The sequence below is a fragment of the Geotrypetes seraphini genome, chromosome 1 (assembly GCF_902459505.1).
Source record: "Geotrypetes seraphini chromosome 1, aGeoSer1.1, whole genome shotgun sequence".
NCBI lineage: Eukaryota > Metazoa > Chordata > Amphibia > Gymnophiona > Dermophiidae > Geotrypetes > Geotrypetes seraphini.
The window spans coordinates 112,153,940-112,226,028 of record NC_047084.1 but is presented as its reverse complement, the minus strand read 5'-3'; the positions used below and the strand labels follow the sequence as shown (position 1 = coordinate 112,226,028).

At 44.6% G+C, this 72,089-nt stretch overlaps 1 protein-coding gene across 2 annotated transcripts; it reads left to right on the top strand.

Annotated features, from left to right (window-relative positions):
• Positions 1–16,176: 16,176 nt before the first annotated feature.
• LOC117356516 (myb-like protein Q) lies at positions 16,177–66,560 on the top strand. Of its 2 annotated transcripts, none has more exons than XM_033935804.1 (9): positions 16,177–16,698; positions 30,731–30,883; positions 34,309–34,359; positions 37,513–37,563; positions 42,517–42,594; positions 52,319–52,423; positions 54,511–54,555; positions 59,803–59,865; positions 65,286–66,560. In XM_033935804.1, exons 1-9 carry the CDS (start codon positions 16,377–16,379, stop codon positions 65,819–65,821), a joined length of 1,404 nt encoding a protein of 467 aa, XP_033791695.1. In that variant the 5' UTR covers positions 16,177–16,376; the 3' UTR covers positions 65,822–66,560. The 2 variants fall into 2 exon arrangements, with proteins under 2 accessions (XP_033791695.1, XP_033791703.1); XM_033935812.1 differs by having other exon boundaries at positions 16,179–16,698; positions 52,334–52,423; positions 65,286–66,559.
• Positions 66,561–72,089: the final 5,529 nt, after the last annotated feature.

The window sequence follows — 72,089 nt, the reverse complement described above, 5'->3', positions numbered from 1 at the left end:
GAGAGAGAAGTAGCGACTACTTTGGTAACGAAAGACCAAGACAAGGATTTGCAGACCCTAAGTGGCCAAGCTGTGCCAGGAAGTTGCAGCTCTGAAAATGCCAAGTACAAGGAGACTCAAACATCTCTCAATACACACTATCTCAACCGTAAGGAAAGGTTTAGGCCTACTTTTCATTACAGGTATACAGAAGGAAGCCACTGGCTGGAGAGTGTGATATGGAGTCCTACATGGGATAAAGTCAACCAAGCCGCAGGGACACTAGAGGGATCTGCAAGATAAACAGCTCCAGTACCAAACCAGTGGGTGAAGCAGTTACCTCACTGGGAGTGTCTGCCACTGTCCTACCTGTCAAGATACACGTATTAATCAGGGATAGCAATACTTATGTAAGACATGTGAAGTCCAAAGGGAGCATTATTAGATCTGTGTACTAAAAAGTTCCTCAGAATACTAATGCAAACAATGATTCAAAAGTATCCTTTTCCACATACCCCCAGGGTGTTAGCCCTATAGGTGAACCAACAGCCTGGATGCACTGGGAAGGGACCTAAGGCTCTGATTGGGCCAAGTTGTATAAGGCCCCTCCTATGGGGCATCCAGGCCAATCAGAGCCATAGGCCCCTTCCCCGTGCCTCCCAGGATGCACTGGGGAGGGGAAGGCCCATTTTGGAAGAGACTGGCCAGAGGGAATACAGCAAACAATAGAAAAATCACTCCTGTACTGATTTCAACATCAATAATTTCAATATTACATACAAATATTGGTAGCTTTTGTGCTTAGAATCATAGAGACGATAACAGGGAAGCAATGCCCTGGCGTTACCGTCTCACCACTCAATCATCACTACTCTGTCCTAGAAGCCCCCATATTGCCCCGGGGAGGCAATTTGAAAGCCAAACTTTATGCTAAAGAACAAAGTTGGGCACTTTACATCCTAATACCTCAGACTCTCGACTCCTCCAATCTTGTCAGCCACCAAATGGTTAAACAAAATGGATCACCCTATCCAACTAATCACCCCTTCTTCGCTACCTCCCATACTAAATGCCTCTGGGATTGGGGGCGGGACTGACAATTAATAGATGTCCCCTTTTGATGAAAAAAATAAATGGTCACGTTAGTCTTTCCTCATAGGAGAGGAGTTCCATCCCCTTTACCATCTTGGTCGCTCTTCTTTGAACCTTTTCTAGCGCCGTTATATCTTTCTTGAGATAAGGAGACCAGAATTGAACGCAATACTCCAGGTGAGGTCGCACCATGGAGCGATACAGAGGCAATAGAACATAGTCCGCCCAGTACTGTCTTTAGGTTCCCACTGCTGGATTTGCCATTGAAGCCCACTCCAGGCTATCCTAACCATTCTGTCACTGGAGCTTCCATCAAAGCCCTCCCCAGTTCACCTTAAACCAAATCACCATATATGGGAAACAGACCGTGCAGGATTGTCCAGTACTGATCTTTGTTTTATACCATTAATTTTCTAATTATAGATCCTCTGTGTTCATCCCATGCTTTTTTGAATTCCATCACTGTTTTCTTCACCACCACCTCTCTCGAGGAGGGGAGAGGGTATTCCAGGTATTCACCCCCCTCACCGTGATAAAGAATTTTGTAATATTACTCCTAAATCTGCCACCCGCAACCTTAGTTCATGCCCTCTAGTTGTACCATATTTCTTTCTCTGGAATAGATTTGTTTCTAGATTTATACCTTTCAAGTATTTAAACGTCTGTATCATATCTCCCTTGTCGCTCCTCTGCTCAGGTATACATATTCAGGTCTTCCAATCTCTTCTTGTACGTCTTTTGGCGCAAGTCCCATACCATTTTCGTTGCTTTTCTATGGACCTCTTCAAGTCTTCTTACATTTTTAGCTAGATATGGCCTCCAATGACCTGTACTTGGGCATCATCAACACCTCCTTTCTTCTGCTGGTTACATCTTTCTGAAGGATCCCTAGCTAGCTGACATAGCTGGGTCACGGTGTAGATGAAGAAACTCCATTTTAGATCAGTGGGTCATAATTAGTACAAAGAACAACCTGTGACTCCATTTTATTGCTCTGAGAAATCACGTATGCATGCAGGCCTGTTCTATGTATCTGTCTTGTACCAGGCACGGCTAGGAGGCAACAGGATGTTGATGTTAGCTAGCCTTGATGTATAGATTATAGGATGGATTTATGGTTTTGTTTTTCTCTCTGCTCTTACCTTTTGGTCAGAGCTGGTTAGAACTGGTTTGGACTGGTTAGGACCCTATATAACCATTGTGTCCGAAATCCTCGGGGTCTTCTGTTTATGCAGCCAGTTCTGCCCAGAAGTCCAGCATATATGCTTGTTTAATAAAAGCCTTTTTAAATCTCTTCAGTCTCTGGCTCAAGTCTCTGCACTACTAACGGAGGGCCTTATCCTAAAAGGTACCTTCAATTTCTATACGGCCTAGCATCCTTCTGGCTACAGCCACAGCCTTATCATATCGTTTCATCACCTTCAGACCCTCAGAGACTATCACCCCAAGGTCTCTCTCCTTGTCTGTGCATGTCTGCCTCTCTCAGATTTCTACTTCCCAAGCTCATCGAGTTATTTCTATGACTTCAGCACTAATCCCCAGCGGTTGGAACAGAGTTAGTGTCTTATCTGCAGGGATTAAAACTGGTGACAGAGACATTCCAAGCAGTGAAATTGGAGCATTTCCGTGTAGTTACTGATACTGTCCTCTGTTTCTGCTAAACCCTAGTAGCATTGTCTGAGTTTCCTGGAAATGCACCACCCAAGGTTGCATTTCATGTGCCTGCATGCATACTCCACTGCTCTTTCACTTTCCATTCTGCGAGGCTATTACCCTATTACTGCAAACCACAACAAGTATCAGGAAACAGGTGGAGAATAATTGTCAAAAGTTGGGTGTGTCACTGCCTGGGTTTGAAAATAACCTCAGGCACACTGGAGGAGTATAGAAGACATGCCTAGAATTGATCTTTCAGTTAGTAATGAGTTTTACTCCCTGTTGTGCAGTTGGCAGGGAAAGTTTCTCTGTGAAAACTGCTTAAATGTACACAGGAGAGGAATTCTATGGCTATGACGTGTCCCCCCTCAGTTGCTTTCCTTGTTCTTCATCTGGTCATCGTCATCGTCTTTCATTAAATTCAGATTATCTACCCCCTATCTTTAGATTTTCCTGTTCTTTAATTCTTTTCCTCACACCATCCTTATGTTCTAACCTAATCTGGTTAACACATTTTTATTTTTTTTTTTATTGTATTTTTTCTTTTTCCCTCCTTTCCTACTGTTTCATGTGTTTGTTACCCCAGTTCGTTTTTTTTTTTTTTTTATTTTAAAGTAACTATTTTATTTACAATGTATTTGTGATTTAAGAAATCCAATTTTATTTCTTTGTAAAACGCTTTGTATCCTGAAAAGCGTTTAATAAAATAATATAATAAACTTGAAACTTGAAACTTGGTTTTCATGTTTCTAATCACGAATTTGGTCTTGGAGGATGAGATGTACAGTGTCGGCATCCATGAGACAAACTTGTTTTTTTCTGTTACATAGAGCATTATGGACCCCTGTTCGGTTACAAAAATTGGATAGCTCTAAGTCTAATGAATGTTGGCTCTGTCATCTCGAAACAGGGACTTTAGATCATTTATTATTCTATTGTCCATTTATTATGAATTTTTGGAAATCAATTTGGGACCAAATTAATAGTTTATTGGACAACCCAGTGGCGTTCTCATATGATACTATGCTATTTGGTATGGCAATGAGAGCAAAAAGCCAGATTTTTACAAATAGTAACAAATTATTATTCATAATGACTGGTGTTGCCATTCAACAGATAACATATAATTGGAAAAATTGGAGTAGATTAAATTATAATTTCTGGTGGAATTCCTTATGTCATGTTTATAAAATGGAGAGAGTTATTGCAAAACAGCGGGGATTTCAGGATGTGTGGGAGCCATTAACAAAGTATTGTACTGAATAGATGACATTGTTTCCCTTAAATTTACGAGTTCAATGGTAAGGGGGGGAGGGGGTAGTTTTATAATCACATATTGTATATGTTTGATTATAGATTAGGAATGGGTGGGAAGGGTTGGAGGGATGGGATGGGTGATAAGGATATATTATTTGAATCATTGATGTTTATTAAGTGATATATTTATTGTTAATGTGTTTGGACATATTCTCACACTTATTGTAATTCTGCAAATGAATAAAGAATATTAAAAAAAAAAAAATGTTTCTAATCTTAACACAGTACAGGGGGGATAGATCAGTTCTGCTGAGTGTTATTACTGCCAGTCAATTCCCTTTCCATGGTTTTTCATTTCTAAGAGTGTTCATATGTGCTAGTAGTGGATATCTGAAGTGTGAGATTTTGCTATTTTTAAAATCTAAAGCAAGAAGGAACTGTTGAGCTCTATAGACCCCTGACGCAGGCTTATTGCTGAAACACAGGCCATGTCGGCTCATTGCGAAGAAAATATTCTTTAGGTCGTTTGTATAATTGCATAGATAACAGCATATGGTCCATATTAAATTAGTTCTTAATTCATTAACAATATACACACAAAACATCCTTTACATGCATTGGGACTACTTAAAAACCTGGTACAGGAATCTAATTCTCAGCTCTAATGCATTCAGAGCTCCTGAGATAACTTTTGTGAATGGGATCTCCCTCTCTTCCCCCCCCCCCCCTCACCAGTGTTCAGATTCTGCTTCTGCCACTAATCCTCTATTTGCCTCAGATTACATTATTATTCTACCTTGCTGCACTGTATGCCTGGAATAGATTTCTCGGGTCAGTACATCAAGCTCCGTCTGGCCATATTAAAATCTAGGCTAAAAGTCCACTCGTTGGTCTAGGGGTATGATTCTCACTTTGGATGCAAGAAGTCCTGGGTTCAATTCTCAGACAAGCCCCTCACTTTCTCCTGGGATACACACGAGGGATCTCGGAGAGAGGAAGAGATAATGGTTACTGTGGATGGGCAGACTGGATGGGCCATTTGGCCTTTATCTGCCATCATGTTTCTATGTTTCTATAAGCATAAAACTCTATGACCTCACAATGCAGGTGTAAAGAGCCTTAGCCTATAGGAAGAGGAGATGCAAATGTTAAGAGCCTTAGCCAATAGGGAGAGGAGGAGATAGTGGATGCTGCGGATGGGCCATTTGGCCTTTATCTGCCATAATGTTTCTATAACCATAAAGCTCTATGACCTCACAATGCAGGTGTAAAGAGCCTTAGCCTATAGGAAGAGGAGATGCAAATGTTAAGAGCCTTAGCCAATAGGGAGAGGAGGAGATAATGGATGCTCTGGATGGGCCATTTGCCCTTTATCTGCCATCATGTTTCTATGTTTTTTGAGGCTGCTTGCAATTCCTAACTCCTCCGAGATCAGGAGGAGGGATGCCTACTCCTTCCTGCCTGACACACCCCAATACCCCCATCCCTCCTGCCTGATACCCCCAACAACCTCCATCTGAAATCAGCAAGAGATATGCCCATTCCCTCCTGCCACCAGGCTCGCTTGAACCCCAGAAACTCTCCGAACCCCCAACATCCCTCCCCTCCAAGATTGACAGGAGGGATGCCCACTCCTTCCTGCCTGACACACCCCAACAACCCCCATCTGAAATCAGCAGGAGGGATGCCCACTCCCTCCTTCCACCAGGGTCCCTTGAACCCCAGACACTCCCTGAACCCCCAACACCCAACCCTGATACCCCCTGAACTCCGAACAGCCCACCCTGACAAACTCCCATACCTGTAGAAGAAGAGTGGCAAGAGGGATGTCAACTCCCTTCTGCCAGCAGGCCCACTTCTCCAAAATGGTGAGCCTTCCCCTTCCTGATGCATCCTGGATAGGTGTATTTAGATTTTAGCAAAGCTTTTGACAGTGTTCCACACAGATGTCTAATAAATAAACAAATGCAGGAGCCTTAGAAATAAGATGGGTGAATTCGAAGCCATGGCACAAAAAGATAATGTTGACATCATAGGCAACACGGAAACATGGTGGACTGAGGAAAATGTCTGGGACACTGTGCTACCGAGATACAAATTATACCGCAGAGACAAGAGTGGCTCAAAAAGGTGGAGGCGTTGCCATATACGTCAAAGAGGAAATTGAATCTACTGGAGAGAACAAGCCAGTTAGAGTCTCTATGGGTCAAAATTCCAGGAACAAATGGCCTGGAAATGAAGATCGGCATCTACTATCGATCCCCAGGGCTGTCCGAAGAAATTGACGGAGAAATGATAGATGAGATTAAATGCAACTGCAAGGGAGAAAACACAGTTATCATGAGTGACTTCAACTATCCGGGAATAGACTGGAACCCCAGCTGCATTAAAGAGACCAAGTTCTTGGATGCTGTAGGCAATTACTTCCTGGAACAACTTGTCAAGGAAAATACTAGAGGAAATGCAATTCTGGACTTAATTCTAAACGGCCTGCGAGGACCGGCACAAGATGTAGAAGTAGAAGGGACACTGGGAAGCAGCAATCACAATATGATCCGCTTTGATCTGGATGCAAGGGAGAAACATCGGTCCAAAACGACAGCCACGGTACTGAACTTCCGAAAATGGAATTATGAAGGGATGAGACTCATGGTAGGGAAGAAGATTAAGAAGAGGATAAGCACTGTAAAAACACTAGAGCAAGCTTAGTCCCTTTTTAAGGACACAGTCACCGAGGAGCAAAATCTATATATACTGCGTATCAACAAGGGATCCAAGAGGAAAAAGAACAAAGAACCGGCATGGCTCACTGTAGAGGTGAAGGAAGTGATCAGAGACAAGAAAACTTCATTTAAGGAATGGAAAAGATCAAAAACGGATGAAAACTGGAACAAGCACAAATAACATCAACGCAGGTGCCATAAGGCGGTAAAAGGGGTCAAAAGAGACTACGAGGAAAAAATAGCTAAGGAAGTGAAGAACTTCAAGCCGTTCTTTCGATATATTAAGGGGAAATGACCTGCGAAGGAAGCAGTGGGATCGTTTGATGACCATGGAATAAAGGGAGCGCTAAAAGAGGACAAAGCAATTGCCGACAAACTGAACACATTTTTTATGTTCAAATCTGTTTTATTAAGCAATATCAACAGGAAGTACAACAGCAGTAGAAAACATGGTATACAATGTCACCCAACAACAACCGCGGAGGACTGGACTCTGATGTCCCCCATGATCGAACACCTCCCCCACCCCACAGAGAGAACCCCCACCCCACCCCCCAATGAACATACAACTCTCAAGCAGGGAACATCAATGGTAAGGAGAGGCAAGGACTCACAAGTGGAGTCTGTTCAATATTCGGCTACGACCTTCAGGAGTCAAAATGTTCAAATACGGAGTCCAAGTGTAAACAAAGTCTCTGCTCCGGCGACGAGAAGAACAAGCTAAACGGGCCTCCCAGCCCATAAGTTCGTGAAGTCGATTCCTCCAATGCCAAAAGGAGGGGGGCTCAGGAGAAAGCCAGCAACATAAAATACATTTCTTCCCCAATATAAAACATTTACTTAGAAATAATTTTTCAGAAGAAGTATACATGGACAGGAAAGAGAATTGGGCAAACAACATAGAAAACACTGAGACTGGCACAGGTGTCTGCAACAAGCCCTGTAAAAAGGAGGCCAGCGCCTTCCAAAAGGCCTGAATCCCCTTGCAGCTCCAAATACCGTGAAAGTAAGAATTAACCTCCTCCGAACAGCGGATGCATAACTGAGTACCAATACAACCCATATGGTAAGCCTGGCTTTGGGAAGCATAGGCCCGCAGGACAGTGCAAAAGTGACATTCACGTAATTCAGCACTGTGTACCAAACCCGCAGTACGCTTCAGAATTTTTAACAAGAAATTGTCCCCCAAGTCCCTGCCCAAGTCCCGCTGCCAAGCCTCCAAAATACCAGGAAAAACCCTAGGTGGGCGAAGAGCCATAATCTGGCAATGAAAAAAAGAAATAGAGACCCTAGTATCAGGATCAGCTGTCAAAAAAGTACAAAGCCGGGTCCCAAAATCCCCTTGCAAGGAACTCCCCGGGAGGGAAGCCACATAATGGCTAAGTTGACAATAGGCAAAAGGAAGGCCAATCTCAGGAACCCCCCTCCCCGCTAACTCAGCACAAGAAAGGAGAGACCCATCATCCTGCAGAACATGCCTCAACTGCTCCACCCCCCGAGCCCTCCAGCGACCAAAAACGGAAGGGCCAACCCCCGGAGGGAAAGCTAAGTTCCCCACCAATGGCAAAAGGGCACTATTATGGGAGTCCTGATTCCACAACCGAAGGGTCTGATGCCATACTGTCCACAAAGACCGAAACAGAAGGCTACGCTTACAGGGTCTCGGCAATTGAGATAATGGGGCATGAAGGAGATACAGAAGATGAAGAGGATAGAAATGATCCCACTCTATAGAAAGATCCATATAGAAAGAGGTGCCCAACACCCAATCACTAACATGACGCAGCAAGCAAGCCTGGTTATAAACCCTGATGTCGGGCACCCCCAAACTTCCCCCGGAGGCAGGCCCCACCAACAAAGACCATTTCAGTTTAGGTCTCCGCCCTCCCCAACAGAACCGGGACAACATGGAGGTGAGAGATCGAATATCCCTCTGCAACAAAGAAAGGGGAAGAGTCTGGAGAAAGTAAAGCCACCTCGGGAACACGACCATACGGAATAAATGAATTCTCCCCAACAGAGACAGCGGCAGCGCCTGCCATTTGGCCAGTAACAGTTTAGTGTTGGCAAGAAGTTTATCGATGTTAAGGCGATACAGTTTGGCTACATCCATAGTCAGCCGGATCCCCAAGTATCGAAAAGAGGAATTAGCCCAGCGCAACGGAAAACTATCCCCCCAAAACTGCCGAAGGTGAGCCGAGGAAGCCAAAGCCTCAGATTTCGCGAAGTTCAAGGCAAAGCCGGAGAAATCCCCATATTCCCGAAGGCTCTCCAGCAACACGGACAAAGAACGCTGCGGGTCCGTTAGAAAGACCAAGAGATCATCCGCAAACGCCGCAAGTTTAAAATGTGAATCTCCCAATGCCAATCCCCGAATATCCGCATTAGCCTGAAGCTCACGAAGTAGAGTATCTAAAGAAAGCACGAACAAAAGTGGCGACAGGGGGCAGCCCTGGCGAGTCCCTCGGTGAATATTTTAAAAACCCGAGAAAGTCCCATTAACCAGAATCCGCGCAGCGGGATCACTATACAACGCCTGGATTGCACCAAAAAAGAAAGGGACCAAACCGTACGTCCTAAGCACCGCAAAGAGGTAACCCCACCTCACTTTATCAAAAGCCTTCTCGGCGTCAAAACTAATAAGCATGGAGGGGCTACCTTCCTGTCCCACCCGTTCCAGAGCCAACAAGATACGCCGGATATTCTTAGCTACAGGGCGATCCCGCACAAACCCCGCCTGAGAGTCCGAGATCACCGAGGGCAAGACGCGCGCCAGGCGGGTAGCCAGAATTTTTGCCAAAAGCTTCGCCTCGTAATTCAACAATGAAATAGGACGGTACGATTCAGGTAAAAGAGGGTCCTTACCGGGCTTCGGGAGAACTATAATAGACGCCAAATTCACGTAACGAGGAAGAAAGCCCTTAGCAACACTCAGATTATAAACTTCAGCCAGCACCGGCGCTATCTCCGTCGCCAACAATTTATAGAACTCACTCCGATACCCATCCGGGCCCGGCGCCTTTCCTAACGGACTAACCCCTATCGCCCACTCTACCTCCTCTGCGGTAAAGGGAAGATCCAAAGTGGCAGCATCCCGTTGAGAGAAACAGGGCAAATCGAGGCTGTCAAGATAGAGTTGCCCATCCAAAATCTCAGAACCGGAATCTGTATACACCTCAGCAAAAAACGCCCGCAACAGCTCACAGATCTCCTCCGGCCGATGATGCAGCACCCCAGAAGAGTCCCGAAGAGCGGAGACGCTCTCAGGTCCGCCCCATGGATGCGCCATGCGGGCCAACAACCTGCTGCTCTTATTTGCAAACTGAAATAAATGAAACTTAAAGTACGCCCGCGACCGCATAGCCCGGCGATGCAATAATTCATTCAGTTCATGCTGGACCTCCAAAAGCTGTGTGCGAAGCAGGAAGGAGGGTGCCCTGCTATATTGCCATCACAACACAGTCGCCCTCCGCTCCAAAGCCAGAACCGTCCTATACTTAAGCTTCGACTCCCGGGCCACAAAAGCAATGACATCCCCCCGCAAAACAGCCTTAGCCGTCTCCCAATAGAGAATGGGATCATCGCGATGCTGCTGATTATTGTGTTGAAAATCATGCCAGCGCTGTACCAAAAACTCTTGAAAACGGGCATCCCTATACAGATAACACGGAAACCGCCAGGGCCCTCTAGGGTGCGGAGAATCGCCCCAGGTCCACCGAAATCCCACCCAAGCGTGGTCAGATATTTCAATGGGGCCCATATCAACCCCCAATACCCGGGGAAGCAGTTCGCGGGAAATGAGAATAAAGTCAATTCGAGAAAGCGTCCCGTGCGCCCTGGATAAGTGGGAGTAATCCCTCTCCAAAGGGTGTAGCACCCGCCACACATCAAGCAACCCCAGGGTAGATTCCAGGAGCTGGGCACCCGTATAAAGTTTGGAGGTCTCTCTGCCCGAAGAAGCAGAGCGATCTAACTTAGGATCCGGTACCTCATTGAAGTCCCCGCCCACCAGCATCGGAACGTCACCAAACTGCAAGAGTTGATTGCGAAGCCCCCGAAAAAACCTGGCCGAAGGATTGTTAGGAGCATAGACATTACAGAGCAAAAGGGGCCGATTATCAAGCAACACTAAGGCAACGATGTAGCGCCCACTAGGGTCGTGGAGCACTCTCTGGGTTTGAAGACGAAGACCCTTACGGATCAAAATAATAACGCCTCCCTTTCCCCCAACTGCAGGCGCCTCCAAATGGGAACCCACCCACCAGGTACAGAGCTTAGCATGCTCCGCTGAGGATAAACGGGTCTCCTGTAAAAAGGCAATGGAGGTTTTAGAACGATTCAAACGCTGCAAAATTTTTGATCGCTTAATAGGGGAGTGGATCCCCCCAACATTCCAAGAAGTTAAAGTGTATTCCAGAGTAGCCCATGTAGTAGAAAAATAGAACAAAGAGAAGAAACCAGTAAAGTACTAGAGAAGCGTCCCAGCCACCACTTCTCCAGTATCAAGTATCCACCTGCCCCAAGAAGCGAGTCATACCCCTGCCACCTATCCAAACCCAGACCACACAACCCCCCCCACCCCACCCCCACAAGATTCCACAAGGAACCCAACCGCAGAATCCCTGAGACCTTGCTCGACCTCCCCCTCCCCCCAACCACTCCCCTCCCCTCTATCCCCCCTCCACAACCTACCCTCACCCAACCCACACCCAAGACACCCCAAAAAGGGCATCACTTCCAGGAAACCATGAACACCCTCCCACGGGATCACTAACCAATAACCCCTGGGCCTCAGTCCCCAAACGCAGAAAGTACCAAAGAACAAACCCAGCATCCAAAGCCCCCCAGAGCACTCAAACCACCCATCCCCTCCCCGATCCCCACAGCCACATCACCTACATTCAGCCACACGCACCCAACTAAGTCCCCAAGGGATACCGAACAGGATTGGCCAGGAACAGGCCAAACACCACAGGGAAGACCCCATGGAAAAGAGAAAGCAGGAACCAAGAAAAACACTAACCAAGAGACCCCTTTGCCTTTCACCTGCAGGACAAGCATGCCAATCCCCACTCCAGCCACACACACACCAGCCTTGCCCACTCTTAGGGGGACCCAGAGTCCCTAATCAGATTGAGTGGAAAAAAATACCACCAGTCCATAAACGAACTACAGTTCAGTCCTCAGAAATTAGGTTGCCTCAGTCCCCAACAGCTCCCTGCACCGGATCTTCAGGCAGCATCTCCGTCACGAACCGCTGCGCTGCCTCCAAGGTGTCAAAGTGATGAGCTCTTCCCAGGTGGGTCAACCGCAAGCGAGCCGGATACTGCAAAGAAAAGGCAATGTGGCGCTGGATGAGACGGGTGCACAAAGGTGAAAACCGGTGCCGTGCCTGAGAGACCTCCGCAGAATAGTCCTGAAAGCAAAGAATGGGCCGGTTGTCATACAAGAGCTTCTTGCCTTGCCACAACGCACGCAGGACCTCCAGCTTATGGTGATAGTTCAAAATACGGCATATGACCACTCTGGGCCGGTCAGCATTCTCTCTCCGTTGCCCCAATCGATGCGCCCGCTCCACCCGCAAGGGGCCCGAGGAGGAAGATAAGGATAAGGACTCAGGCAGCCAGCGTTCCAACAGCGCCCCCAGCTCCACATCCCGCAACGACTCTGGCAGACCCACAAAACGGAAATTATTACGGCGGGACCGGTTCTCCAGGTCATCCACTTTTGCTTGCAATTCGGCCATAGCGGTAGCATGGGCGGATGCTACTGGGTAAGCCTCTGGACGGTGTCCTCAGTAGCACTCACTCTCTGCTGTGTCTCCTTAACCTCCGATGTAAGGGAGGCAAAACGCTGGTCCAAGGTGTCCAATTTGTCCAGGATGCGCTGCAATTTGTCCCCAAGGGAACTTTCAAGTGCTGCCTGGACCTCCTCTGTCACTGCCGACACCCAGGAGGAGTGAGGAGCCTCCGGCGACGGGGGAGCCATGTGGTCCGCCATCTTAGGCTCTGGCAGCTTGCTCTTCTCCCGCTCCTTCCGGACCATCTTCGTGGCCATCGCGACGCGCTTCACACTGCGAAAAGCCCACACACCTCCAGGAAACACTCCGCAGCCGTGGGGGGACCTAACCCGGGGTATAAAATGTGGCGAAAATGCCGAGCCGCAATCGGGCGTTACAGAGCTGTAGCAGCAAGCTGTCTACAGCGCCATGTTTCCGCCGGAAGTCTCACTGAACACATTTTTTGCGTCTGTATTTACCGAAGAAGATGTACACAGCATACCGGAACCCATTAGGTTATATGCTGGAAAAGAAGACGGAAAGCTGACAGGATTGACGGTCAGTCTAGAGGAGGTGTGTAGTCAGATTGATAGCCTTAAGAGCGATAAATCCCCAGGACCGGATGGCATCCATCCGAGGGTCATCAAGGAACTGAAAGGGACCATAGCTGAACTGCTTCAACTAATAGCCAATCTGTCGATCAAATTGGGAAAGATTCCGGAAGACTGGAAGGTGGTGAATGTTACGCTGATCTTCAAGAAAGGTTCGAGGGGGAGATCCGAGAAACTACAGACCTGTGAGTCTGACTTCAGTACCGGGAAAGATGGTAGAGTCACTAATAAAAGATAGCATCATTGATCACCTTGATGGACACGGGCTGATGAAGACCAGTCAGCACGGTTTTAGCAAAGGCAGATCTTGTTTGACAAACTTGTTGCACTTCTTTGAGGGAGTAAACAGTCAGACCAGGGCGATCCGGTCGACATTGTATATCTGGATTTTCAAAAGGCGTTCCGCATGAACGACTACTTCGGAAAATTGCAAGCCATGGAATAGAGGGTGAAATACTCACATGGATTAAAAACTGGCTGGAGCATAGGAAACAGAAAGTGGGGGTAAATAGACAATACTCGGACTGGAAGAGCGTCACCAGTGGGATGCCGCAGGGCTCGGTGCTTGGACCCGTGCTCTTTAACATCTTTATAAATGATCTGGACATAGGTACAACGAGCAAGATGATTAAATTTGCGGATGATACGAAGTTATTCAGAGTAGTGAAGATGCAGGGGGATTGCGAAGATCTGCAACGTGACATAATCAAGCTCAAGGAATGGGCATCAACATGGCAGATGAGGTTCAACGTGGATAAGTGTAAAGTGATGCATGTCGGTAACAAAAATCTCATGCACGAATACAGGATGTCTGGGGTGGTACTTGGAGAGACCTCCCAGGAAAGGGACTTGGGAGTTCTGATCGACAAGTCGATGAAGCTGTCCACGCAATGTGCGGCGGCTGCAAAAAGGGCAAACAGAATGCTAGGAATGATAAAGAAGGGGATCACGAACAGATCAGAGAAGGTTATCATGTCGCTGTACCGGCCATGGTGCACCCTCACCTGGAGTACTGCGTTCAGCACTGATTGCCGTACATGAAGAAGGACACGGTACTATTCGAAAGGGTCCAGAGAAGAGCGACTAAGATGGTTAAGGGGTTGGAGGAACTACCGTACAGCGACAGATTAGAGAAACTGGGCCTCTTCTCCCTTGAACAGAGGAGAATGAGAGGGCACTCTTTAAAGTTGAAAGGGGATAGATTCCATACAAACGTAAGGAAATTCTTCTTCACCCAGAGAGTGGTAGAAAACTGGAACGCTCTTCTGGAATCTGTCATAGGGGAAAACACCCTCCAGGGATTCAAGACAAAATTAGACAAGTTCCTGCTGAACAAGAACGTGCACTGTTAGGGCTAGTCTTGGTTAGGGTGCTGGTCTTTGATCTGAGGGCCGCCACATGAGCGGACTGCTGGGCATGATGGACTACTGGTCTGACCCAGCAGCGGCAATTCTTATGTTCTTATGAGTGCCCTTGGGATGGATCCCTAAGTGACGGGCTGGTTCAAGAACTGGTTGAGTGGAAGGCGACAGAGGGTAGTGATCAATGGAGATCGCTCTGAGGAAAGGGAGGTTACCAGTGGTGTGCCTCAAGGTTCTGTTCTTTTTAACATGTTTATAAACAATATAGCTGAAGGGCTGTTGGGTAAGATTTTCCTCTTTGCGGATGATACCAAAATCTGCAATAGAGTAGACCTCCCGGATGGGGTGAATAACGTTGGAAGATCGCTCCTGCCTTGCTTCACCGCTACACCACTAGGGCTTCAAAGGTAAGTTGTGGAAGTGGGAGGGAGGCTGCTTGTTTGGAGACTTGAGAATAAGCGAATTCACAAATCCCAAAACTGCGAATATGGAGGGAGACCTGTCTTCTCATTTCTAGGTGCCTTAAAACGTAGGCAGTTCATGCAATGCATAACCTTAAACCAAACCAAACCTTAGTTTGCATACCGTCCTCTCCACAATCGTAGAGCTTGGCACGGTTTACAGGAGTTGGGAGAGAAAGGAACTCCAATGAAGGTCCAAGGATAAAGTATGAAGAATATTTGGAGGGCTTGGTATGCCAGAGATGGAGGAAGTATTACATTTTTTGAGAAAAGCCAGGTTTTCAGATGTTTGCGGAAAAGTTGGAGAGAGCTCAGGTTCCGAAGAGGGGAGGAAAGGTTGTTCCAGAGCTCGGTGATTCTGAACCTTAACCAACAGCACATGGGTTACTGGTTTTTCAGTGAGAGCGGTTGAGATGGTATAATCTTATGATTTTTAAGATGTTTAAATCCTGAAATGTGCAGGTGATACTGCCTTGGATAGAGGCCGATTAAAAATGTCTTAAATAAACTGAGCAAAGCCTATCAGATGTCTTCACCTGCTGGAGTTTGGAACATAGTCATTCTAAAACCGCTTTCAAGACTATCAGTCCTTCCTACACAGGTTTGTGATGCAGATGGTGAACAGGAAATCTCTAGTGCAAGAGGAAACCATGTGTCAGACCCGACTTCTCTCATGCCCCAATTCTGCGGCTGCTTGAGCCCCCACCCCCCACTGTGCCCATTTCAATTGCAAAGTTGGCTCCTGTTTTCCGACAAGACTAACTAATCGGGAGATGATTAAGAAAAGAGGCCGGGGGAGGCATGAGTCACCCCTAGTGCTACGCTTGCGAAGGAGGGGCGGGCGGGGGTGACAGGAGGCTGAGCCCAGAGGCTCGGAGCTTCTTGCCGGCACCTAGGGCTGGGGGCTGGAGTCTGTTGATTCGCTCGGGGGGGGGGGAGTCCCTCCCTCCCTCCCTCCCACCCACCTAGTGCTGCAGGGCTCAGAGCTTCTTGCCGGCACCTAGTGCTGGGGGCTGGAGCCTGTTGATTCGCTCGGGGGGGGGGAGTCCCTCCCTCCCTCCCACCCACCTAGTGCTGCAGGGCTCAGAGCTTCTTGCCGGCACCTAGTGCTGGGGGCTGGAGCCTGTTGATTCGCTCGGGGGGGGGGGGAGTCCCTCCCTCCCTCCCTCCCACCCACCTAGTGCTGCAGGGCTCAGAGCTTCTTGCCGGCACCTAGTGCTGGGGGCTGGAGCCTGTTGATTCGCTCGGGGGGGGGGAGTCCCTCCCTCCCTCCCACCCACCTAGTGCTGCAGGGCTCAGAGCTTCTTGCCGGCACCTAGTGCTGGGGGCTGGAGCCTGTTGATTGAGTCCCTCCCACCTAGTGCTGCTTGAGCCAAGGTGCGGACGGAGGAACTGCCATCCCGCACTCGTTACAGGCGGGGAGAAGGAGTCGCCCGCCTAGTGCTACACGTCGGGCCATGATGTCCGGCTTGAACCGCTGGCTGCCGAAGGAGGTCCGGATCCTGCTGGGGACCGTCCGCCGCTCCCCCAGCGTCATCCAGCTGATGTCTTCCAGCAACCAGCCCAACGAGGACCTGTGGCGGGACATCAGCAACCAGCTGGCCGAGCTGGGCTACCAGCGAAGCCCGGACCAGTGCCGGGGCAAGTGGAAGGTGCTGAAGAAGCAGCTCTTCAGGGCGATGGAGGACCAGAACCCCGTCTCCTTTCCCTACTACAACAAGATGGAGGGCATCTGGGTCAAGGCAGGGAAACCCCTGTTCCGGGAGCGACGGATCTCAGGTAGGGGGAGGGGCCGATTGCCTCTGGATTTGGGCTCCATCTGATGGAAGATCCATTGAGCCCAGGGCAGCGAGGGGTTGTGGGTTCAAACCCCCACACTGCTCCTTGTCATGCTGAGCAACTCACTTAATCCCCATTGTGACCCAGGACAGATAGGGAAAATACTTGGAAGTACTTTTAGTGTGGTTTTCCCACCCCCCTTTCCACAAAATTATTTTCCTCAAGCCACTTCATTTGGCTCTCTACCATTTCCATATACACTTCATTTCTTTTGTAGTTTCTTAGAATCTCTCTTCCCCGCCTGGAAGCTCTGTTCTTTGGCTAAGTCACTCCTATCTGTACCCTTCTCCTACACTACCAGCTCCAGATTCACTTCCTGCTCTCTTGCTCCACCATAAGCCTGGAATCGACTACTCTGACTCCCACCCTATTCGGATCCAAGCTAAAAGCCCAAATTCTTATTCACCTGCTCTGTCATTTTATTCACTCCCATAATAAATCAAACTCCCTAATGCCTTATTTGTCCTCTGACTTTACTTCAGCACTGTGCATTAATCCATGCAAGAGGAAGTCCCTGATCAGTAGAGCTTACAATCGAATCAACAGACAAACACGACAAGTAGGGGTTGGGGAGTTTCTCAGTTACTTCAATACTTCCTATACCATCCATCAACTATAATATCAGAGTAGCAATTCTATATAGGGGCACTCAGATGTATGCACCCCCAATGCAGTGCCTCTTATGCCAGGTGTAAATGGGCACACCGAAGGGCAGAAAGCAACAAACACAACTTACAGTACTCTATAATTTGTGTGTATTTTCAACACACTCACCCATGTTCTGTCTACGTGTATACACCCCTTGCAATCCTTATAATATGGTGCTTAGGTTAATTGCGTAAGTAGTGAGTAAAATAATGGAAATGCTTCTTAAGCTGAGGACAGGGCCCAAGGTAGGTCTTGATTTCTTTGACTGGGAGTCCAGTTGGATATGGGAGGGGTGCTAGATATGGTGTACATGGATTTTAGCAAAGCCGTTGATACGGTGCCGCATAGGTGGCTAATAAATGGAGTGCCCTTTGTATGGGACCTAAAGTGAAGGACTAGATATAGTGCCAGCACATACAGCTGGTGTATAGTAACATAGTAACATAGTAGATGACGGCAGATAAAGACCCGAATGGTCCATCCAGTCTGCCCAACCTGATTCAATTTAAATTTATTTTATTTTATTTTTTTTTATTTTATTTTATTTTATTTTTTTCTTCTTAGCTATTTCTGGGCGAGAATCCAAAGCTTTACCCGGTACTGTGCTTGGGTTCCAACTGCCGAAATCTCTGTTAAGACTTACTCCAGCCCATCTACACCCTCCCGGCCATTGAAGCCCTCCCCTGCCCATCCTCCGCCAAACGGCCATACACAGACATGGGGACACATAGGGACAAGAGACTGAGGGCTTCCCGTTTACACTTAATAATTCGTGGTAGGTTGTTTTGGTTCGGCTGCCTCTGTTTTCGGGTCAGGGGAGACTTGTTGTTTTTGCTTTTTGGGTTTTTGTATTGTCCATTGTAGATGTAAACATCCTGTGTATATACATTGTGGCAGGGACTCCCAGCTGACGCCTTTTGGGCCCACAGCGTCCCCACCTGACCAAGCGATTCAATGTGTGACTTTGCTGTCTGTCCCTTCCAGCAACAAAAGAAAACATCATTATTTTGAATGAAAACTCTGGCTTTATTTTTCTGGGTTTCATTCACCCACAAAAGAATCAGGTTTGTCAGGATTTACAGCTTTCAGGATAATGTCCAAACACAAAAGGAAAAAAACCCCACCTTTTTATAATCCACAAGAACTGGACTGGCACAGTATTATCCCTCCTCCTAGGGATCAGGATTCTGGAAGGTTTCTTATCACTTGTAAGCACTAAAAAACAAACAAACAAACAAAAAACCAACCAATTTTCAGAGAGGAAGAACAAGTTGTCCCAATACCAAAATCTCAACATAAACTTCTGCAACTGACCTCTCTCTCTCTGTTAAACAGCCCCTCCCAACGAGCAAAACATTTAGCCCTGGGCTCACACTGCTCTAGGGGACAAAACTCGGCAAGACAAAACCTTCAGAGAAAAAAAACTTCTGACCTGTTCCAGGCTGTCCACTAAAGCTCCACGGACTCAGCCTAGAACATCTCAGCTCTCGAGTTCTACCCCAGCTCCTCCTCCTCTGCTCCTGGAAAAGGGCTCACTCCATCTATGCCCCTCCCCCTTGATTAACTCAGGTGCAGGTTTGCTAAGCTGGATGCTTCCTGGCCAGAGCACATTCTTGCCTTTTCTTAAAGGGCCAGATTTAAAAGGAGCAGCACAGAAAAATATATTTTCTTTTTGGGCTGGGCTGTCCTGGCTCTGATTCTGGGCACAGGGGTAGGACTAACATAGGCTGGATCTTGATCAAGGTCCATTATCTCAGGGTCTGGGAAGCGCAGCACAGAGTCCCTGCCACAATATATATTTATTTATCTATAATAATAAAACGCTAAGCGCGCATGCGCACTCTCGCCGCATGTTCCCTGAGATCTCTGTCGGGCTGTGGCGGTAGGCGTGCGCATGTGCGCCAGACAAGCACTGCTCTCCACCTTGCGGCTGCAGAAACAGCTCCACACTCGTGGCTCGCCTTCGTTCGGGAGCCGGCAAAGAAGAGCTCTCCCCAATCGGAAAAGGTACAGCACAGATCGGGAGGGAGGCTGCGGTGGCCTTCCTATTTCAGTGGCCGCATGTGGCGTATGCCATTACCCGGCCACCCTGGATCGCCATCTCGGCGGCGGCGGCAGCACAGATGGAGGAGCGAGCGAGGCTGGGGAGGGAGGGGGAGCGGCGAACGGAAGATTCAAATCCGCCCATTCGCCTCTGAAGTTGATTTACAGCTGGGGAGGTGGAGGAGAAGCGAGCTGGTCCCAAAGAAATCGCCGTCATACGAGCATCGTCTTTGGGACAGGGAAACACAGCAGAAGTGACTTGATTAATTTCAAGGTAATGTAGGCGAAACACCACGACGTGCAATCTCTCACCAAGCAGTCCTATGGGGGCAAAGACCTAGACCAACTGCTTTCGCCCACTACATACGAGGAATTCAGGAAACGCCTAAAAACATACCTGTTCCAGAAATACCTAAACAATTGACCCGCTCTCCCTCTCCCTCCCCCTCCCTATTCCACCTGAACTTACAGCACTGTTATAAATATAATCTATCTTCATCTTATCGTAACTTTACGTTGCTATTTATCCCCAACAGGTCCTGTCGGACATTACCTATTAAAATGTACATATTACATTTTCGCTCAGCAAATTGTATTTCTATACTATTGCCTCCTGAGGTCTCTGATCTCTGTATTTCCTCTGAATATCTACTTATTGTATTTCGCTGAATGTCCAGCACTCTTGATTGTAAACCGCCTAGAAGTCGCAAGATTGTGGCGGTATAGAAGAATAAAGTTATTATTATTATTATTAATAATAATTTATTTCCTTCAGCATGATCCTTTATATTATTTGCAATTTAATTAGAAGCCATTCATCTGTTTATAAATGAAATGGATAGCATCAAACATTTCCACAGTTTGACGAAGGTATTTAAAAAAAAAAAAATCAATTTGCAGCACTTTGTAAACAGAGAAGCTCAATTGGCTTTTGTGTGTCGAGCATCCCCCATGAACCCAACAAACCAAGCGCCGGAGCCCTCAAAATCCATACAGCTAAGTCGCTTCTTTTTGCAATACCTGGGCTCCTTCAGCTGTTGCACAAGCCGACCTTAGCAGATGGCGTTTCTGCTTTGTAGATGCTGTGGAGGGCGACCCATTGTTATTAGGGCAGGGGTGTCCAATGTCGGTCCTCGAGGGCCGCAGTCCAGTCGGGTTTTCAGGATTTCCCCAATGAATATGCATGAGATCTATTTGCATGCACTGCTTTCAATGCATATTCATTGGGGAAATCCTGAAAACCCGACTGGATTGCGGCCCTCGAGGACCGACATTGGACACCCCTGTATTAGGGGATCTTTAACCCACCTGTTCAGACATGCAGCCCCCCCTCTCATCCCCTTTTTCATGAATTGCACAAAAATGTCCAAAAATCAAATTTAATTATTGAACGCCTCAGTCCAGGGTCGGCTCGAGTGTCTCAAAAGATCAGCGGGGGACTTAAGAGCAAAATAAATATTCCCACTCCAGAGTTTGGTCGGGACCCGTGCTGATCGATCCGTGCGGCCGCCCGGGCATTTCTCTCAGTCAGCTAGAGAAATTTAAGTATACCACACAGAAGAACAAATCCTGTGGTCTTGATGTTATGGAAATTGGGACTCTGATTGATGTTTTAGGATAGGTTTTGTGAAAAGCGTATTGCCTCTTTTAGATATAAATCCTTGTGAGAGGCACAGGAATTTTTTAAAAATGTAATTCATAAAGGCAGAGAAAATCTGACTAGCATGTTTCCTGTTCTTTGCTTTTGTGGTTTAGCAGTGAAAGCAGAGGGGTAGGGTAAGAACATAAGAATATAAGAACTGCCATCTCTGGATCAGACCTTCAGTCCATCAAGTAAGAACATAAGAAGTTGCCTCCGCTGAGGCAGACCAGAGGTCCATCTCGCCCAGCGGTCCGCTCCCGCGGCGGCCCATCAGGCCTATTGCCTGAGCAGTGGTCCCTGACTATTTCTATAACCTACCTGTACTCCTATCCCTATAACCTACCTCTACTCCTATCTGTACCCCTCAATCCCTTTGTCCTCTAGGAACCTATCCAAACCTTCTTTGAAGTCCGGCAATCCGCACACGCAGAGGCCCAGCCAGGTGTACACCTGGCATAATTTTAGTCACCCATATCCCTCTATGCCTCTCGTAAGCAGATGTGCATCTAGAATGGTGGATTCCGCAATGACCTTCTCTGGGAGAGCATTCCAGGTGTCCACCACTCGTTGAAAGAAAGGGGAAGTAGATAAATTAATTATGGATGCACAAGAGCAGAAAATATAAAAAGGAAATAGAGAGGTTGATTTTTATAAGTAAGCTTAAAGAAAGATTTGAACAGCTTTAATACTAAAGAAGAGATCGTACAGAAGGTGTGTGTTTGAAACAGTGATTGCATAATGAATGAATATACCCTTCCCCATCCTTATTCGCGGGGGTAAGAGATGCCATGGGCCTGTCCTATACTTTCCTTGCTTCCACCAGCTCTAAGGGCAGACTATTCCATGCATCTACCACCCTTTCTGTAAAAAAGTATTTCCTCAGATTACTCCGTAGCCCATCACCTCTTAATTTCATCCTGTGCCCTCTTATTCCAGAGCTTCCTTTCAAATGAAAGCAACTCGACTCATGCACATTTATATTGTGTAGGTATTTAAACGACTATCATATCTCCCCTCTCCCACCTTTCCTTCAAAGTATTCAGATTGAGATCTTTAAGTCTGTCCCCAAACACCTTATCACGAAGACCACACACCATTTTAGTAGCCTTCCTCTGGACCGACTCCATCCTTTTTATATCTTTTTGAAGATACAGCCTCCAGAATTGTACACAATATTCTAAATGAGGTCTCACCAGAGTCTTATACAGAGGCATCAATACCTCCTTTTTCCTACTGGCCAAACCTCTCCCTTTGCAACCTAGCATCCTTCTAGCTTTCGCCATCACCTTCTCAGCCTGTTTGGCCACCTTAAGATCATCACATACAATCACTCCCAAGTCCCGCTCTTCTGTCATGCACATAAGTTCTTCACCCCCTAAACTGTACCGTTCTCTCAGGTTTTTGCAGGCCAAATGCATGACCTTGCATTTCTTAGCATTAAATTTTAACTGCCAAATTTCAGACCATTCTTCAAGCTTCACCAGGTCTTTCTTCATGTTATTCACACCATCCGGCATGTCTACTCTATTAACTAAACTAAACTAAACTAAGCCTTAGGTTTATATTCCGCATCTTCTCCACTGAAGTGGAGCTCGACACGGTTTACAGAGTTTAAAAAATATGGGAAGAGAGAAGAGAAAGAGTTTACAAAGCATAAAAAGAGGGGATGTAATCAGGAGAAGAGATTATTACATGCTAGAGAAAAGCCAGGTTTTCAGTTGTTTTCGGAATAGTTGGAGGGAGTCCAGGTTCCGCAGCGGGACAGTGAGGTCGTTCCAGAGGCCGGTGATTTTGGAGAGGAGGGATCTACCCAGTTTACCTGCGTGGAGGATGCCGTGTAGAGAGGGGAAGGATAGTTTATGTCTGTGGGCAGATCTGGTGGTAGTTGGTGTCGGGGCGAGGAAGGATAGAGGGATTAGGGGCAGAAGGATGCCGTGAATGATCTTGAAAGCCAGGCAGGAGCATTTGAAATGAATTCTGGAAAGTACTGGGAGCCGGATGTTATGTTAACTATCTTGTAATTTCTCTGGATATGCCCAGACCAATTCTTTTGTGATCTGCCTTGAACCAAAAGTTAGTGGCGGAATAGAAGATACTAATGTAATGTAATTTTGCCTGACACTGACATCAGCCTTATCGTTCTGTAGTAGGGCTAGTTCATAGAGTTATGGCACCCTGAGCCAACTTCGATGATGGTGCTCCGACCCCTAAACTTAAGCTTTCTCTCGTTCTCTTTCAAGACCCTAGTCCAGCGTTGCGTCCTCTTTTCTAGAGCTGCCTCCCTCCTTCCTCTGCGACCCTCTAAACCACATATGTCAAACCCAAGGCCTGTGGGCTGAATTCGGCCCGCCAGGTCTTTTTATATGGCCCGTGGCAATGCTCCCAAACTTCCCCTTTTCACAGGCCAGTGTGTCCTCCCTCCCGCGCCTGTCCGACGTTGCCGTCACGCCAGAAAGTCTGTTGGCTTCAGCAGCAATCCGGCAATGTTGTCCGTGGCTCCCCTCCTGCCTTTCGTCCACTGCGGTCCACCCAGGCGGAAACAGGAAGTTGCGCATCATTGGAGACAGACCGCAGCTGGCGAAAAGCAGGAGGGGAGCCACAGACAACACTGCTTAATCACTGAGGCCAGCAGACTCCTTAGCTTGGCGGCGACATCAGACCGGCGCTGGAGGGAAAGACACGCCGGGCTGTGAGGAGAGAGGAATCGACACTGGAGGAAAAGGCAAGCTGGGCTGTGAGGAGAGCGAGATGAAAGGAGAGAGGTTGGACCTGGGGTATTGTGGAGGAAGAGGGAAAAAGATACTTGAAGGGAGAACTGTTGGGAAGAGAAAAGAAGAAATGGTGGACCTTGGGGGAAGGAGGGAGGTAGGCAGACAGGGGGAGAGATGGGATGGTGGGCAGTTAGGAAGAGAGAGAAGTTGGATCTGGATGTGGATCTGGAAGGGAGGGAGAAATGTTAGGCCTGGGGCTGGAAGGTGGAGAGAGATGCAGCATCTCTCTTTTTTTTTTTTTTCCCTTCCATCTCATTGTTCAGCATCAAGGGGGGAGGGAAGAAGAACAACAGAAAAGAAAGGGAGCAAAATGTTGGATCAAGAGGAGAGAGAAGGAGAGATAGAAGGAAATAGGAGGCTGGGAAAGGAGTGAGATGGGAAATAGGAGGGCTACAGAATAAGAGAAGATGGAAAATTGATAGGTAGCTGAAAATTTAAGAAGGAGAAGGATGAGAAAGGGCAAGATGTGAGTGGACAGAGGCTGAAAAGAAAAAAAGGAGAAAAGTTGAAAGGGAAAAAGCAATATGTTGGAGACAGGGACCGGAGCAAGAAAGAAGAGGAGAAAAAAAAATGGACAGCAGACACTGGAAAGAGAATTAGAAGATAGACAAAATCAGAAAGAGAAACTGGGACCAAAAGCAAAACAACCAGACAACAAAAGGTAGAAAAAAATTTACTTTCTATTTTGTGATTACAATATGTCAGATTTGAAATATGTATCCTGCCAGAGCTGGTGTTAGACAGCAAGCGTGAACTAGGACCTAAAAGAGAGGAAAAGTCTTTTTTATTTATTTTGTAGCTGGCGTGGGGTTGAAGAGGTTGCATCCCTATACTTTTACTAAGACTAACCCCCTCCTTTGCTGGCGCGCAGCGTGGGCAAGTTGCAGCTCTACTCTCTAGAGGAGCGCAGGGAGAGGGGTGACATGATTGAGACATTTAAGTACGTCACAGGTCGCGTCGAGGTGGAAAACGACATATTCTTTCCTAAGGGACCTTCAGTCACAAGGGGGCACCCGCTCAAGCTCAGAGGAAGGAGATTTGGTGGTGACACCAGGAAGTATTTCTTTACAGAAAGGGTGGTGGATCACTGGAACAAACTACCGGTGCCACTAGCGTGCTCGACTTTAAGAATAAATGGGACATCCACGTGGGATCTCTACTTGGGTCGAGCAGCACTCTGACTTAATGGGGTGGGACAGTAGAGTGGGCAGACTTGGTGGGCTGTAGCCCTTTTCTGCCGTCATCTTTCTATGTTTCTATGGGTTTTTGCGCCAGCGGTGGTGATTGATCTGACGCTCACAGAAGTCCTGTGAGCGTCCCACGCTATGCGTCAGCAAAGGAGGAGGTAAGTATCTTAATAAAAAATCCGGCCCACAACCTAGCCTGTGTTTTAGGTTTCAGCCCCTTATGTGATTTGAGTTTGACACCCCTGGTCTAAACATTACCTTCTTGCCAGTAGCAATATCATGTACAGCAAGCTGCTTCAACCAGCCCTGGGTCTTCTCTCTATGCTGTGTCCAACTTTATTGCATTAAGTTGTTATACAATCAATAAAAATAGTCCAAAAGTTAGCATGTTATGTTGGCCTTTTATATGTTTAAGCCCGTTACATTAACGGGTGCTAGAATAGATGTGTTTGCCTGCCTTTCTTTCTTTTTTGCTCTCTCTCTCCTTGGTCGCTTTCTGTCTGTCTTTCTTTCTGTCTCTCTCTTTCCTCGGTTGTCCACCATCACCCCTTGCCTGCTCCCCCTGTCCAGCAGTAGCCCTTCTCCCTTCCTTTTACCTTCCCCATGTCCAGCAGCAGCCCTTCTCGCTTCATTTTACCTCCCCCCTATCCAGCAGCACATATTCCCTGCTCCCCCTGTTCAGCAGTAGGCCTTCTCCCTTCCTTTTACCTCCCCCTGTCCAGCAGCTGCCCTTCTCCCTTCCTTTTACCTCCCCCCTGTCCAGCAGCACCCCTTACCTGATCCCCCTGTCCAGTAGTACCCCTACTCCTTTCCCTGCTCCCCCTGTCTAGCATCCCTAGCCCAGGCATCCTCGGGGCTTTTGCTAGGCCGGCCCATCTCAGTTGGGTTGGCTCAGTTGACCCGTTTAGTAACTTTGAGTTTACGCCCAGCAGTGTCTACGGTGAGCTGTCAAAGCTCAAGGTTAACAAAGCAATGGGGCCGGACAACCTGCACCCCAGGGTGCTTAGGGAGCTGAGTGATGTCTTGGCGGAGCCACTGTCCGCGCTCTTCAACCTCTCCCTTAGTACAGGCAGCGTCCTGTTGGACTGGAGGACGGCTAACGTCATTCCACTCCACAAGAAAGGCTCAAAGATGGAGACAGCAAACTACAGACCAGTGAGTCTAACATCGATAGTGAGCAAACTAATGGAAACTCTAATCAAACACCAATTAGATAAGATCCTGGATGAGGAGAATCTACGGGATTCCCGACAACATGGATTTACTAAGGGGAGATCCTGCCAATCCAACCTGATCAGCTTCTTTGACTGGGTAACGGGGAAGCTGGATATTGGGGAGTCCCTGGACATCGTGTACCTGGACTTTAGCAAAGCATTCGATAGCGTACCACACCGCAGGTTACTGAGCAAGATGAGTTCTATAGGATTAGGTAACACATTGACGAAATGGGTTGGGAGCTGGCTTGGAGGTAGGCTCCAAAGGGTGGTGGTGAATGGCACCCCCTCCGAAATGACGGAGGTGATTAGTGGAGTACCACAGGGCTCAGTCTTGGGCTCAATCCTATTCAACATCTTTATAAGAGACTTGGCAGAAGGGCTTCGAGGTAAAATAACATTATTCGCCGATGACGCCAAACTGAGTAATGTAGTGGGCAAATGCACAACAGACGAAGATTCAGTGCCCGACAACATGATGCACGACCTACTCCTACTGGAGCGATGGTCTAGGACATGGCAACTCAACTTCAATGCCAAAAAATGCAAAGTTATGCACCTGGGCAGCCAGAATCCATGCAAGTCTTATACCCTTAATGGCGAGATCCTAGCAAAAACGGTAGCAGAACGAGACTTGGGGGTAATCGTCAGTGAGGACATGAAGTCTGCCAATCAAGTGGAGCATGCTTCGTCCAAGGCAAGACAAATCATGGGCTGCATACGAAGGGGTTTCGTCAGTCGTAAGGCGGAAGTCATTATGCCATTGTATAGATCCATGGTGAGGCCCCACCTAGAATACTGTGTGCAATTCTGGAGGCCGCATTATCGCAAGGATGTGCTGAGACTGGAGTCGGTGCAAAGAATGGCCACCCGGATGGTCTCGGGACTCAAGGATCTACCATACGAAAAACGGCTTTACAAATTACAGCTATACTCGCTCGAGGAGCGCAGAGAGAGGGGGGACATGATCGAGACGTTCAAGTATCTTACGGGCCGCATCGAGGTGGAAGAAGATATCTTCTTTTTCAAGGGTCCCACGACAACAAGAGGGCATCTGTTGAAAATCAGGGGCGGGAAACTACGAGGTGACACCAGGAAATTCTTTTTCACTGAAAGAGTGGTTGATCGCTGGAATAGTCTTCCACTACAGGTGATTGAGGCCAGCAGCGTGCCTGATTTTAAGGCCAAATGGGATCGGCACATGGGATCTCTTCACAGGGCAAAGGTAGGGGAGGGACATTAAGGTGGGCAGACTAGATGGGCTGTGGGCCCTTATCTGCCGTCTATTTCTATGTTTCTATGTTTCTATCTCGCATTATTGAAGTGGGCTGGCCTAGCAAATGCCCCACGGCTGCTGCTTTTGCTGGTCTGGTGGTGAGAAGAGGCGTCCCGGCAGCGGCAGCGCAGGAGTCAAACCGCCACCACCGTTGAAATCGTTGCACGCACCGTAAGCCTTTGCAAGCCATCACACACGCCTCAAGCTGCTGCACGCACCACAAATAGAATACAGCCACGGAAGCACACAGCACGGTGGTAGGGATTACGGCATGGTATGTGCGCATGCGCGCTTAAGGTTTTATTATAGAGGATTTGATAGTGGGACAGTTCTTTCTTGTTCCACTTTCTGTTCTCATTCGCACGCTTTATATTATATAAGCATTGCTTTTGATGACCCTCAGAAACACCACCTGAGACTCATATCATTCATTGTCTTAGGCTTTAAGTGCTGTCTCCTCATTGGGGCATATTATATAAGCACTACTCTCTCAATCTATATTTTAATAAATCAATCAATAGTTCAGCTCTGAATTATATTAACATGACAAATGACTTATCTTATATGTGGTCGTCGTTTCAGGGATAGCTTGGCCGACATGTTTCACCAAACGGCTTTTTCAAGGCTGTACATCCCTTAACAAGGCTCCATGCTACTCTGTTCAACCACGGTTTATGATAACAGAAAGTGGAAGAAGAAAAAATTGTCCCACTATCAAATTAATATATTGAATGCTCTCATTACTAAAAGAGGCTGATATTAGTAGATTGCCTTTTATGCGTGGCATACCCCTCCCCCAGATTTAATGGTACTGAGCACTCTCCTTTCAGAAATTATATAAAGCTTGACTCTTTATTATAAGCTGCCTTCTAGCTTAAAGAAATAGCAGTTATTCTATAAACTTGGCTGGCTGGAGTCTCCCATGGATTCCTTAGTTCCTTCCAAAATAATCCCATTATTCTGTTTTTCCTATTATAGTGGTCTCTGTTTTATAATCTCTCCCCAGCCATCACAATGGCCACATGCTATTGCTTTCTCTTGAATCCAGCTGACATGAATCCTAAGTCTGGCCACTTGGTGGTGCTGTTGAGCATTGGCCAAGAGACTCTCCTACCCCAGCAGAGGCTGCACCTTAGCGTGGCAGGACAGAGCCCTAACCTCTGAGCCACTGGACCATCCCTTACACATTGGTGCTGATATTGGCTTGAATCTGCTGACAACCAACAAGCTCTGTCAATCTACCAATTGGGATTCAGGAAATCCCATAGTACCAAAACAGTCGCATTAGACATTATTGATGATTGTTGGAAATTCCTCGATCAGGGAGAAGATGCTCTGCTTGTTCTCCTTGATCTCAGCGCCACCTTCGGTACCATAGACCACACTCTCCTCCTCTCCAGACTGACCGACATTGGTATCGGAGGCACAACATTATGCTGGTTCTTCTCATTCCTAAAGAACAGAGTGTACTACTAGAAGCAGATCTGTCATGTCCCAAACCACTCAAACATGACATACCTCGAAGCGCCCTACTGTCGCCACTGCTCTTCAACTTATATATCAAACCAGTGCTTGACATTGCATCAAACGGCATCATGATCCACTCATTCGCAGATGATATTCAACTCTACTTCCCACTAGGTAAGTATCAGGACACCCAAATAAAAAAAACTACAATGCTTCCTTTCCAAAATCAAACACTGGATGACAACAAACAAACTTCAATTAAATGCATCCAAAACCAAACTACTCTGGATTCGCAATAAAAGCTGCACCCACCCTCGCTCACTCATCTGGGATAATTCGACCCTCAACGCTAAGGATCAAGTATGCAGCCTTGGAATCACTCTAGATGCAGACCTATTGCTAATGAGTCATGTCTCACAGTAGTATCAACCTCCTTCTACTACCTGTGCCATCTACAGAAAATTTGTCCTTACTTCTCTGGAGAGTTCACCCAACTGCTCTACGCCTATGTCTTATGCATTGACTATTGCAAAGCGCTACTAGTTGGTCTAACTGCAACTAACCTACGAAGATTGCAACGTGTGCAAAATGCATTATGAGTTGGATAACCTGGACAAACCTGGACATACTGAACTACCTGGTGGAGAAATACCTTGTGTATGTTGGACACTACAGCCATTTTAACACATATTTTCTCACAGTCTAAAGCAGCCTTTCTTTACAAGCTAACCAGATGGAACAGCATGTACTTCGCTAGTCTATGAAAATGATACTCTTGCTGGCCTAGTTCTTGTCTTCCTAAGGAGGATACTTCACCTACTGAACAACCTAACCATTTGTGACCCCGTCGCTCCAGTTCTGTCTGTTGTACACCGGCTATTCATCCGGAAATGTTGCACCTTTAAAGCTCTTACACTAGCTTTCAAATTCTTTGACAGAATGATTGCATCCTACATGGCATAACAACTAGCAATCTATATCCCCCAACTGACCCCTGAGATCACAAACCGAAAGAAAATTGTAAACCCCACCAGAATGCTCCCTCCTTCTGAGAAACGCCTGCAAACACTCCTACTCACACTTCCTACCCAAATTATGGAACACAATCCCGCCAACCATCAGATCACAGACAAATCTACTACACTACAGGAAGGCGGTAAAGACCCACCGTTTTACCTGACTCTCTTAAAGACACCCTAACCTCTACTTCTACCCCAGCAAAGTTATACTATCTCACTGTATGTGCCTTCTACTTTTCTTATAGCTGTAACTAAATCTCTATGCACGCACCCGATTCCAAACTTTGCAAGATCTTGTCTCCCACCACATGTACCTACACCAAGAATGCCTCAAATGCATTGGTCCTATGCAACAAATCTATTGCATTTCTAGCTGCTATACATACATTGCCTTACTGTTTGCCTTGCTACTGTACTCAACCCCCCTAAACATTTATTCAGTCCTACACGCAATACATAGAAATTGTGTCACTGTTGCCGTTCCTCCTTTCAATCTGTTGTTCTGTATATCTGCTATATGTGAATTTGTAACTTGTTGCTAACCTTCCACTGTGTTTGTAAAATTATAACCCGTTCTGGGCTCTTCTGGGAGGATGGGCTAGAAATCCGACTAAATTAAATTTAAAAAAAAATGCTCTCTCTAAGTGCTTTTCATTGAAACCTACAGATTTAAGAGGCTCTTAATGATTTATCATTGCTCTACAGTTCTGCTTCTAAATAACAAGAACCAAGTGGTCAACACAGAGCCACAAGAAACCAGTTCCAATAAGAGGTCAGACACAATTTCGATTCCAAAAAGGACAGACAGTGAGAGATCGTGGTCCGATGAGGAGCAGCCTTCTACTAGTAATGAGCAAGGTGAGCAGATGTAGCTAGAAAGGGAGCACAGGTAGTGAACTGAGTGTAAGAATAGCCTTCCTGGGTCAGACCAATGGTCCATCAAGCCCAGTAGCCCATTCTCACGGTGGCCAATCCAGGTCCCTAATACTGGCCAAAACCCAAGGAGTACCAACATTCCATGCTACTGATCCAGGGCAAGCAAAGGCTTCCCCCATGTCTTTTTCAATAACAGACTATGGACTTTTCCTCCAGGAACTTGTCCAAACCTATAAGAACATAAGAATAGGATCATGCATATGGTAAGTGGTGCACATCTACTGGGTAAGAATAGTCATGCATAGTCAGCTTTACAATTAACAGAAAGAGAAACCAGCGGATGAGAAAAGAGCCCCTTCCACCCTTTGGTGGGAGATGAATAATTCACACTCCCCGTCTTTCTTTGCCAAAACCTGGAATTGTCCTCTAAGGGAGAGGAGAAGATAGTGGTTGGCATGGTTTGGCAGACTAGATAGGCCATACGGTCTTAAACTGCCTTCATTTTTCTGTGCCTTTGTTTCTATTAGACTCTTTCATGGAGCCTCTAGAGAAAATAAACAGAGAAAAATGAAGGCAGATAAAGACCATATGGCCTACCTAATCATGAGTATTACATTAGCGATTTCTATTCCGCCGTTACCTTGCATTTCAAGGCGGATTACAGAAGAATTGTCATGATGCTACGAAATACATTTGGTGGATTACAAGAGAATTGTCAAGATACTAGTAAATGCCTAATGAGTGGTTTGAATATTTTTTTATTTGCTATGTAGATAGTGTTGTGGGTAAAGCTTGGGGCGGGTCTGGTTCTGTTATAAAGGTTTATGTTTAAATGTGTTTATTCATTTTAACGTGCAAAAAACGACAACCAGAATAAACAATACAGAATACAGACATATTTGCACAAAATCAGAATCATCCCTCCCAACCCCCCAACCCCCAACATAACCCCAAACATAAAATCCCTGGAGAAAAAAAAAAATTAGGAGTTCAATAGTCCTGTTATAAAGGTTTCATGTATTTTTTGAAGAGTAGGGTTTTTGCTTCTTTTTTGAAGGTTTTGTAGTCTGTGGTATCGCAAACTGTGTGCCGCAGCACACCAGTATGCCTCCTGAGATTTCTGGTACGCCGCGACACACTGGCAAGGAGGAGAGTCGTCCATGCCAGCTGCCTGTCTAAAGGACGTGCATCTCATGGCGAGAGACATGTCCTGCCAGCGCAGCTGACTCTCCTCCTGGCCGGCGTCTCTCCTCTTCTCCCCACACCTGCAATGGCGGGGTTGTGGCCAGACGGGCCTCCACGCATGCGTGACATCATCGCATTGACTTCTGGTGCCTTCCGGCCAGGGCACTGGTTTTAGTGTGCCGCCGGCCGGAAAAGTTTGCGAGACACTGGTGTAGTGGTTACAGCTTCAGCACCCTGAGGTTGTAAGTTCAAACTCTACGCTGCTCCCTGTGACCCTGAGCAAGTCACTTAATCCTTCACTGCCTCAGGTACATTTAGATAGATTTTGAGCCCACCGGGACAGACAGGGAAAATGCTTGAAGTACCTGTATGTGAATTGCTTTGAGTGTGGTTTTAAAATTACAAAAAGGCGGTATACAAGTTAATTTCCCTTTCTTCTCCCTTAGAGATTCAGAATGACACGGTGGCGGTTACCCGCGGCTAGCCGCGTTTAGCTGCGGGTAAGCCGCCAAAACGGTGACCAAAAAAAATGGTCACCGCAAGTTCGGGGACAAGGCCATTCACCGCCCCGTGGAGCGACGAATGGTAGCACGGGGCGGTGAACAATCTTAAACGCGCGGTAACCGAGCGTTCGAACCGGCAGCCCACTCTCTCCCGCCGGCCATCCATGTATCTCCCTCCCTCCTTTTCCTTTACCTTTTCTTCTTAAAATGGCGTATTTCTATAAGGCTACGAGCTGTATTACAGCCGGAGCCTTGAAGTCGCGTTGCCTTGCCTGCTGGTAAACGTCTCCTCTGACGCAACTTCCTGTTTCCGGTTGCATCGGAGGAGACTTCTAGCAGGCAACCCGACGCGACTTCAAGGCTCCGGCTGTAATACAGCTCGTAGCCTTATAGAAATCGCCATTTTAAGAAGAAAAGGTAAGGGAAAAGGAGGGAAATGCACGGCTGGCCGGCGGGAGGGAGCTGCTGGACCGCGTGAAGGGTGCTGGGGGTGGGGGGATGGAGAGGAGAAGCGCTGAAGATGGGAACGGGGCCGGGGCGGTGAAAGAGGCAGCGGGGCGGTGAAGGGGACGGCAGAGACGGGGACGGGGCGGTGACGGGAACAGAATTTTTCCCCGTGTCATTCTCTAATTCAATCTGCTATCTTCGACCACAGACTACAAAACCTTCAAGAAAGAAACTAAAACCCTACTCTTCAAAAAAAAACAAAACATAAAACCTATATAACAAGACCAGTTCCTTCCCAAACTCCACCCCTCACTCTCTAACCCCTTTCCAATCTAAAAAGTTTTTAACTACCCAAAACGTATCACCTCAAGTTCCCGACAATTTCTCAGGTAATTCATATGTAATCCCTATGACAATTCTCATGTAAAGCTACAATTCTTGTAACCTCCTGGTAAATCTTATGTAATCCGCCTTGAACTGCAAGGTAATGGCGGAATAGAAATCACTAATGTAATGTAATGTTCCCAGCTTTCAATTCAGGTACACTTGTCATCTCTACCACCTCCATCCAAGCATTTACCATCCTTTCTGTAAAAAAGTATTTTCTGAGGTTATTCCTGAGTCTGTCCCCTTTCGCCTTCATCCTGGGCCTCCTCAGTCCAGAGTTTCCTTTCAAGTGAAAGAGACTCACCTCATGTGAGCTGATAATTCGGAGGGAACCAGACATTAAGGATTAGAGAAAAATTGGCTCCAAGTTACACGCTGCATATGGTATAGTACTTAGAGCCCCTTCCAAGCATCTCTGGATTGCGCATGCTCCGTCCCCAGCACGCCCCCCAAATAGTTGGTTTTAAATTTGGCGCTAATTGGTTATTTTCAGTGGCATTAAACAGTTAAGTGCAGCTGAAAATGACAAATTAGCCCAGAACAGGCGATTTAACCATCCAGGAGCCAGTTAAATCGTGCTGAATATCTATCCTATGGTGCAATATGTCCTCTGCACCTGTGAGCTTACAATGTAAGGGCTTTGTAAAAGGGGCCCTAAGTAAGTACCTGATACAATGGGAGATAAAATAATTTCCCCAATGTTTGTGGTGGAAATGGGATCCGATTCCTAGTTTCACACGTTCTCAGCCCAGATCACCAGAATTGTAGATTTTGCTTTGTTGTACCACATCTCGTGTGATCTGATAAAGTGTGCAGTCAAGTTGAAAATAAATAAAGACATTGTCCTGTGTGAATTTAAATCTTGCTTTTCTGCTTTCCTTCCAGGGCAAAGAGCTAATAACCTCCTGGACTGGCCGAAGTCACCCACCCCTCCATGTGAGATCTCTTTTCTTCCCCTCCCCAATGTCGCCTTTTTACAAATACTCAGAGTTATCTTTTTACAACTGATTCTCAAATACATCTCTGCCACTCTCACTTTCATTTTGAAATACGCTCTTTATTTCATTTTGAGTTCCATGTGTAGGGATTTCCCCGGACATGTTCTGCTTTTGAGGACATATCCGGGGGTCCGGACGGCTTTGCAAACCTTGGCACTTTAGGTCTTGAAAAGCTTCCAACAAATCACCGTCAGGCAGGAAGGCATCCTCGCATGTGCGGCGTGGATGCCACACGATGACATCATGCACTTGTGACATCATCGTGTCGCATCTGCACATGCCGTCCTGCCCAACGAGAACAGGCAGTGTAGGGGGGGCAGGGAAGGGACTAGGGCATAACAGGGCAAAGATGGGTGGAACTGGGTGGGCCTGGGGGTCCGGATTTTCTGTTTGGAAAACCTGACTTGGCTAAGTGTCCAGAAACTAGGCCCCATTTCTGGCCCTTAATGTGCAGCAGTTTTTCTGTCTCGAGACCAGCTCTTGTAATGTAATGTAGTCTTTAGATTCCACTAAGTCTCAAAAAAGGTTTATAGCAGATCTCAGGTCACCAGGAAAGTAAGATTTGTCACAAATTGACTTGCAGACTTTGCTTACATTTTATCCAAATTTGCCGTACCTGATAAAGTGTGCAATCAAGTTGAAAATAAATAAAGACATCGGGGTCCTTTTATCAAGGCGCGGTAGGGGTTTAATGCATGGAATATCGCGCATTAAACCGCCTGCTGCCCTAGTCGCTAACACTTCCATTGACCAGGCCTTAGTTTTTTTGCTTGCCGCGGGGGTTAGCGCATGATGAAATGTCTGACACGCTAACCCCCGCTAGAGCGGCTTGATAAAAGGACCCCATTGCAATGTGTGAATTAAAATCATGCTTTTCAACACTCTTTTCACGGAAAAGAACGAATGGTCCCCTTCCGGGTGAGATCTCTTCTCTCGCCTTCTTGCAAATATTAGTCATCATCTTATAAGAACATAAAAATATAAGAAGTTGCCTCCACTGGGTCAGACCAGAGGTCCATCGCGCCCAGCAGTCCACACCTGCTGCGGCCCATCAGGCCCATGACCTGTAATGTGATCCTTCTCTAAGCCCTTTGATCCTTCTATCTATACTCTATGTATAACCTATCTCTACCTCTATCTGTATCCCTCAATCCCCCTGTCGTTCAGGAATTTATCCAATCCTTCTTTGAACCCCCATAGTGTTCTCTGTCCTATCACAACCTCCGGAAGCGCATTCCAGGTGTCCACCACCCTCTGTGTAAAAAAGAACTTCCTAGCATTGGTTCTAAAATTGTCCCCTTTCAGTTTCTCCGAGTGCCCCCTTGTGCTTGTGGTTCCCAATAATCTGAAGAATCTGTTCCTTTCTACCTTCTCTAAGCCTTTCAGGATCTTGAAAGTCTCTATCATGTCTCCTCTTTTCAAGGGAGAAGAGCCCCAGCCTTCCCAGCCTGTCTGCGTATGAAAGGTTTTCCATACCTTTTATCATTTTCGTCGCTCTTCTCTGGACCCTTTCAAGTATCGCCATGTCCTTCTTGAGGTACGGTCACCAATACTGGACACAGTACTCCAGATGGGGGGTGCACCATCGCACAATACAGCGTCATGATTCTCATCTCTGTCACTCTTACTGTCATTTTAATCTCTCTGTGCCCTATTTGTAGATAGTAAATGATGATGTTTACTCTGAAATTTCCTGTCAAATGTTGTGTCTCAGAGGGGAAAATTTTTCTTTTTTACCAAACAACTGTGGCTAAAGAGAGGGGGTTCAACAGTGGTACCTGCAGTTTAAGGAACCGGCTCCTGAGGGTTGTTTTTCTTCCGTCCTAATGATATATCTATAATTTTTCTTCTTTCTGATCTTGGATCATATACATATAATTGGTAGACTAATATTCATTTCCTAGTATGATTGGCCGTGCGTAGACCCACCAATCTTTTTCTCTGTGTATTATTTTATTACATTTCTAATCTGTATTCAAGAAGATTTACTTGTTTATATTTTGAAAATTTTAATAATAAAATTAGAAAAAAGATAGTAAGTGATGGCAGATGAAGACCTCTATGGTCCATCCATATGTGAATGGCATTGTAATGTAATGTAATGTAATTTATTTCTTATATACCGCTAAACTCCGTTAGGATTCTAAGCGGTTTACAGAAAAAATCAGACAATAGGGTGCATTAAAATTATAAGTAAAATAGGTACTTAGATATTCCCTTACTGTCCCGAAGGCTCACAATCTAACTAAAGTACCTAGAAAAATGACAATTAGTAGAGAAATAGAGATAGAGGAGAAAAGTAAGAAAATAAAGATACTAATAAGACTACAATGATCTAAAGGACTTTGAAAGGTTGAAAAAAGAGGGGAGATAGGAAATAGAAGTAGGAGGGAGAACCGTTGAAACTATAGAATTCTGGGGAAATTTAAATGAAATTTAAATAATAAAGTAGGAAACAAAAACCAAGTGGCAAAACAATGAATGAGATTTAAAAATAAAATATCATAAACTAAAAAAGAAAGTGAAAAAAACCAAACAAACAGTCAAGACTGAAGTCCAGCTTGAAATGACTTCACTGCTTTGGCTGCAAAACTTCTCCAGATGTCATCCGATCCTTGTCAGCAAACCGGAAGCCCCAAATCCAGTGTCTCCGGTCATCAACTCGTCTAAGATGTTCACTCTCTCCTCCTGCATGTCAAATTCGGACATTGCTTAATAATCCGTTACATAAAGTCAACATAAAAAAGAAGGAAGCCAGATACCAAACAATTATTTTTATCTTTGCATGTACTATGTCTAATTTCAGGGTGACCTAGTTGCAATACCCGAAAGCTGTTAATTTTTGGATTCTTCTCCAGAATGAAGTTATAAATGTGTGTGGACCATAAAAGTCTCTGCACAATGCCATCTTTTTGCTTAACTGAGACTGCAAGCACTCGTCCCATAACTGAACAACTTATCCAAGTCTTCAGTTTTCCTATGTTACTATTGCTATTGTACCACATTTTGCCAGACTTTTGTCATCAAGTTGAAATAAATGAATATTTTGTCATGTGTGAATTGAAATTTTTCTTCTCAAATCTCTCTCCAGGGCAAAGGAGTGAAGACCACCTGGATTGGCAGAGATCACCCACCCTTCCAGGTAAGACCTCTATGAAATTCTATTAGTGCCACTGCTGGCCACTTCCTATCTTCGTGGCAGTAGCCATCGTCAGTTGCGTTCTTCTTTCTGGCCAGTGTCAGCTTCCTTTCTTTCTGTGGCTGGAAGGATGAGCCCTGCATGCCACCTCATCTCTGCACCCTCCAACTCTGCAAGCATTTTAAAACCTCTCTCTGGTACATCCCTGCTGCCGATCTCACTACGTACGAGAGCAGTGATGACCCAGGAGTTTAGAAAATTTCCATGTGCCTTAAAATTTGCCAGCGTGACCCAACAGAATATCATCACAGGTCCATATTCAGAGAACTTTATTGGCATGATGGTTTTATATCTGTAGCCCTGGTCCCTTCACACGGCCACCCCGCAGGCTCACAGAAAGATGAATTTCACAGGTCACAACTGCATAGTCTCTCTCGAGCTTGGGCGTAGGCCGGGACCGGATAACAGCGCTAGGCTGGAGGACTTGTAATCCCGTGTCTCAATCTCCACCCATTCAGATCAGGCATAGTGTCCTAACTAAAAGAAATGTATTTGATATACTGCTTAAACATAGGTGTTAAACGGTTTACAATACTAAATATAAGCATTGAGCTACTCTCTCTGTCCCGAATGGACTCACAATCTAAGAAGACATCACTAACATTACGGAGATATATAATAAGAGGGAGGAAAAGAAAGTACCCCTTGGAAAGTAAAGAACATTTAAAGGCAAAGAAAAAAAAAAAACCCTTAAGATCCAAGAAAATGAGATTTATAGTTACATTATAAGAAAAAAAATAGAATAGTTAAGCTAACAATCTAAATTTTATAAATATCAATAGCAGGAAAACAAGAAGATTAAAAATTAAACTAAAGTAAATTCTAGACATTTTATAGTTCTGAGTTTCATTCCGGCTCAACAGACAGAACAAATGCCTCAGTTTATCATCCAAGAAAGGCTGGTGCCAGATACAATATATAGCTAGACGTTCATTAATGAACTTTGGATGGATTTAAGGGTAAACTAGATGCCCATCTCCCTTGAGAAGCATACAGTGATATGGGGACTAAAACTATGCCAGGGTACACCGGACCTGATGGACCCAGGGTCTGATCCGGAGATGGTAATTCTTATGTTCTTATGTTCTAATAGGTTTCAGTAGTTTCCGGAAGGAGGAGTAAGTTATTCCCTCGAAGAAGTCGTGAAGGCTCTTTTGATTTCAAATTGGTCATGGAATGATGGTCTTAGAGTTCTACTGGGTTGATATTTGATTAGTTTATTTTGTAGATAATCGGGAAGTAAAAGATGCCAGGCTTTGAAAACTATTGATAACAAGAAAAATTGGAAGGGACGATGATACTTATTTAAGGAGCTGTTTTGCACATAATATTACTTATATTTAGGAAGTTTTTGTAGGCATTTGTACACTTTAGATGTATACGGTTTAGTTGATTTAATACATACATACTTACATTTTTTAGTTAATTAATTGAAGGTTTTTCACATGCACCTTATGCACTTTAAAAAAAGTTTTTTCAAGCTATAAATTCATTGAATTTCCAAAAGAACTCTTTAAATTTATATGAATATATCACATTAACATGAATTAATATTTTAAACCTCTTATCTATTTGTCCTATTTCATTCATCATATAAAATAATACATATTATAATAATATCAAAATTAGTTATCAAAAATAATACATATTTTAATAAGATTAAAATCAGTTATAATAAATTCAGTGATAATAATTTTATTAGGGAATAAAGTGTTAATAAATTTATCAGGGAATAAAATTTAAAATTAAGTAGTTGAATAATAAAAAATTGTTCGGTAGGGGGTGGTGGACATAGGTGATTATAACAATATACAAGACAGGAACCTGTAATGGTATACATCATAAGAGCTTCCAAAGACTGGTCTGTATAATTTATGATATGTCCACCATTTTTGCTTTAAATATTTAATAGGAATTGTGATTCAGTATTAATACTTTTTACACATATAGTCTTTGGAAACTATCGATCTAAAAACTTTATTTATTAGATGCTATGATGGCTTCGATACAGTTATGAGCATAGTCAGAATTGATTTGTGTAACAAGTATCATCTTCCCTTCCAATTTTTCTTGTTATCAATTATTTGATGATAACAGGGATGATATATATTTAAGGCCTTATTACACATAGGCTTTGAAAACTAGGCAAAGTAGCTTGAATTCAATCCACGTAATCATAGGCAGAATCGGAGTAATATGGTCGCAGATGTGATCCCCTGTTAAGAGTCTAGTTGCAGTATTTTGAATTAGCTGTAGGCGTGATAGACCCTAGAAATAACGTGTTACAGTAATCTAAGCGTCTAGTAATGAAAGCAAGAGTTAGTTTTGTTAGATTGTTTACTGAGAGCGTGGGTTTTAGTTGCCGCAATAGTCTTAGATGGTAGAAACATTATTTGCGGAGTGAAGCTTAATTCAGAGCTACAACGCATTCCTAGAGATGCAACTGAACAAAACAGGAACCTTTGATTTAACTCAACTATGTACACTTCCTTCAATGTTGGCAGTCATCAGGTTCAGACAAACATTTCAGTTGTCCATGCTAGTTAATTCTCTGTCCATCCTTCCCCTGTGAACCACAATGGGTTCCTTTTCCCTATATGCATGACCTTACATTTTTCTATGTTAAAGCACATTTGCCATTTGTTTGCCCACTCTTCCAGTTTGCTTAGGTCCCTTTGCAGGTCTTCGCACTCCTTTGTGTTCCTAACTCTGCTGTAGAGTTTGGTGTCATCAGCAAATTTTATAACTTCACACCTCGTCCCCATTTCCAAGTCGTTGATAAATATATTGAACAGCAGTGGATCTATGGATGGTTGGGGCCCTGAATGATATGTGCCATGAATGATGTGTGAGAGAATGGTTTGTATTTAATTTCAAATGTTTTTTATATATATATATATATAAGATTCAAGACACTTTAAGGAGAAATCCTGAGAGGCAACATCTGGAAATAATTAGAGCCAGAGACACTGTACCAGTCTTTGAGAGGTCCAGAGCAGGAAAGGTCAGCTAGTTTCACCTCCAGCATAGGAAGAAGGGGGAGTAGGTTTTCCTGCTTCACTTTTAATACAGGGACACAAACTTATCAGCAGATGCTGAAAACAGAAATGCAGGCTGGCTTTAACAGACAAGCTGTTTTGGATTCAAAGTTTTCTTTGGGTATATTATAATGTTTTATGCATATTTAGAAATTAATGTAAACAAAAATATGATTTGTGAAACTTTTTTCTATGTCAAAAGGAATTTTCTTTGTTCAAACCTAAGGACAGCCTCTGTCGGCTGATTGGTTGACAAGGAATGATGTCATACTGGTCACAGAAGGTATATATTGGTGAACAACGAAGTATAGAGTGGGATTCTTTGCTAGAAATGCCAGATTTTGGCTTCTGTAAAGACCCCCATGACGCAAAAATAACCTTTTGATAATTGTTATGGAAATTAATAAACTCAATAATTGTTTTTGGAAACATTTGCCATCATTTCTGTACACTTTACACACTTAAGAGCAAGACTAGCTGCTCAAGTGGCACCCCAGATGGGACTGTCGCTTTAGAGCGCGCTTGAGTATTGAGATTACCCTGCTTAGGATGGGCTGGGGAGCGCTTCGATAGTTAAGATGGGCTGGAGTGAGCTTTGACTGAGACTCCAGTAGATCTAAGCACACTACTGGGCAGGGCTCTCGGTTTCTGTCCTAAAATATCTAAGAAAAAGGACCATTTCAATTAAATTATTAATTTATAGAGTATGTATGGTTGGGCAGACTGAATGGACCATTCGGGTCTTTATCTTCCATTATTTACTATGTTACTATTTCCCCTCCTTCCATTCTTGTAACCCAGCATCTCCTGTCCTTCTCCCCTTCATGCCTAATGTCTCCCTGTCCTTTATTCCTCCACTATCCTCTTAACCTTATCCCATCTCTCTTCACTCCACAGTCCATCATCTCACCTTCTCCACCTCATGGTCCAACACCACTCCGGCTCTCTTTCCTCCTCTCACCCCATGATCCAGCATCTGTCCTGCCCACTCATTCGCTTCCAAAATTTCTTCTTGTCTCCCTCCTTCTCATCCAACATATTTCTTGTTCTTCCTGACTGCCCTTCCATCTTCCCTTCCCCTGAGTCCAACATCTCTGCCCTTCTCTTACCCCCATTCTTGGCTCAGGCTCCCCCAGCAGCGGTGCATATACTGTTCAGGATTCCCCCCAACCACACAACCTATGGGAGACTCTAGAAAGGGCAGTTTCTGTAGGATGAAGAGGGTGAAATCCGGACTGAAGTGGGTTGAGGATAGGTCAAGATGAAAGAAAATAAAGACAGTGGCGGTGAACAGCATGTTCAAGTATCTTGGATAAGAAGGGGAGGATGGAGACCAGGTGATAATTGGAGGGGCAAGTAGGGTCCAGCGAAAGTTTTTTGAGGAGCAGTGTAACTACACCATGTTTGGAGGTGTCAGGTACAGTCAAAGTGGAGAGGGAAAGATTGAGTTTATGGCAGATAGCAGGAGTAATAGTAAGGGAGATAGTAATCAGAATATGAGAAGAGATGGGATCGAAGGAACAGGTGGTGAGTTTGGAGGAAGAAAGAAAGTGTGCAGTTTCCTCCTTCCAGTTGCATATTGTATTCTAACAGCTTTTTGGAGATATGTTATTAAAGTAAAATGTTCATTATCTTGAGGTGGAAACATTGCTAACAAATAGAATTTAAAAAAATTAAATTTTCCTGTAAGGATCTCTCTGCAGCACGAAAGAATAATGTCTCTCCTGGTAGACAGTTTCCTCATTCAGCTAGGTGAGACTTACGTTGTTTCCTGTCATGTTTTCTTCATATTATATAATCCTGAAGTTTCTTGGACAATTTCCCAAGGGAAATGCAAATCCCTTTTTTTCATTTTCAGAGCACCCTGTCAGTCGAGAAACAGTAGACTCTCCTACTTCGCCAACACATACGCAAGTGAAGAATGAATCTCAGCCTCGTAAGTAACACTAGCTAAGAACCAGATGTATCTTTGGATTTCTCACTTTTTGGTCCCATAAAAAATCAGCACCAACTAGTGTGGTGCCATGTGCGATTCTACAAAAGTGAGGCGTCCATTGTAGAATTGTGCGTAGGTGGTGCTAAGCATTCCAACGTTTAGCTGCATCTTATTTATGTCAGGGTTTTCTTGGCCTAAACGCCTACACCTAAGTTAGGCACCCAATGGCCCAGCCCTTAACTCAGAAACATGCCCACCCCTAACCATGCCCACTTTTAACTATGGGGCTCATTTAAAAAAACAAAAAAAAGACATCCAAACGACGGCATAGACTGGCACTTAGGCCCTGATTCTCCAAAAGTGCGTCCCGATTTTAGGCAGCTATAGGCGTCCTACAGCTGTCTAATCAGCCAATCGGGATGCACGTTTTTAAAAAAAAATGCTCCCCAGGCAGGCCTGAAGGCGCCTCCGGGAGCCTAGGGAGACCCGCAAGATGCCTAAGCTCGCCTAAGGGCCTTAGGCGGGCCTTAGGCGAACCTAGGTGGCCCTACGCGTCTCCCTAGTAGAGGAAGAAACCTTAAAATGTAGGCCAGCAAAATGCTGGTCTACATTGTAAGTAGACGCAGCTGCTATACTTATCGCGGCAAGGGATCTCTCTGCCGCGATAAGTATAGCGGGCCGCGGCCTGTCCGATCGGATGCCCCCCCTCCGACACTACCAACCGCCCCCCACGCCCCCCGACATTACCGATCTCCCTCCCACCCCGACACTACCGATCGCTGGCAGGAGAGTGTCCATTCCCTCCTGCCCGAAGATGCACTCCCCCCCTGGCGCTAACAACCCCCAAACCTCCAAACTAACCTGTTCTTCATGCCAGACGGTTCTTGCCCATCCAGCCGGTAAGCCCGCCTCGTCAAAATGAGGCGGGCTCGCCCCTTCCCGGCCCATCCCGCCGAAGCCTAAGGCCTGATTGGCCCAGGCTCTAGAAGCCTGGACCAATCAGGCCTTAGGCATAGCGGGTCCGCCCATCCCCACTTAATCTAAGGCCCTTGCCGCGATAAGTGTAGCGGGCCGTATCTAATCTCCCGGGCGTCCTATACAGAATCAGGGCCTAGGTGTCTTGCAGGCCTCGCCTTCAATATAGGCGGCCTGCCTTGGGAGCATTTTTTTTAAAAAAACGTGCATCCCGATTGGTTGATTAGACAGCTGTAGGACGCCTACAGCTGCCTAAAATCGGGATGAACTTTTGGAGAATCAGGGCCTTAGTTGTTTTGTCTCCAGTGCATCTAAATCTTAAGGGGTCACGTTACGGACATGTTAGAGGTGAACTTAGCACTTGGACATTTTATAGCAATAATCAAACATTTTACAAAATGTCCAGGGTACAATTTGGATGTTTTGGGTTAGACCTGTTTTTAAATGAATAACAGCCAAAAAGGTTCCTGAACTGACCAAATGACCACTTCAGGGATGAAAATATGGCCCCCACATACTCCCCCAGTGGTCACTAACCCCCTCCCACCCCCAATATATCTGCATGAAAGAGAACACATCTGTCACAGCTGCAGATACTATGGCCAGTCCTAGTAGCGCTGCAAGGTCTCTGGAGTAGCCTGGTGGCCAGTGCAGTTGGCTGCAGAGATTGGGGACCCAGGCCCATAAGCCATCCTAACTAGTTCACTAAGCTAAAACTTAAGTTTATATTCCGTCTCCTCTCCATAATTATTGGTGGAAAGTGTGAGCGCATAAGGTCTTTTGAAGGGTAGACAGGTGGGTACAGTTGGTTTGGAGGGGAGTTTGAAGAGCTCACCATATAAGCTTTTCTTATAAAGCTAAGGATTTGTTGAATGAATTTGACTCAATTAGCAACACAACCGGTCCTGGGGGAAGTTTAGAGTTCAGTAACATTTTGGCAAGTTTGCATGTGGCACAGTGGTTGGAGCTACCGCCTCAGCACCCTGCTCCTTGTGACCCTGGGCAAGTCACTCAGTCCTCCATATCCCTAGGGAAAATGCTTGAGTACCTGATTGTAAAATCACTTAGATAACCTTGGTGGGCAGTATATAAAAACCTAATAATAATAATTTCATGCTTGGTACTGATTGGCTCAGCATTGCTTGAGCACTGTAAAAACATAGCAAATCCTGTGGGGTTTGAATATTAATCTGGAAAGACAAATGTTAATAATAATGATGAATTTATTGCCTGTTGGAACTGAAAACCTTTGTAGTGTCCTCTAGGCTTCAGCCCTACTCTGGTCCACAACAACTGCAACAGGTGGTGAGAAAATCTCCCCAGGTCTAGAGCACACTTTCACCAAAATAGGTTACGAGAGGTTTCGATTGTTTTTAAGGAAAGACTGAGGACTCATTTCTGCTAGTAGCAATGTAGAGTAATAATAATAATAATAATTTTATTCTTATATACCACCATACCGAAAAAGTTCTCACAATAAGGTGAGCTAATCCATGGGATACAGATAAAATACAAATAATGGACTTAAAAACAGATAAAGACAGAAAGCATTTACAACATAATGCAGAAAATACCGGCATGGCAGGGAAAGAAGTAAGTGGATCCCCTAACACACTACTGGGCAGTGTTCCCGCTAAGCTGCGCTGGGGTGCGCTGGCGCACAAAATATTACCTCGCAGCGCACAAGTTTCTCGTCACAGCGCACACAGTGTAGAGCACAGTTCTTCAACCGCCGGTCCGCAAACAAAATCTTGCCGGTCCGCGAAGGATTCGGTCCCCGCCGCAACGAAAGGCCGGCGTCAGCTGACTTGCAACTTCCTGTTGCAGTCGCTGTGCCGGGACTCCTGCCTTCGCCGGGACTCCTGCCTTCCACCGCGTTTGCCTCCTGCCTTGTCTCCGCACCTCCAGACCAGCAGCGGCAGCTGTGTATGCTTTTAACTTCGGCACAGAGCTGCCCCTAATCAATAGTTTAGCGCGGTTTCATAAGGCAGCCTCGGGGCCTTTGCTAGGCCGGCCCACATCGCATCATCGAAGCGGGCCGGCTATCAAAGGCCCCGAGGCTGCCTCATGAAACCGCGCTAAACTATTGATTAGGGGCAGCTCTGTGCCGAAGTTAAAAGCATACAGAGCTGCCGCTGCTGGTCTGAACTCTTGGGCCGCTGAAGGAGGGCAAAAAGCAGCTGTCCTGGAGGTTTCCCTTCCTCTCGCCTTTACAGGTTCCTTTTTTCCACCTTTTTTTTTTTCCTTCAAACGGCAACGGGCCCCAGCATCGACATCAATCAAGTAAGTTCCACTGTCAATCAAGCGGTTCTGCTCGGCCAAAGCTTCCCCTGTGACATGAGCCACCCTCAGGGGAAAGAAAGTGACCCACAAAGGTGAGGGGAAGGGGGGCAGATGATGGAAGTTGGGGGGGGGGGAGAGAGAGAGAGAGAGAAGGGGCAGATGATGGAATGGAGGAGATGAGAGAGAGAGAGAAGGGGACAGATGATGGAAGTGAGAAGAAGGGAGAGAGAGCAGAAGGCAGATGGATGTCAGTTGAGAAGGGAGAGCAGATGCTGAATGGAAGTGGGGAAAGAACACATACTGGATGGAAGGAGGAGATAAATAAAGGGGGAAGAAAATAGTAAGATAATGGAGGGGTGAGGGAAAGGGGTGACAAGCTGTGTGTAGACACAGTGAAAAGAGGGAAACGGGACTAAATAGTAAGAAAGAATTTAATTTAGATGGAGGCAGAAAATAGAGAAGGAAGACCAGAGAAGAAAAGGGAAGAGAGAGCAGAGAATGATCAGATCTGAGTGGAGGAAATGAGAAGAGAGATATGCTAAAAACCACAGGGGGGAGGGAAGGATAGAGATGCCAGACCATGAGGGGAACAGAAGGAAGATGATGGATGCTAGACCAAATTGGGGGGTGGGGGGGGGGGCAGGAGGAGAGATGGCAGGGAAAGACAGACAGTGAATGGAAGGGGCAGATGCTGGACTGAAGAGACAGAGAAGGTTATCATGCTGCTGTACCGGGCCATGGTACGCCCTCACCTGGAGTACTGCGTCCAGCACTGGTACTTTAAGAAGGACACGGTACTACTCGAAAGGATCCAGAGAAGAGCAACTAAAATGGTTAAGGGGCTGGAGGAGTTGCCGTACAGCGAAAGATTAGAGAAACTGGGCCTCTTCTCCCTTGAGCAGAGGAGATTGAGAGGGGACATGATAGAAACATTCAAGGTACTGAAGGGAATAGACTTAGTAGCTAAGGCAGGGAGAACGAGAGGGCACTCTCTAAAATTGAAAGGGGATAGATTCCATACAAACGTAAGGAAGTTCTGTGGTAGAAAGCAACATATTTATTTGGCTCATAACTTGCTGGCGCCCGATATTTTTAGCTCACAGTGAAAAAAGTTTGCTCACAACACCCGCCCGCTTAGAGGGAACACTGCTACTGGGTAATACTGAATCAAATATAAATCACTCAATATATGACAATATATATATGTTGTATATTGAGGGAAAGAAGTAATACATAGAACAGATCAAATACATAAGAACATAAGAAGTTGCCCCCGCTGAGTCAGACCAGAGGTCCATCTTGCTCAGCGGTCCACTCCCGCGGCGGCCCATCAGGCCTAGTGCCTGAACAGTGGTCCCTGATTAATTTTGTAACTTACCTCTAATCCCATCCCTATAATCTACCTCTACTCTTATCTGTACCTCTCAATCCCTTTGTCTTCCAAGTACCTATCCAAAGCTTCTTTGAACCCCTGTAGCGTGCTCCTGTTTATCACATCCTCTGGTAGCGCGTTCCATCAAGTTGAATATAAGGAACTTGATTGAAAAAATGAAGCAGAATGCATTAAGATACCAGCCTAGCAAAGAGTTGAGTCTTTAACAATTTTCTAAAATCAAGATAGGAAGAGACCTCGAACATCATTTTTCCAAGCCATACATTCAATTTAGCGGCTTGAAATGAGAGGGTTCTCTCAAGGAACTTCTTATAACGACAGGATTTTATGGAGGGATATGAAAACAAGTGTGGTCTTTTTGGCGAGAGTCAAAGAAAAATGAGACACAAGATAGATAACCTGGTAACAAACCTGAAACTGATTTATAACAAATACAAGAAAATTTGAAAATAATTCTCGACTCTATCGGCAACCAATTGAGTTTCAAATAAAAAGGAGTGATATGCTTCCATTTTTTTAAACCAGAAATGAGGCGAACGGCAGTATTCAGAATCATTCTCAATTTTTTGAAAATTTTCTTGTAAGCACCTAGGTGCATAATGTTACAGTAATCGAGAATACCTAAGATAGAAGACTGTACCAATAAACGAAAGGAAGTTTCGTCAAAATACTTCTTAATGGTACAAAGCTTCCAAAGCACAGAGATACATTTCTTAAACAATAAATCCGTATGTTGTTCCAATGTGAGATGTTTATCCAGTCACACCCAATATTTTTATGGATTGTTCTATTTTATAGTCCAACCCATTAACATGTAATGTTGTTTCTTTAATCTTATCGTTGGGAGTTGCTAAAAAAAATTTAGTTTTTTCCGCATTTAATTTCAATGAATAAGCAGTCATCTAAAGTTCAATCTGATTTAAAATAATCGCTAAAAATTTATGAACTCCGGTGACAGACAAGTTAACAGTATGATTATAGTAATGTCATCCGCATAAATGTAGAACTTGAGCTTTAAACTTTGCAACAAATTTCCCAAGGAAGCAAGATAAATATTAAACAAAGTGGGGGACAAAGGTGAACCCTGAGGGACCCAACAGGAGTTTTCCCAACGATAAGACAAGGTATCTTCTTTAAACACTTGGTACGATCTTTTATCCAGGAAGCCATGAAACCAGTTCAAGACATTACTTGCGACTCCAATGGATTCCAAACAATTCAACAAAATAGTATGATCTACCAGATCAAAAGCGCTGCTCAGATCTAGCTGCTTAATTAACGCACGTGAACCTTGACTGAATAATGAATGCAAATAATAAAAAAGAGAGGCCATGATTGTTTCGGTACTAAATCCTGACCGAAAACCAGATTGATTCTCATGCAAAATGCTAAACTTATCCAAGTATGTAACTACTTCAACGTTTATCAAACCTTCCTGTATCTTAGTAGCCAGAGAAATACTGGCAATAGGTCTAAAATTAGATGCAATGCTGGTGTAATCACAATTTAACCCTATTCCTCGGGAAATTTCCCTATGGATAATAAGAAATTAATCCACATCAACAATTTGGCCTTAAAGTTGACCTGGGGCAACTTTCATAACATTTGGAGAACAGCTGTCAAGTCTACAGTATGAGTTAACATACTTATTGTAGAACTTACTAAAGGTTTGCCAGTCAATAAATGTAAAATTATTCCAATTCAGATCTACTCTTGGAGTGTAGGTAGATTTATGGGTATATTAATTAGCTTAACATAAACAAGTCACGTGTCTCTTAGTTGCTAGGTAAACCATAAACTCCTTATTCCAACTTATACAAAAATAGAGACCAGGGCTTTATGAAAAAGGTTTATTATAGTTATAAAAATATAATTCATAAGCCAGCAGTAAATAATAACTAATTATTGTTCACACAATGTCCAAATACATACATGAAACTCAGTACATAATATCACACTAAATAAATGAGTAGATATAACTAATTCTTACACACTAAATAATAATAAATATAATAATAATTCCTGATTAGCAGCAGTCTATTACAGTTTATCACCCAGAGTAATTAACAACTCCTTTCCTATCACCAATTAGAGATCTACCTAGCCCAGCTGATAAGGAAATATGATTCCTAGCTCACCTGCAGGTCAAGCCCCAGGGAGATAGAATCAGTCCTTTCTTGGCGTGGCACGATGTAGAATTTCTCCAGGTCAACAAGGGTCTGTTATTTACTGAAGTGAGCTGCAAAAGTCTGTCAGCAAGGGTTCCTTAAGTGATGTGAATTCCAGGTCTGGATAAAAGTCCTGTTCCTTCACTCCAGGGAAGAGAGCTAATCACAAGAGGTAACTTCTCAGGTCTTAATTATTATAGAAGGTGTGCAGAGAATCCTAGGTTAAGATGCAAGCTTCCTTATACCTCAGCACAGAATAATAAATTAGGCACCTTCTCCTTAGTTCTCATTAGATGACCTCTCAGAACCAATCCAGAAACAGAACTTGGATGAATAGCCTTTCTGTGTAAAGTCTCATAGAGGCCTTGGGAAGAGGCGCCTTCTTTAGATAAGAACAGCATAGAAGTAGATGACTCCCACAGCTTCACACGGGCTGAACATGCAGGCATAGTCAAATGTCCTTGACTAGAGAAACACACAGTTCTGGTGAACATACCCAGAATGCATCTGACAGGCAGCAAAGATGATTTCTTCTTTTTCTCTTCTTGCATGGTTCATGCTGGAAAGATTTCTTGCAGACAATGGTTCAAGCTTTATGACGTCAGTGAGGAAGGAATCACCCCTACAGGACGATGGGAAAACACCAGTGATGATTAATAGGATCAACTAACTTAAGCCTCAGTTTTTGAATTTTGATATTAAAAAAATGAGCCAAACTATCAGCAGATAAAATAGATTCTTCGGCAGCAACAGTACATGCCTCTAAATCATAAAGATCATTGACTAATTTAAAAAGGCTACTACTATTGGATGATACATTGCCAATTTTTTGGGCGTAAAATTTTTTTTGTTTCTTCTTTGCCAGTTTTTTGCAATTTTTCAGTTTTTGCCTCCAAGCTTCTCTATGCTCTGGTGTTCTAGATTTTAATCATTGTCTCTCCAATTTCCTTAGTTCCCTCTTTAACATTAAAAGATCTGAATCAAACCACCCATCTAAATTCCTAAATCTCTTTCTTTTCAGTTTAATAGGGGACCATATCATTTAAAATATAGGTACTAGTATTGATCCATGAATCCATAAATTGTTCAATCTCATTATTATGTTTAGAAACTATATCATAATGGGACCAAAATTCCACAGGGTTAATCAAACCTCTGCTAGCGTGCAATTTTTTATTTCTTGTTTTATTTTCATTGTTTTTAGACTGAGTTGTCTTTGATTGCCAGTCAAATTCAAAATTACATAATCTATGATAAGACCATAAAGAATCAGCCCAATTAGCTTGTTTCCAGCGAATTCTAGGATTCACTGGTTCTTTAGAAGAAAAGGTAATAAGATCTAATTGAGTGGGTGGGTTTTTAATTGGGAATGATTTGAAAAAGCCTAGTGAAGAAATGAAAGATCAGAACTCTATGATTTCAGGTTGATCTTCTTGCTCTAGATCAGGGATCTCAAAGCCCCTCCATGAGGGCCGCAATCCAGTCGGGTTTTCAGGATTTCGCCAATGAATATGCATGAGACCTATGCACATGCACTGCTTTCAATGCATAGTCATTGGGGAAATCCTGAAAACCTGACTGGATTGCGGCCCTCAAGGAGGGACTTTGAGATCCCTGCTCTAGATGAATATTGATGTCCCCACTCAATAGGTTATAAGCACTGATTATTGAATTAGTTAGCAAAAATTCAAAGAAGTCCTCCTTCGCTAAACTCCATTTTTTAGGAGGAACATAACATACAGTGGCGATTAAAGCATCCACTAAAATTTTAGAAGTTAGTTTAAGAGACAAAATTTCTAGGTTAGAAGTAGATTTGGAATTTAAAACAGTACAAGTTAAATAGTCTCTAAAAATAATGGCCAAACCTCCACCCCTTCCCCAAGATCTCGCTAACGATAAAATTTTAAAATGGGGGGGGGAGGAGACATTCTTGAATGATAATGTCGCTATCTTAGAGCAACCATGTTTCAGTAAGTAAAACAAAATCAGGGTTGGGAAAAATGAGAATAGGTCAGATTTTTTAGTATTCGTTGTTTTTTGGTATACAGCTTATTTAGTCTGTGAGAAGCTGGTAAAACTGGAATGGGAAATGACCCAGATTCCTTATAGTCATATAAGGCATGATATGAAGCAGCTGGTAAACTTTTATCTTTACAGCACGAGTTGTGGTACAGTAAACAGGAATTGGCACAGAATACGATAGAACAGCTGACCTGTTTCTAAAACTGATTAAATAAAAAAGAAGCGATTATATACCAGTGCCATGGTTCAGCGCCCCAGGAAGAAAGAAGTGAAAAAATGACAATAATTTAAAATTGAGTACACAATAGTCTTACATCACTGCTTCTCATGGGTAGCAAAACAATAGTATATTATGTCGATAAATGCAGGATTTAAAATGTCCCAGTGTTGAAGTGAGGCAGAAGGGGAGTGAGCTCTTCCACCCAAGATGTAACCGATCAAAGCTGGACCAGCAGTAGCGAATGCAAAGTGAAAATACTAGTACTTCCCGTTGGAAACTATTTAGGGTCTCTCAGCGCTAATGTACTAAGGTGTCCCTAGTTGCTTCACAAAGGCGCGAAACTAAGGCGCACGTGCCTTTGACATGTGCCTTCGACGGCACGCCTAAACGGCTGCACGCCGTCAGCACGATTCAAATTTAAAGCCCAGCTGCCTGATGTAGATGGCGGTCAGCTGGTTGGTGAGGCAGTGACGCTCCCGTGTCCAAGACTGAAGAGAGGCTCTAAACAGAGCCGTTGTAGTCTAGCCAGCAAGGAAGCAGTATGAGAGATCAGTTCAATTCTAGAGGCAGTAATTAGATTAAAGCAGGCTTTCACCCTCTGGACTAGAGGAAAACGCTTAACAGAGAGCAGTCTAGAATCCAAGGACTTATCCTCTCTCACAGTGGTTCTCTCTTCAGGCCCACATCACCGTGCATCAGTTGAGATCCAATGGCAGCAACACCGAACCAAGACCAGACCTCAGGAACCCAGAACAGCTTCGCCTCTGGGTAAGTAACAGCGATTGTCAGCACCTAGGACCTATCTTGAATGCAACCCTTTCTCCTGTGGTATTACCTTCTCCAACAGGAACCCTGGTGATAATAATTACTCTTCCAAAGAAAAGAAAATGTAAAAATTGCCCTGTCTACAGTAGAGTCCTCTTTCCCATATTCTGGCAACACATTCTTTTACATAAGAATAGCTTTACTAGGTGAGACCAATGGTCCATCAAGCCCAGTAGCCCCTTCTCACGGTGGCCAATCCATGTCCCTAGTACCTGGCCAAAACCCAAAGAGTAGCAACATTCCATTCAGAATCCTAAAGAATAGCAAGATTCCAGAATCCCAGAGAATAACAAGATTCTAGAATCCCAAAGAGTAGCAACATTCCATTCAGAATCCTAAAGAATAGCAAGATTCCGGAACCCCAAAGAGTAACAAAAGGTTCCGGAACCCCCAGAGAGTAGCAACATTCCATTCAGAATCCTAAAGAATAGCAAGATTCCGGAACCACAAAGAGTAACAAAAGATTCCGGAACCCCCAAAGAGTAGCAACATTCCAAACAGAATCCTAAAGGATAGCAAGATTCCGGAATCCCAAAGAATAACAAAAGAACCCCAAAGAGTAGCAACATTTCATGGTACTGATCCAGGGCAAGCAGTGGCTTCCCCTATGTCTTTCTCAATAACAGACTGTGGACTTTTCCTCCAAGAAATTGTCCAAACCTTTCTTAAAAGCAGCTACGCTATCCGCTCTTAGCAGAACCTCTGGCAACGCGTTGCAGAGCTGAACTATTCTCCGAGTGAAAAAATATTTCCTCCTATTGGTTTTAAAAGTATTTCCCTGTAACTTCATCGAGTGTCCCCGAGTCTTTGTCATTTTACTGCTCAGCACAGCCCCACTCAAAGCTCACACCGTTAAAGATTCCATCACTCTGTTCACAAACTTGAAGTCACCCTTAACAGATCAGACAATCATTAGCTTGTATCAATTCCTTGAACCAGGCTCTAAAATGATTTACTCACATAGAAGCCTGGTCCCCAATACTCCGACTTTCCTCTCAAACCTCTTTCTTGAAACTGACCAAAATAAAGTTTAGCAGAGTATTGTAAGACTGGAAAACCCTCCCAGTTTCCACTGTGGTCATTAACCATTAAGGTTTTCCAAATGAACGACTAATAAACCTTCTCAGGACCATAAGGGAAAAACAGGAGGAAAAGAATTTAAAATGTTCCCAATGAACACAATCAATTTTCTCTAATAAACCTCCCAAAGCTTCTTAAATTTCATAACCCTCCGTCACAAAGGGCAACAATTTTGTCTCGGTATCCTATTGCAATTTGTATGTCTCACCCCCTTTCCACATGTCTCTATAGTTTGCCATTGTTCATGTCTTTATCCTGTCACTCTGATGATTTCATATTTTTGTTTTGTACACTGCTTAGACAATTCTTTAAAGCGGTATATGAAATTCTTAATAACCTTGATAAGTTGCTTGCTTCATCCTGTGAACATGTCATTACATTACATTACATTAGGGACTTCTATTCCGCCTATTCCTTGCAGTTCAAGGCGGATTACAAATGAGCTAACTGGATATTTCCAGTGAAGTTACAACAGGGTTTTTTTTTGGTTACAAGGGAGGAGAGGTACCTGGATTAATTCTGGAAGAACTTGCAAATTGGATATTAAATTGACTGTACGTTACTGTGTGATATAACAAATAGATTACAGTTAGAGTACAAATAAGATTACGTTACATTTCAGGGATCTGAATACTTGGTTGGTGTTTTGGGGAGGAAGAGATTATTTAAGTGGAGGTTTTGGGGGAGAATTTATCTAGGAGGAGGGGGAAGGGTTGGGTTAAGATATCTGGATAAATTTTTTGAAAAGTAAGGTTTTGATTTCTTTTCGAAAAGTTTTGAAGTCATGCATTTCAGATCCTGTTGAATGGATGTCTGTGGTTTTCCCCTCCTCATTTACCACCCTTTTATTTTTATTTTATCTCGATGTATTTTACTCTCACCTCCCCCTTGATCTGCTTGTCTTTGTTTGTATGTATATAATATATTTTATCTTGTTTTAATTTTTTTAGCATTTAGATTGGAAAACCTCCCTGCCGCTGTCACACCGAAAACAGGTATTTCATTACACATAGATTTCTCTTCCAGAATCCTGGGTATTATCCTGGACTCATCACTTACATTTCATGATCAGAGAAACTCTCTGGCAAAAAAGTGCTTTTTTAGTCCGCGTATGTTGAGAAAAGTTAGATCATTATTTCATCAAGAACATTATTCAGTGTTGATACAGTCCATTGTGCTTGCCCAGATGGATTATTGTAATTCTGTTTATATGGGCATCAAGCAGGATAGTCTAAATCGACTACAGTTAATATAAAACACGGCAGCTAAACTTATTTTCGGGAAAAGAAAATACCACCATATCTCTCCTTAGTTGAGAAAGCTTTACTGGCTCCCGGTTCATTTTAGGATCCAGTTTAAATGTGCATGTGTAATCTTTAAGTTTCTCTATGGAATATTTGACCCTTTAGTTCCCTTATATTGGAATACTACTAGATCTTACCATTCGAGGATTACATAGAAATATAAACTATCATTCCCCTCTTTTAGAAGAATTAAATCTGTTGGGAAGCTTAGCCAATCTCTTGCATCTGACTTTGTAAGATTGATAGGTCAGCTACAACAATTTTGAAAAGCCCTAAAAACTTTGTTGCTCACACAATATCACACAATGGTTTACCTACTGAGGTGACGAATTAATAGCATTTTTTCATTCACTTTCTCAGGTTCGTATTCTTTTATATAGTCTGGTCTTAATTATTTGTGAAACATAGAACATGACGGCAGAAAAGGGCCACGGCCCATCTAATCTAATCTAAACCTTAAGTTTATATACCGCATCATCTCCATGAGAATGGAGCTCGACACGGTTTACAAGAACTTAAAATAGTGGGTAGAGAAGAAGAAAAAGGATTACATGAACTTATGTGTAGAAGGGGGGAGAGAAAGGGGGGAAGGATAGAGCTACAATTTGCTGAAAAGCCAGGTTTTCAGTTGTTTGCGGAATAACTGAAGGGAGCTCAGGTTCTGCAGCGGGGTGGTGAGGTCGTTCCAAAGACCTGTGATTTTGAAGAGAAGGGATTTTCCCAGTTTGCCTGAATAGTGGATGCCACGTGGAGAGGGGAAGGCTAGGTTAAGCCTTTGGGCAATTCTGGAGGAGTCGGGACTGGAGGAGTTGAAAGACAGTGGGATAAGAGGAGGCAGGATTCCGTGAATGATCTTGAAAGCCAGGCAGGAACATTTGAAATGGATTCTGGAGATTATTGAAAGCCAGTGAAGTTTGGCAAGGAGTGGGGAGGCATGGTCAGACTTACGTTTTGAGAAGATCAGTTTGGCTGCAATATTCTGGATTAGCTGGAGTCTTAGAATACTTTTTTTTGATAGATTTAAGTAGATGGCGTTGCAGTAATCTAGTTTGGAGAGGATGATGGATTGGACAAGGATGGCAAAGTGTTGTTGGCTGAAGTAGGATCTAGCTTTCCTCAGCATGTGAAGGCTGAAAAAGCATGATTTTGCCAAGGAGTTGAGGTGGTCATTGAGGGAGAGAGAGGAATCGATAGTGATACCAAGGACCTTGCATGAGAACTCGAGCTGTAGTGTATCGCCTGTGGGTAGTGCGAAAAGTGTGGGCAGATGTTCGAATTTTGGGCCGAGCCAGAGTAGTTTTGTTTTAGATTCGTTTAGTTTCATCTGTACCGAGAGGGATCAGGCACAGAGTCTCATTATGGAAGCTGTAATGTTTTCGTGGAGGTTGGTGAGGTTCTGGTCAGTCTCAAGGAGGACAAGGATGTCATCTGCATAAGTGTAGATTGTTTCCAGGGGGGATAGTTGAAAGAGTTTCAGGGAGGACATGTAGATGTTAAAGAGAATAGGGGAAAGGGGTGATCCTTGAGGGACACCGCAAGATGGAGTCCAAGGAGTGGACATGGTGCCATTTGTGTTGACGGTGTAGGAACGGCAGCGTAAGAAGTTTGAGAACCACATTAGGATGGTGGAGTCGATTCCAATCTCGGAAAGTTGGTAAAGTAGTATGTCGTGATGGACGACATCAAAAGCAGCGGAAAGATCGAATTGTAGTAGGACAGCGAATTTGTTACGTGAGTGTAGTTGTTGTACCTTTGAAATTAGGGAAGCTAGGAGGGATTCAGTGCTAAAGCAGGGTCTGAAGCCATGTTGGTAGGGGTGAAGAATGGCCCACCCCCTAACTACCTCCATGAAGAGATCCCACATGCCAATCCCATCTTTTCTTAAAATCTGGCACCCTGCTGGCCTCAATTACCTGTTGTGGAAGATTATTCCAGCGGTCAACCACCCTTTCGGTGAAGAAATATTTTCTGGTGTCGCCATGAAATTTCTCACCCCTGATTTTCAACGGATGCCCTCTTCTTGCCGTGGGTCCTTTAAGGAAAAAGAGATCCTCTGTTAGGAGATGACCCAGTATATAACCCGAAGACTAGACTAGACATTGTAAACCGTCTAGATCAGGGGTGTCCAACCTGCGGCCCTAGGGCCGCATGTGGCCCCGTGAAGTATTTTGTGCGGCCCCGGTCGAGGACAATGCAGTGTTTTCCTCTGCTGCCCCTGGATGTTGTACCGTCTTGCTGGCTCCCTCCTCTGTCTTCTTGCAGAGTTTGTACGTTTTTGTGCAGCCCCAGAAACATTTTTTTCGACCAATGCGGCCCAGTGAAGCCAAAAGGTTGGACACCCCTGGTCTAGATGATAGACGGTATATCAAGTGTTAAAAAAACTTGGAAAACTTGAAAGCTTTTGTAGATCAGAGCAAGACCTCCACCTCTTTTGGTTTGTCTTGGGGCATGGAGATAACTATCCTTTGGGGCAGAGGTGGGAGAGTTCTAGATTATCCTTCTCTTTCAGCCAGCCAGGTTTTAGTGAAAATGCAAGGCTGATGTTATTGTCAGAGGTCAGGTCGTTCATTATTTATAGTTTGCTAGCTAAGGATCTAGCATTAATGTAAAGGCATGGTACAGGGTTGGATATGGCCCTAGCACTCTGAGTTGATTTCAGTTTAAAATGTATTTGAAACTCCTATAAAAAGATTAGGTTCTAACCTTGCTAATATCTTTTCTGGTAGATAGACGGGTCATTCTGGACGGACGGGTAATATCCCATGCTCGCGAGCCATGCAGAAGGAATCCACTCCAGTTTTTGATTCCCTTCTCCTTCATTAGAGGGCTCTGCTGCCCCCTTCAATTTGTACCAGACACATGGGAAATGCCCCGAACTACAGCTCTGTTCTGCTCTGAAAATATAACATACATATTAAACATTGCCATTGAACAATCAAAACAGTGATACAAGCATTGCAAACAGAAACATTTATGGAGCTCAAATAATAGAAACATGACAACAGGTAAAGGCAAAATGACTCATCCAGTCTGCCCATCTGCAGTATCCATATTTGTCCCCTTCACCCTTGAGCCACATTATGCCATTTTGACACTTCTTCTTATCACTTACATATCTAAAAAAATGTTTTATCCCCCAATTTTACCTTATCGGCTATCTTTTCTTTCATTTCATCTAGCATCTTTGCTTTTCTGGCAGCTTTTCCCACTTCTCGTAGCTTTTCCACATATTTTTGTCTGTCTTCCACTTTCTGTGACATCTTGTAATTTATGAAGGCTAACTGTTTTTCGCTCACCTTTTCTACTACATTCAGCTGTTTCCATCTATCTAACTCCTCCTTGAGGTATTCTCCCATCTTGACAAAGTTAGTTCTTTTCAAGTCTAGAACCTTCAAACTTTAAATATTGAACCTCACCATTCTGTGATCACTAGATGCCAAATGATCACCCACGGTAACCTCAGAAACACCTTCCTCATTTGTAAGCACCAAGTCCAGAATAGTTCCATCCCATGTGGGTTCCGTTACTAATTGCCAGAACAATTCTTCCTGTAGCGAATCCAAGATCTCCTGGCTTCTAGAGGACCTCGCAGCTGGGACGGTCCTGTCAATATCCGGCATATTAAAATCACCTTTCAGTAGTACTTCCCCTTTCCTAGCTATGTTGTGAATGTCTTCAATTAAATCTTTGCCCATTTCTTCCGATTGTGAAGTAGACCTGTATATCACACTAACGTAAGCACATTTTCCATCCCCTTAGCTGGGGTGGTTGGCCTAGAGGGATAAATTCGCCAACATGTTTCACCCTTTGAAGGGTTTCCTCAGGGCACAATCCCTCAGTTATACATGCTATTCACGACGTGGCCACCCGATATGTGACATTTACTTTGCAATTTAATGAAACCGATGGTTTTACTTAATTTATTAAACACACCCATTGTTGCATATAAATTATCAAACCAGTGACCCGATGACGATAGGGTGCATAAAGCCAAATGTCATGAAAGTTTATTGAATGTTTGGTGGCACTTCTGAGGGCCTGAAGAATTAGAATTATATCTGTATGGGATTTATATGGAAGGTACTTAGGGGAGGTCTAATCATACCATCCCTTCAATTGTCATTCAGAGTTTATCCTTTCATTGAATTTTCAAACTTGAAGCCTTTACAATAATTCAGATTTAGGTGCCAGCATTTACACCTTTTTTTTTTTTTTTTAAATTAGGATTTTATATACCGTCTATCAAGGTTATCTAAGTGGTTTTACAATCAGGTCCTCAAGCATTTTCCCTATCTGTCCCGGTGGGCTCACAATCTATCTAACGTACCTGGGGGGGCTCACAAGGAGCAGCGCGGGATTTGAACCCACAACTGCTGTAGCTTCAACCACTGCGCCACACACCTCCTGAAACCTGGCATAAGGCTAGTGCCTAATTCTCAGGAACAGAGCATGTAAATGACGGCATTCTATAACATTGCACCTAATTTCTAGGAATGCTTCCTGATTCGCCACAGTCACACCCCTTTTGAGTTACACCCTAGAAAAATTAGGCACCAGGGTTACAGAATAGCAACTAAGGCAGATGAGCCCAGAAGTCAAGAAATGGTAGAAGGTTTCAATCATGAGATAATCTTTCCACTGCGAAGTGCTTTTCCCACAGTACTGTAGGAGGTAAAGCTCTTATTGAATATGATTCTCCTTAGTGTTCAGGACACTGGCATTTTTAATGGACAAAGGCTCTGATGACAGGGGACAGCAGTGTTGTCTTTGCTGAATATCACTGACCTTTCTCTATCTCTGTGACTTCTCTTTACAGACTCTGGCTTATGTTCCACTCCTTCCCCCATATTTTCCTGTTCTCAGTAAGCTTATGCAACCGTTACATCTCTGATTTTCCTGATGCTCTCCATTGTAATATAGTTTTTTCTCTTATTTCAGCCTCAGTTACCTCTTTGGCTCCTTTTCAGACCATAAAAGTAGAGGAAACGGAGGAAGAGATTGGTGAGTAGCTATATGTCCATGTCTAATAGGAAAACATCTACTGATTGTAGGGAGGAAAATATCTTATTTCTTATAAAGCTGATAATTCTAAAGGTTAAATATGCCAGAATTTGAACAACATAAAATGAGAAAGTACTTTCTTGATATCTTATCATGAAAAACTATTAAATAATGAGTCATTTTTAAGAGTGGAGGAGTGTGTGGCCCAGTGGTTGGAGCTCCAGCCCCAGCACCCTGGGGTTGTGGGTTCAAACCCCGGGCTGCTCCTTGTGACCCTGGGCAAGTCACTCAGTCCTCCATAGCCCCAGGTACATTAGATAGATTGTGAGCCCACCGGGGCAGAGAGGGAAAATGCTTGAGTACCTGAATGTAAAAACCGCTTAGATAACCTTGATAGGTGGTATATAAAATCCTAATAAACTTGAATACTGAGCAGCGAAATGAACACATTTAATAATTCCACAAAAAATGTACATCCAAAGGAAAACCAGAACTGGACTATATTCAGTGGCTGTAGAATGGACTATGGGGCTCAGTTTCAAAGCACTTAGCCAAACAAAGTTCCTTAGGTCACTAGGTAACTTTGTAAGTCTAAGTGCTTTGAAAATATGTCTCAGTGTCAGCCAAGGGAAAGACGCATCATTGAGACAAAACAGCCTACTTAATAAATGTTCTTCATAGTTTCATATCATCGGAGACGAGCTGAGCCAGTCCTGGTTTTTATCCACTGCTCTATGAAAAACAGGGTTTTATGTCTTCAGATGCAGTGGGAGTACGTCTGAGCTCAATCTTTTTCCATCTTCTGCTAGTAGCATTTCTTCTAGTGATAGGACACAAAGCATTGAGAAGCCCCTCCCAAACTGGCTGTTGCTCTGCCTTTGCATTCAATCTCGAGCAGCAAACTATGAAGAACCGATAGAAAATGTACAAATTCAAAACATATCACTTGCATTTGCAGTAGGAATATTAAAACAGAAACTGAACATACAGTGATCCTACCTCTCGGAACAAACCACACAATATCTTCAAGATAAAAATGCCAAGATGCATGTAGAACTCTATGGGGTTCATAATAAAAAAAAAAAAAAAACGTCTAAAAAGTGTCCTAAGTGGCTACTTGGACGATCAAAAAGCCTGATCGTCCAAGTACCCATAACCAAAGCTGGTTTTTAGATGTATCTAAAACCAACTTAGGCCTTTCCCCTGCCTCTAAACGCACAGAGAGAAAAGAGGTGTGTTTAGAGGAGGGGAAAGGGCGGGCAGTGGGCGGGAAGTGGGCCGACCTACACCTAGCCGTACAACAGGTATAACCAATACAGTTTAGTCAGCACTTAGACCTTTTTCACTTAGACGAAATAAAACCAGGTCTAAGTGCTGAAAAACGGGCCGCTGAGCTGATGGCCGCTGGCGCCATCAGTTCAGCGGCCCGGCAACCTAACCATCGTGGCAGGAGAGATGCCTCATCTCCCCTACCACAGTGCCATCACTTTTCTACCCGAACTGCCGCGACCCGCATCACTCCCCCCCCCCAACACAACATCGGGGCAAGAGGGAGCTCAAGCCCTCTTGCCCCAGCCAACCGCGGCACCCCCGACATGATCGGGGCAAGAGGGTGCTCAAGCCCTCTTGCCCCGCCGACTCCCCAACTCCCCGACAATATCGGGCCAGGAGGGAGCACAAGACCTCATGGCCCTGGCAACTCCCCCCCCCCCCACTAGTTGTTCGGCCCAGGAGGGAGCCCAAACCCTCCTGGCCACGGCGACCCCCTACCCCCACCCCGCACTACATTACGGGCAGGAGGGATCCCAGGCCCTCCTGCCCTCGACGCAAACCCCCCTCCCCCCAACAACCGCCCCCCCCAAGAACCTCCGACTGCCCCCCCCAGCCGACCCGCGACCCCCCTGGCCGACCCCCACGACACCCCCCACCCCCCTTCCCCGTACCTTTGGTTTAGTTGGCCGGACAGACGGGAGCCAAACCCGCCTGTCCGGCAGGCAGCCAACGACAGAATGAGGCCGGATTGGCCCATCCGTCCCAAAGCCCCACCTACTGGTGGGGCCTAAGGCGCCTGGGCCAATCAGAATAGGCCCGGGAGCCTTAGGCCCCTCCTGGGGGCGGGGCCTGAGGCACATGGGCCCAACCCGACCCGATTATGAACCCCACAGTCTCTGGAATTGTACACAATATTCTATATGAGGTCTCACTGGAATCTTATATAGGGGCATCAATACCTCCTTTTTTCTACTGGCCATTCCTCTCCCTTTACACCCAAGCATTCTTCTAGCTTTCGCTGTCACCTTTTCAACCTATTTGGCCACCTTAAGATCATCACGTACTATCACACCCGAGTCCCACCCACTCCTCTTTCGTGCACTAAAAGTTCTTCACCCCTAAACTGTACCGTTTCCTTGGGTTTTTGCAGCCCAAATGCATGACCTTACATTTCTTAGCATTAAATCTTAGCTGCCAAATTTTGGACCATTCACTAGGTCCTTCCTCATGTAATTCACATCATCAGGGAAGTCTACTCTATTGTTGGCATTATCCACAAACATGCAAATCTTATCTGACAGACCTTCAGTAATATCGCTTACAAAAATTTTAAAAAGAACAGGCACAAGAATCGAACCTTGAGGCACACCACTGGTAACATCCCTTTCCTCAGAGCGATCTCCATTGACCACTACCCTCTGTCGTCTTCCACTCAACCAGTTCTTGACCCGGCCCGTCACTTTGGGACCCATCCCGAGGGCACTCAATTTATTTATTAGATCTCTATGTGAAACACTGTCAAAGGCTTTGATAAAATCTAAATAAACTACTTCTAGCGCACATCCTCTATCCAATTCTCTGGTCACCCAGTCAAAGAAATTGATCAGATTTGTCTGACAAGATCTACCTCTAGTGAATCTAAGTTGCCTCCGGTCCTGTAAATCCACAGTGAACCTACTTCTTATCCCATTTTTTCTTAAAATCGAGCACGTTGCTGGCCTCAATTACCTTAAGTGGAAGATTATTCCAACGATCAACCATCTTTTCGGTAAAGAAATACTTCCTAGTGTCACCATGAAATCTCCCACCCTTGATTTTTAATGGATGCCCTCTTGTTGCCATAGGCCCTGTAAGGAAAAAGATGTCTTCTTCTACCTCAATACAGCCAGTAACATATTTGAACGTCTCTATCATGTCTCCCCTCTCTCTGCGTTCCTCGAGAGAGTATAGCTGCAACTTACCCAGACGTTCTTCATATGGGAGATCCTTGAGGCCTGAGACCATCCTAGTGGCCATTCACTAAACCGACTCCATTCTCAGCACATCTTTTTGATAATGTGGCCACCAAAACCGAACACAATATTCCAGATGAGGCCTTACCATGGACCTGTACAATGGCATTATAGCTTCCGGCTGACAAAACTTCTATGGATGCAACCCAGCATTTGTCTAGCCTTGGATGATGCTTTCTCTACTTGATTGGCAGTCTTCATATCTTCACTGATGATTATGCCTAGGTCCCGTTCTGCAACAGTTCTTGCTAAGGTCTCACCATTCAGGGTGTAAGTTCTTTGTGGATTTCCGCTGCCAAGGTGCATAACCTTACACTTTTTGGCATTAAAACTCAGTTGCCAAGTTGCAGACCATTGTTCTAGTAAGTGTAGGTCCTGCGTCATAGTGTCTGGCACGGTGCTTTTGCCCACTATGTTGCACAGTTTAGCATCATCGGCAAATAATGCAATTTTACCTCGATGTCCCTGAGGCAGGTCCCGTACAAAGATGTTAAATAGGATTGGACCCAAGACTGAGCCCTGCGGCACTCCACTGATCACTTCCGATGTTTCTGAGGGAGTACCATTGACCACTACCCTCTGGAGTCTACAACTGAGCCAGTCTTTAACCCAAGCAGTCAATGTTTCTCCTAGTCCCTATGAACTCATCTTGTTCAATAACCTATGGTGTGGGACACTATCAAAAGCCTTACTGAAGTCCAAATACACGACATCCAGGGACTCTCCCATATCTAGCTTTTTTGTTACCCAGTCAAAGAAGCTGATTAGATTGGATTGGCAGGACCTTCCCTTTGTAAATCCATGCTGGATGGGATCCCTCAGCCTCTCGCCGCTCAAGATCGTATCTAATTTGTGATTAATCAACATTTTCATAAGTTTACACACTATTGATGTGAGACTTACCGGTCTGTAATTTGTAGTCTCCGACTTGCATCCTTTTTGTGGAGCAGAATGACGTTAGCTGTTTTCCAGTCCAATGGGACTCTTCCCATGCTTAGGGAAAGATTGAGGAGCGCAGCTAACGGCTCCGCCAGGACATCTCTCAATTCCCTAAGCACTCTGGGGTGCAGTTTATTCGGTCCCATGGCTTTGTTTACTTGAGCTGTGATAGTTCTTGCTGCCGGCGGTAAATTCAAAGTTCAGGAAAGGGTCTTTTGAGCTCTCCCTTGTCTGCAGCTGTGGACCGGATCCCAGCGCCTCACAGGTAAAGACTGAGCAGAAGTATTTATTGAGTAGTTCGGCTTTATTGGAGTCCAATTCTACATAGTTACCGTTGGGTTTCCTTAGGCGCACTATCCCGTCTGTGTTCCTTTTTCTGTCACTAACATACCTGAAAAAGGATTTATCCCCTTTTTTTAATATTCTTAGCTAGATTTTCTTCCATCCGGAGTTTGGCATCTCTGACTGCTGTCTTAACATTTCTGGATTTCACCAGAAAGGCTTCTTTAGCTTCCAGTCATTGTGATTGTTTGTAGGCTACAAATGCTCTCTTCTTCTGTTTTATGAGTTCCGAGATCTCCGTGGAGAACCATTGGGGTTTATTATTTCTCCGTCGTTTGCTCACTGTCTTAATATAGAGGTTGGTTGCTTCCTGTAGGGTAGATTTCAGAGCTGACCACATTACCTCCACACTATCTGTTGTGTCCTGGTTTTGCAGTGCCTCATAGACAAAAATCTCCCATGCTCTTGAAGTTAATGTCTTTAAAGTTAAGGACCTTTGTAGATGCGTTTGACTTAGTGAAACCCTTCCTGAGGTGAAATCACACCATGTTGTGGTCACTGGATGCCAACATGGGTGCTATTCTATATGTGTGACTTAGCTATGCAGTACTAACAATCTGGGTCTACTGATGAGTTCCACTCACAACAGTCATCAGGACGTAATAGTAGTTGGCTGTGACGGTGTTGCGTTTACATCAGCTATCCATTCTTTTATCAATGTGGCAGTTACACAAGTAATGTGTGAGATGGGAGGGGTGATTGTATTGATTAGGATGTAGGGTGGGTTGAATTGACTGATTATATGAAACTGTTTTTAGTTTTGTAACCCTTTGGTTTTGAGCGGTTTGTCAAGTATTAAAATCAAATCAAATGTCTCTTGAGTGCCTGATATTCTCTCATTTGCACTATGTACAGGAGAACCACAGCCAAGCACATCCAGGCAACAGAACTCAACACTACCTGAGAGACAGCAGGGAGAAACACCACCTGGGGGGCAGCAGAGGAAGGCGCTGGCAGAACCACAGTCAGAGAAGCCATGGGAGACACAGCAGGACCTACAACATGGGCCTGAGGAGCAGCTGAACCCTGACCCCAAGAACCAACCATTGCCATCCTTTTCAATCAGTGATGCAATAGAGAGGGGGAAGGAGGTCAAGGTGGACTTGGGGAGGGAAATTAGGGAGAAAGCCCTTCGTGGCCCCCTAATCCATCACCAGAAGGCAGAAAAGGACTGTCTCACCCATAAGGCCCAGCATGCTCAGCAGCAGACCCAACATCAGGCCCAGCAGATCCAATATCACACGCAGCAGGCTCAGCATCACGCCCAACAGATCCAATATCACATGCAGCAGGCCCAGTTTCACACCCAACAGGCCCAGAATCAAGCCCAGCAAGCCCAACATCACATCCAGCAAGTCCAGTATCACATGCATCAGGCCCATAAGGCCTAGCACACAGAACATCTTGCCAGCATTGCTGCCTCCTATAACAACAAACATCATACCTGGCTCCCACAGCTGTAGCCCCGACCCACTGCTTGTCTCACAGAGAGCTAAGACTTCTGAATCTTGTCTTGACTGTCATGGGTAGAGGGGAGGGGTTAAAGGATGAGCACAAAAGGGAAGTATCACATCAGCCACTGCATCACTGAACAGCAGTACATGCTGGGTAAAAAGGCAACACAGGAGGAGGGTAATAATAATAATAATTTTATTCTTATATACATTACATTAGTGATTTCTATTCCGCCAATACCTTGCGGTTCAAGGCGGATTACATAAGATTTATCAAGAGTTACAAGAATTGTAACTATATACCGCCAAAGCCGTAGTAGTTCGAGGCGGTTTACAACAAAGAAGAACTGGACAATCAGCGAATATAGGTACAATGTAAAGTCATCCAAAAACAGGTGGGCAGGATACAGAGGATACCTAGGTAGGGGGAGAGGGGTCAAAAGGATCACTACACATATAACCCCTGGGGAAATTCTGCATCATTTTTTAAAATTTTGTACAAAAGGTTTTGAAAATTATACGTACAATATTTTAAAATTCTTATAAACTCAGGAATTGTCATATTTGAGCAAAAATACTGTGTATTTGTTATTATTATTTCATGTTACCATCATTATGATACAGTTGTTATGAAAAAAATAAAAAGTTGAAACAAGCAAATATGTCTTTTTGGGCAGTACTGAGAAAACCATGATTTAAATCAAAACCACCCTGGTTTCTAGGTTGAGCAATTGTCTTTATATTTTTGCAATAAACTCACGCTTCTGTGTTGTAAAGACAAGTAATAAGAGGCTCCTACAATAATCCTCAGTAGTGTACAAATGCTCTCACACAAGGTTACATGTGATTCAAGGAAAGTGCAACCAGGTACTCAGATTCCAATGTGGGCACCTACCTACACAATAGCTCCACCCAAATGCAAACATCAGGAATACCTACAGGCAAACCTGTTAAAAGGGCACAAGCTGCAGCTGGCACTTGTACATACACACAAATATACATGCATTTTCTAAAAGCCATCTCCACAGTAGAACATGGCGCATGCTCAAAAAACGCTTTAGGAAATGACATTCAAAGTGGTTAAAAGGGAAAAATCCTTTTCAAAATTGCAACAACAGTAAAATAAAACTGCAGGGCATAGAAGGGTCTTGCATTTACATATTTTCAAGCAGTAAGCTTGGGAACCTATAGCGCATGTGCAAAAACCACACATTTGTACAATGCAGGAATCCCGGGAGACACTTCAGAGGCTCCTTCTACTTTACTAATAATAACAGTTTATATACCGCAGTACCGTTAAGTTCTATGCGGTTTACAAAAGAATAATGAAGTACAAGTTGGGAGAACTTAAGGGATGGGAAAACAAGAGGGGGATAGGGCGAGAGAACCGTTGTAGAGGGGAAAGAGAGTAACGGGTCAGCTGTCTAGATACTTCAGGAACAGGTGAGTTTTGAGGCGCTTCCTGAATACCTCGTAAGTGGTGGGCGAGAGCAGTTGTTTTAGATCTTTGCCCCATAAAGCTGCTTGATGTGAGAGAAGGTGTTCATGGTGGGGTTTTTTTTAGTTTGCAACCTCTATCCGGGGGAGAAACGAAGTGCAAGTGGGAGCTTCTCTTGTGTCTGTTGGCTGAGAAGGAGAAGAGGTCAGTTATGTACTACTTATCATTTCAATAGCGCTACCAAGCATACACAGCATTGTACACCAAACAGAAGAGATAGTCCCTGCTTGAAAGAGCTTACAATCTAGTTATGACAGACAAAGTGGTCAAACCCCCCCCAGATTCTCTAACTGGCACCCATGTTGGTGGCCACCTTAAAAGCAGCCGCTGATCACATATCAGTCATGCAACAGTGCCTAATTCACACTAGGACAGGCGGCTGAAATATAGGCCGGAAAACCCTGGCCTACATTTCAGCCACTTATCTTTGCCAGGAGGTCCTGAAACTAGACCACAGCTTGCCATCAGCTGATCGCAGAAGGGGAATTTCCCTCAATCAGCTGAGTTGACAGGAGACTTTCCCCCGATCAGCTGAGCTCGCAGGAGAACGGAGTGTGAGATATGAGGGATATGAGGGAGTGATAGCCTTGAAAAAAACCTTTGTTATTACATGGGTGAAACATGTCAGTTATCTCCCCCTACTGTGAACTGAGGCCAGATGCTAAATAATTTAAAACTAAGTAAAACTATGTTTAATTAATATGTTGAAATCATTAAAGAAAGTAAGAATAGAAAACGGAAAAAGAGTAAATGTATAGAAGAATAAAGGATCCAATGACAATCTGCGGCATAAAGCCACCCGCGATGAGGTAGCCTCGCTGAGGATCGAATGCTTTCAAAAAACATTGGCGTGAGTGAGGTGTGAAAGTATATGGTAAATAGACCATATATGTTGGAGTTACTGGATCTGGAGTACTGTGTCCAGTACTGGTCACCGTACCTCAAGAAAGACATGGCGGTACTTGAGGGGGTACAAAGAAGAGCAACTAAACTGATAAAGGGAATGGAAAATCTCCCATATACCGACAGATTGAAGCAGTTGGGACTTTTCTCCCTGGAAAAGCGGAGACTTAGAGGAGACATGATAGAAACCTTCAAGATCCTGAAGGGCATAGAAAGAGTAGACAGGGGCAGATTTTTCAAATTATGGGGCAACACAAGTACAAGGGGGCACTCGGAGAAATTGAAAGGGGACAGGTTTAGAACAAACGCTAGGAAGTTCTTTTTCACTCAGAGGGTGGTGGATACATGGAATGCGCTTCCGGAGGATGTGGTAGGCAGAAGCACACTACAGGGCTTCAAAGAAGGTTTGGATAGGTTCCTAGAAGAAAAAGGGATTGAGGGGTATAGATAGGTATAGACCATTACTCAGGCAATGGGCCTGATGGGCCGCCGCGGGAGCGGACCGCTGGGCAGGATGGACCTATGGTCTGCCTCAGCGGAGGCAACTTCTTATGTTCTTAGTACTGCCTCATTGTGTAATATTGAACAAGATGAATGCCGTTTAAGCTAATTTATTGAGGAGTGGTATGACACAGGGACAAATCTCTCCCTGTCCCAATCCTGCAAACTCTGTCCTCAACTGCACAAGCCTCAAACACTTTAAAACCATAAGTGTTCAAGGCTTGTGCAGTTACAGGAATGGGACAGGGACAGAACTCATGGGGATGGGAATATTGAGATTAGAGAATGACACGGGGAAAAATTTATCATCGTTCCCGCCCCATCTCCGTGAGCTCGTCCCCGTCCCTGTCCCGTCCCCGCGAGCTGAGCAGGGTAATTGGACATAAGCACACACTTAAGCAGCAGTAAGCTGCTAGCTTCGCTCTAGGCGTGTAAAAATTCAGTTCCCGTCCTGCAAACTGTCAGATCCCATCCACACAAGGCTAGAATAGTTATGATTTTATACTGAACTTATTTTATTAATGTATACAGAGAGACAATATTCTGTACCATTGTCATTTTATAAATATAAATAATACAGAGCAAGGATCAATAAAACCCCTGTCTCCCCTCCATTTCACAAATATCCCCTCCACTATTGTGAAAACTGAACAAATCAAATTACAACAGAATGCTTCAGTCACACATGGCAGGAATAATGTTAGGAGAGAGCAACTGCCCCCTGGTCAGAGAGAGAGCCCTAAGCCAGCTGGAAGCTAAAGAAGCACAGCCTGGACTTTGCGGTTCTCAGTTATATCTAATACCAGCTCTAGCAGGATACATATTTCAAATCCGAAATATTCTAATCACAAAATATAAATTAATTTTTTTCTACCTTTTGTTGTCTGGTAATTTTATTTTTCAAATCACATTGGTCTCGGGCTTTGGTTTTGGGTTCTTTCTGTCTTCATAGTGGCATGGCTGGCTCCTGAATATAAAATAGGCGCAAGAGGAACTGGGGAGGAGATGCTGAGTCTGACAGAGGCGCAATTTTTTTACCACAAGAGCAAGACTTTTCACCACTCCCATGAGGTGGTAAAAGGTCTTGTCCCCATTCCTGCGGTAAACCAGTTGCAAATTTTTCCATCCCTGCGGATTTACTGCGGTGACCACGGTTTACCGCAGTAAATGGTCCCCGTATCATTCTCTAATTGAGATCTTACGGGAACAAGGACAAATTTGAACTTGTGTCATTCTCTAGGGCATAGTGACATTGGCGGAATGAGGCTTGCAGCAGAGTTCTGAACAGATTGAAGGGGAGAAAGATGGTTTAGTGCAGTAGTTCTTAAACCTGTCCTGGGGGACTCCCAGCCAGTCAGGTTTTCAAGATATCTCTAATGAATATGCATGAGGCAGATTTGCATATAATAGAGGTGACAGGCATACAAATCTGCCTCATGCATATCTTGAAAACCCAACTGGATAGAGGTCCCCCAGGATAGGTTTAAGAAGCACTGCTTTAGTGGAAGGCCAGTGATAATCAGGTTGCAGGTGATGAGGGTCTTAACAGTATGCTGAGAAAGCAAGGTTGGATTTTAGTGATATAGAGAAAGAAACAGGTTTTGGCAATCTGTTGGATTTGTGAAGAAAAGGAACGAGATGAATCAAAGACTACCCCAAGGTTGCGAGCAGATGAGACAGGGAGGGTGAGGGTGTTGTCCACAGAAATAGAGAATAGGAGGAAAGATAACTCAATCTTGGACATGATTAGTTTTAGATGATAGTAAGATCCAGGTAGTGATGTTAGACAGGCAGGCACAGACTGAGGCCTAATGTACATAGAGATATGAAGTGCAGAGAGAGAGATCTGGGAGTCAATGGCATGGAGGTGATATTGAAAGCGATGGGAAGAGATTAGAGCACCAAGGGAAGAATTGTAAATGGAGAAAAAGAAGTGGTCGCAGGACAGAGCTCTGAGGTACACTGACAGATAGTGGGATGGTGGTGGTGGGAAGTCCTTCTGAGCTTACGCTAAAAATGCAATGGAAAAGATAGGAAGAAAACTATGAGATAACAGCACCCTGAAACCCAAGCGAGGACAGTGTATGAAGTAGATGGTGATCTACTATGTCAAAAGCTGCAGACAGATCAAGGAGGTTGAAAATGGAGTAGAGGCTTTTGGATTTGGCCAGGACGAGGTCATTGGAGACTTTAGTAAGGACAGTTTCTGTAGAAGGAAGAGAGTGAAAGCCAGATTGAAGTAGGTCAAGGATAGCTTGAAATAAAAGAAAATCAAGACAATGGTGATGAACAGCATATTGAAGTAGGTTGGGAAAGAAGGGGAGGAGGGAGATGGGGCAACAGTTGAGGGAGCAGGCAGGGGTCTAGTGAGGGTTTGTTGAGGAGCGGTGTAACCATAGCACGTTTGATGGTGTTGGGCAAAGTTGCAGTGGAGAGTAAAAGGTTGAGGATGTCTCAGATAGTGGTAAGTAGATGAGTGGCGATGGGATCATAGGAACAAATAACAAGTTGGGAGGATGAAAGAAAATGATTTTAGGAAAGAAAGGCGAGGCTTGGGGGGAGGGTGATAGAGAGGGCTGGGGGCCACAGGATGGAAACCCCTGAGATCCAAAAACTCCTCAGACACAAATGCACAATGGAGAGCAGCAGAGTCCTTGGCCAAGAAGTCCAAGGAGAAAAGATGGTCTGACAAAGACACAGCGAGCCCCGGAGACCTGCAACAAGCATTCAATAAAGGCTCTTCAATTGCACCTAATGTATTCTTCATCCATTTTTTTTTTTTTTGTAAATCTTCATTAGTTTTCAGTTATTAACAGTGCAATACAGTGAATTTCAACATAAACGAATCAAACAAAAGCACTTTAAATATATAAATATTTCAACAACAAATATTTTCACCCCCCCTTCCTCCCCTTAACTAATGAAAATAAAAGCACATGTATAATTGCAATGAAAGAGACCCCTTTAAGAATGATGAAAGGTATGCACCCCCTTTGCATGCAACGAGTGGAACCTCCTTTATTTATCGAGATTTAATGGTCTCATAAGGGCCATTCACTCTAATTGTGAGCTCGAATCCTCTTATGCAAAGGAACCGAAGAAAGCAACAGCGCCGGGCTGTCCACTGAATCCCAAGGTTCGTTTGGATCGGACCCTCAGCGCTCCTTTTCGTCGAAGCCTTAAGACTCTGTTTCCTAGCATGCATCTCTCAGTCCTTCCCGTCCTGATGCTATTTCCGGTTTTCGGTCGCAGCGCGAAAACTCCATTTCCCAGCATGCATCTCTCCGTGCTTCTCCTCCGACG

Coding starts and splice junctions, on each gene's coding strand:
- LOC117356516 (XM_033935804.1), top strand. CDS start 16,377: ATGATGTCCGGCTTGAACCGCTGGCTGCCGAAGGAGGTCCGGATCCTG. Junction 30,884..34,308: donor TTCTACTAGTAATGAGCAAG/GTGAGCAGATGT, acceptor CTTTCCTTCCAG/GGCAAAGAGCTAATAACCTC. Junction 59,866..65,285: donor GGAAACGGAGGAAGAGATTG/GTGAGTAGCTAT, acceptor CACTATGTACAG/GAGAACCACAGCCAAGCACA.